Source organism: Hakea prostrata, chromosome 5 (genome assembly GCF_041222555.1).
Source record: "Hakea prostrata isolate BN-2017 chromosome 5, UWA_Hpros_2, whole genome shotgun sequence".
Classification (NCBI taxonomy): Eukaryota; Viridiplantae; Streptophyta; class Magnoliopsida; order Proteales; family Proteaceae; genus Hakea; species Hakea prostrata.
Genome location: NC_142604.1, coordinates 28,746,431 through 28,818,519, shown reverse-complemented (window position 1 = coordinate 28,818,519; position 72,089 = coordinate 28,746,431). Strand labels below are relative to the sequence as shown.

General features: G+C 40.8%; 1 protein-coding gene across 1 annotated transcript; it reads left to right on the top strand.

The window, feature by feature from the left end:
• Window positions 1–37,539: 37,539 nt before the first annotated feature.
• TIC20-II (chloroplast import component Tic20-II) lies at window positions 37,540–39,466 on the top strand. Its single transcript, XM_089156077.1, has one exon. It carries the CDS (start codon window positions 37,583–37,585, stop codon window positions 38,222–38,224), a length of 642 nt encoding a protein of 213 aa, XP_089012203.1. The 5' UTR covers window positions 37,540–37,582; the 3' UTR covers window positions 38,225–39,466.
• The last annotated feature ends 32,623 nt before the right edge of the window (window positions 39,467–72,089 follow it).

The window sequence follows — 72,089 nt, the reverse complement described above, 5'->3', positions numbered from 1 at the left end:
AGTCTACTTTGTATTTGCTGCCTCCAAACTCTTTGGAACGTACCAGAGCCCTCTGCAAGTCATCTCCCTTGCATCCTTGGTGATTATCTTGACGGATCTTTGTCAAAACTCGTGCTTTTACACAAAAAAGGTATGTGATCATCCTCTTCTGTGTTTCATCTTTGATTTTTCATTATTTTTATTTCCTTTTCTGATTGAGGACAGTGGTAGTGATGTTGTATCTCTATTGCAACCATCACTATACTCTTTCCCTCTCTTTTCCTAAGGATCTAAAGCTTGGTGGATGATCTTCATCAAGATCATCACTCACTTTTGAAGGAAAACTTGTATTCATTCGCTTTCCTTATTTAGATTCATGTTCTTCAGTCTTAGATCTAATTTTCTTGAAAATATATGCATGTTATTCATGATTTCTTATTCACAATCAGTTATCCATAATCCTATTGTTCTTATCCATGATTTTTACTATGAATTCTTCAAGAATCATGATTGATCTAATTATGGTAACTTTTTGTTTCCTAATTTATAACTTGAAGACTTGATTTGATTAGTGTTTTGAAGTCCACTATATACTAGTATGCTGCCATTGTAGTTTCCCCTTTGTTTAGTACCCTTTTGAACCACCAAATTCGGTTTCGTATTCTAAAAACTCTGATTTTTGAAGGCCACTGTCTCTGTTGGTCGACTCATTGGTCGACTGAGGCAGTAGACCAAGTCAATCGACCAATGAGTACAGTAACCTCATATTTGGTCTGTTTTGGATGTTTTGATATCTTTCCTTCTAGGTATCTTTCCTAATATGTTGTATACACTTGTTTAGGACTTTCTTCCCAAGTTTAGTCAAGGTCTTACTTGATTCCCTAAGATTCCTTTGCGAGTTATATAAGGTAAGGATGGTTATTTCCTTAACTACATAGATTGCATGTTCTAGTTTCTATATTTGAATCTTGTTAGTTTATTTCCTTAATTAGATTCTTACAATGATATACTACTGTTGCTTAGTCTTGATTACAGTAGCATTACTTGTTTATGTTAACTTGATTCACATATGATTTACTTACCAATTATATGCAAGTTATATATTATTATTGATTTCTTTCCATATATGAAGTTACCATATATGTGATGTTATGGAATTCTGTTTGTGTATGATTAAGTATGGTTTGGAAAGGAGAGGTGTCCTTTAGACACTTCTGTCCTTGGACTACTACGGGAATATTATGGGATGTTTCCGGAGATGCCCTTTGGACACCTTCCTAAACTGTTGATTGACATATTTAGGACTGTCTATTAGTGTTTGGCTAGGATGTCCCGTTATGTCAGACCCTAATCGGAAGGGTATTGAGACCGAACGACCCATGGTAGCAATGGGGATTCATGGGCGCTCAAGACCAGTAACCAACCCGTGAGAGGACAGGAATCACATTGTGGGGACCATTTATCGGTAGGGTTGCATATGGATAGACTTGGGCTCACGGGTGCTCAAGACCGGTAACCAACCCGTGAGAGGACGCGAGAGCTTCCTGTTTACCATATGTGGATGACCTATAGGGTTGATGAGTCAGTAGTCAAGGACTATGAGGACTCTAGTGTGAAGGATATCGGAAAGGATCGCCAGGGGCGAGGAATGGACGTATCTGGATCTGACTTGATGTAACTGAGTAGGAGACTTGCATTTGGCTAGGCTTTGACCCTGACATGTGCCAGTACTTAGACCAATGGTGATGTCAGAGAGTGGTGATCTATACCCCCAGCCATGGAATGACCCGAGGGATGCCGGACCCACTACCAAAAGGCGTTGTGTGATGAGACCTTCCTAAAGAAGTACGGTGCTATGACTTAAAGCATGTCTGCCAATAGAGACCAGCATACATAGAGTTAGAATCATATTGCATCATGTGTTTCATATCATATATCATTTTACTTTGCTTTGAAATCCTGCCATTTATGTTGTTATGGATTAACTACCTTACTGAGTTTCTTTGAAACTCATTCCTTTTGTACAATGTATTGTTCGATTTCTCTACAGGTTCTGAGTATCATGACTGCTCGTATGAAGAAGCGCAAGGAGAAGAGGCATATCTCCAGGAAGGCGATTGCGGTTACGACAATTACACTGAAGATTCCGCGGGTGGTTATGTTGCGTACGATGCTTAGTCCGACCATAGAGTGGAAGCGCCCTTGCGTCATTTTTGAGATTTACACTTATAGAGATGTTGTCTATAAGATTGAGAACAATTTAGTTACTTATTGTGCTTACTATTGGGATTAATTTTCATTCCTTTTCCTTTTCATTTAGTGCTACTTTTCCGCTAGTTGTAGAGTGGGATTCCACCTCACTTTACTTTATTGATTTAGACATTCTAATTGTCTTTCGTACTCTGATTACATATGATTTATTCTTTCCTTATTTGGATCTTTTTTTTATCTTTTGCACATTGATTATTATTGTTCATGATTATGTTATTGTCTATGTGGGAGGTTGATTACCTCGATACTTGATCTTCGGGGCTGTGGATCACACACTCGGGTATGCCAAGTAGGGTACCGGCTAGGTGGATGTGACAATGTCTATGTTTATTGCTAGCATATGATTCTAATCCAATTCCTATTAGTTCCCCTAGCTAATTCATTCATTTCCAATGCAATTTCATTTGATTCCAATTCGTGCTATGATTCTTGCACTTAGAACATAGGGTTTCAATTTGGGGGTTTCTAATTCGACCTTTAGATTGTGTTAATTACTTGATTAGTAGTGTTCTTAAACTGTTACAATGAATCCCTCCAAGTTTCGGATCGATCCGAGCCCCGGAAGATCGATTTTGAGCCAAAAATCACTATTTGGCCTTGGGCACTATTCACTTGGTCGACTAGGTCAGTCAACCAATGGACTGCTGAATTGTGTACTTCGCCGATTTTGATCCGTTTGACCTCCGATTTTCCAAATTTCTTTTATAATCTTTCATTTATGTTTGTCTAAGGTCTTAATACCATATTTGGATCATTCTTTTGTGGCCTTTGGATTATCATCATCGCGGCTTAAGGTAAGGACGGTTATACCCATATGACATAGACTATGTGATTATCACACTAATGTTGGCAACTTAGTAGGCTTAGCATATTAATTGTTTTAGACATCATATGACTACTATAGTTACCTTATAATAGTAACACCATGTTTACTTACTTTGTTTATCATGTCTATTCATTTTGGTTATTTACTTATACGCTTGATCATGTGATGTTATGATGTATCTTCCAATATGATGATGTATCATGTATGTATGATATGATGAACTGAGAATGTGATTGGATAAGTATGATTTGAGATTGGGGAATGTCCTTTTGACATTTATGTCCTTGGACATCGAAGGGAATAGTATGGGATATTCTCCGAAGATGCCCATCGATGCTTTCCCGAATTATTGGATGACATACATAGGACTTGTCTAGATGTGTTGGCTAGGACATCCCCATTGTATCATACTCGAATTGGAAGGGCATTGAGACCGAACGACCCGTGTTAGTAGTATGGTTTGATGGGCACTCAAGACCGGTAACCACCCCATGAGAGGACATAAGTCATACTACAAATACCCGAAAGGGGCCATTTATTGGTAGGGTTGCAAATAGCTAGACTTGGGCTCACGAGCGCTCGAGACCGGTGGGTTAGATCCGTGAGAGGACGTGAGAGCTTCCCGTCTACTATTTGTGGATGACCAATAGGGTTGGTGAGTCCGGTGAGTAATATCCGTGACTCTAGTGTGAAAGATACCGGAAAGGATCCCGGGATGGGAGGAATGGACATATCTGGATCTGACATGATATGACTAAGTAAATGACTTGCATTGGGCTAGGCTTCACCTTGACATGCACCACTACTTAGACCAATGATGATGTGAGAGAGTGGTGACTTAAACCCCAGCTATGGATTTGTCCCGAGGGATGCAGGACCCATTGCCAACCGATGATTGAGTGATTGAGACTTACCTAAAGGAGTATGGTGCTATGACTTAAAGCATGTCTACCGTAGAGACTAGCATATGTAGAGTTAGAATCATACTTGCATCATGTGTTTCATATCATCTTGCATCATGTTATGATTTGTATCATATGGTTTATGTATTATGGATTAACTGCCTTGCTGAGTTCTTTTGAACTCATTCCTTTTTGTGAAATTTTTTTGTTAGATTTCTCCACAGGTACCAAGGAAGCCGATGGCACATACTTTGAGGCAAACCAGGATTCCGCATACTACACTGAAGGTCCTGGCCATTATGAAAGTTACTGTGAAGGTGCCGAGGGTGACTACCCTCCGTACCAAGATTAGCCGGACTTTGGTGTGGGAGAGGCCCTGCTTGGTTTCCTTCGTGTACACTTATGAGAACATCCTATACAAGACCGAGGAGACCTTAGTTTAGGCCTTTTTATTGTTATTATTTTGGAAACTCGGATATGTATATTAACTTTCTTTTGATATACTCTTAGATGTTGGTTTTGTAACTAACTTTGATTGACTACTTTTCTACTACCACTGAGGGAGTGACTTCTGCTCACTCTCTCTATCTTTTGAATTATATTTATACATTAGTATCATCTTTATTCCGCACTCTGATTAGTTATTCTTATCTTATTCATGATTTCTTTTATTATATGCTTTACCTTGATTATTATGGTTCATGATTGTGTTATCGCGTATATGGGAGGCATGGTTGCTCGATACTTGATCATTGGGACTGTGGATCACATACCCGGGTATGTCTGGTAGGGTACCAGCTGGGTGGATGTGACAGAACATCCAACACTATTCACTATTCCCTCCAATGTCCAAGGACAAAAATGTCAAAATGACATTCCCCAATCCCAAATCATTCTTATCCAATCACATTCTCAGTTTCATCATATCATACATCCATGACACATCATCATATTGAAATATACGTCATAACATCACATAATCAAGTGTATAAGTAAATAACAAGAATGAATAGACATAATAAACAAGAGTAAATAAACAAGATGCTACTATCACAAAGTACCTACAGTAATCATATGATGTCTAGATACAACCAATAAACTAAGCCTACTAAGTTGCCAACATCAGTGTAATAATCACATAGTCTATGTCATATGGGTATAACCGTCCTTACCTTAAGCCACGATGATGAAAATCCAACAATCTCAAAAGAATGATCCAAATATGGTATTAAGACCCTAGACAAACATAAATGAAAGATTAGAAAAGAAATCGGAAAAATCAGACCTCGAACGGATCAAATCGGTGAAGCACACAATTTAGCAACCAATTGGTTGACTGACTTGGTCGATTGACCCAGTGGACCAAGCAGTCGACTAAGTGAACAGTGCTGGGTTGAGTAGTGAATTCTGATCTGAAACCTATCTTCCGAGGCTCGGATCGATCGGAAACTTGGAGGGATTGATTGTAACAGTATAAGAACACTATCTAACAAGTAATTAGCATAATCTAATGGTCTAAATAGGAATCCCCAACTTGAAACCCTAAGTTCTAAATACAAGAATCATAGCATCAATTGAAATAAAATGAAATTGCAATGGAAATGAAGGAATTAGCTAGGGGAATTGATGTGCAATAGATTAGGATCATATGCTAGCATAGAAAATAGACTCAGTATACTATATACTTCAGTTTAGGACAAGAATACAAGAAGTTAAGAAGAGAATCATAGAATTGCATATGCAAGAAGCAAAATGAGAGCATAGCATAGGTAGAAATGAAATGAAATCATGCATTAGCAAGGAAGGAACACTTGGAGTGATGGTTGCAAGGTTGCAGCACCAACTCCAAGGTTACACAGCAAGAAGAAGAAGAGAAAAGAGTATAATAGAGAGCAAGAGAGAGGAATCATACCTTGTAGGTGCAAATGAAGACAAGCAATGGTTGGCAATTATTTGAATGGAATAACCTTCACCCCCACCAAGGAAATGCTTTGGGAAGCTCTCCCTCATTCTCAGCAAGCTAGGAATGTAAATTAGGGTTCAAGACACAAGGTTGCCTTAAGTAGAGAAGAGAATATCCAAAAAGCATCTAATTTTCCGATTTGGGCATCCTTTGGTCGACTGGGCCAGTCAACCAATTTAGTCGACCAAGCATGGATAGCATGCTTGATCCAGGGAATTGAAGGGCTAGATTGATCCGAATTGAGTTGGGTTTTCTCCTACAAGTCAATTAACAAGTCTAGATTAGAGAAATACCTTCGAAACAAGATCGGAAGCGCACCAAGTACTTCAAATAAGCTTCCCCTCTTCTAGGTGTAGTTTCTCACTGAACACTAACAATGCATCCAAGTAAGGGGCATCACTGTCAATGTCCATGGGCTCTGAATTATACACCAAGTCTTCAACTACGAGGGCCCAAAAGTCTCTTGTTCCACCAATCCGGGTCTTCAAACCTACAAACATCAAAGGATCCAAGTCAGGGTCAGGGTTAGGATAGGGCTGGGTTTCACAGTTGTAATCTTTTCTTTTTAGTTTTCGAGCTACATTTCCGCTGTGATATGTGGAGTGATTTTCCGCACACTCTCCATTTTGATTATTAGATATTGGATCACTCTTTCCGCACTCTAATTATATTGTCATTCTCTCTTCTTATCTTGAGCTCTTGTTTATATTATTACACATTGATTATATCTTATTCATGATTATGTTATTGTGTATGTGGGAGGATGATTTCCTCGATACTTGTTCTTCGGGGCTGTGGATCACACACCCGGGTATACCAGGTAGGGTACCGGCTGGGTGGATGTGACATGCATAACATGTATGTAATGGTTGGCATGTAGGACAACATCATATGCATTTGGATGTGCTTGTTTTCTCCTTAGCAGTTTGGTAGTACTCACCCCTTAGGGAATCCTTCTTTTTAGACGTAGTCGCAAATTGTGGGACTACACCATTGAGGGAGGTGAGGCATAGATCAGATCATAGCAAAGTTAACTTTCTGCTTATTTCACTTACCTGTAATAGAACTGAATAAATGTAATAAATAAACTTAGAACCACATGAGCAAAGGAAACTATCGATACTTCCACTTTTAAACTATTGCATTTTTATTAGTCATATCTGCTGTGAATGTTGTGGATGTGTGTTACTTATGGTACTGCATCGGCAGCTCAATTGGGGATCTTGTGAGGAGATCCTGAGTCATTAGGTTGATCTGGATAGCCCTCGAGTCGGGATGTGACAATCTCACAAAGAGGCTAAACCCACTCATGTGCACTCTTGTAAGACAAACCATGTGACATTGTCCCTAGCCAATCTATCATAAGCAACATGTATATATTACATGAGATCCTTCATTGAGTACATCAATGTAAGAATAGGAATGGCTCCATAGCCCTAAAACCTCACCTAAGTAATGCCAATGACATAATTGAATAGAACTACCTAAGAGATATATCCTCTTACAAATGGGTTTTGGTCCTCTAATGCATCAAGACACTTGAGTACCACATGGAAGTGAATGGAAGCATCACCAACTAGGTGTACCCCAAGGAGGGTAGAGACAAGGATGCCCATTAAGCTCTTATCTATTCATCTTCTGCCAAGAAGCCTATCCCTAGAAGGCTAATTAATGCCATAGAATCCAGAGTGCTCAATGGCATCAAAATTAATGAAAGGGGCCCAACAATAGATCACTTAATGTTTGTAGATGATTGTTTTTCAGGGTTGATCTAGATAAAGTAATGAATCTCCTACATATTTTAATGGATAACAACTTCACATCAAGTCAAAAGCTTAATTTGGAGCATACTCTTCAGCCCTAAAGTCCCTCTACAAGTAGCAAGTCATCTATTTTATCTTACAACTAAAGAAGTTAACTCACATGGGATACCTTGGGCTCCCCTCCATATTTGGGAAGTCAAAAATTAGATACATCACACAGAGGATGCAAGCAGAACTATGCAGTTCGAGGGAGAAACTCCTATCACAAGTACAAAAAGAGATCCTCATAATAGTTGTAGCCATAGCTGTGAAATCCAGCCCTAACCTAACCCTAACCCTAACCCTGATCCGGAAACCCGGGTGTTTTTAGGTCCAAAGACCCGGAAGTAAAGGAAGAAGCCAGCTTTGGGCCATCTCAATAGAAGACATTTGACCAAGAACCCATGGATGTTGATGATCGTGTTCCAATCTTGAAAGTCTATGCAGATTTAGAAAGGAAGCTGCACCTGTCTGAAGATGAGATTAGTTGAAGGACTTGGAGTATTATCTGACTTGGTTTGAAGGCATTTCTACACACTAGGTATGTCACTTGATGTGTGTGCAAAAGCCCTTGAGGTTTAGTGTCCACTTGATCCTTCATTTCCCTGTTTGAACTTTGCTGACCTGATTGGTCGATTGTTTGGTCGACTGAGCCAGTAGACCAATCAATCGCCAATGGTGTGTTAAATCCAAGTAACTCCAAATTTAGGGTTTCACTCTCTATTTAAACACACTTCGTGTTTCTTAGTGTCCTCTGCCTACATAACACTTTGAGAACGTGGGAAGACTCGTTTGAAACTCTCTTCGGTGATTTCGAATATCCCTCTGCTAGATCTGAAGTCTCTCATCTCCGACCTGCCAGTCTAAGGTTAGTATCTCTTCTATATTGTAATTTATTCTTTCTTCAATCTTGTTCTTGATTAAGATTGGGAAGAAGATGCTGCATTCTTGCAACCATCTCTTCTGTAATCTGATTCTTTTCTTTAGGGTTTATGATCAGCATAGAGATCTTAACCCTAACTCTAAAAATTCTTCTTTAAACCCTAATCCTTTCCATGGATCTAATTTCGTAACCATTTAAATCTATATTTCATTACGTACTTGAATCTAATTCTGATTACCTTTTTCTTGAATGAGATCTAAATCATCCCTTGCCTTTTTGTGAGTTCCATAGTGTATTTTTCATCGAATTCTAGGGTTTTTCACCCAATTGGGGAAACCATGATTTTTATTTAAAGATAATGTTTTTAATCATTATTAGTGCCCAATCTTTACTCCCTCAGTGTTAGAATACTATCATATAGTTTTCCTCCAAGTTTCGTGGAGTTCCGAACCCTATAGTTTGAGTTTCGGATCAGAATTCTTGTACTTGCTTCGTACTGACTCTATTGGTCAACTGATTGGTTGACTGGGTCAGTAGACCAATCAATCGACCAATGAAGACAGTAGCTTCATTTTACACTCAGTTTGATTCGTTTGCTCTCTGATCTTTTAGGCATTATATTTATGATTGTTAGGGGTTTATTTGCAAAGTTTGGCGTCTCTCTCTTTGATCTTTGGATTATCTTCAACGATAATTAAGGTAAGGACAGTTATTTCATAATAACATAGATCGCATACTCTTGGGTTTCTACTTTACGAAACTCTAAGTTTAACTATTGTTCTTGTATTTTATATTTATGATGTGCTACTATAAGTACAGTAGCACTTCGATTGTTTATTCTTTTTCATTATTCAAATTTATATGAAATGCTTATTACTATATATTGATTAATGATTTGATTATGCTGTTATATTCTCTTTTGTATGATGAAGTGTTGATGTTATATGACATGACTGATCTGAGAATGTGTTTGATTAAGTATGGTTTGGGATTGAGAGGTGTCCTTTTGACACTTCTTGTCACATCTCGCCCAAATACGATAGGGTTACCCAGGGGAGTGATCCACAGCCCCGAAGATCAAGTTTAGGAACGATCATATCCATTTAACACAATAACATAATCAAAAGCAAGAACAAATCATTGTATTCAAGTATTTTACTAATAAAAGTAAAGAAAGGATCTCAGAAGGATCACTAAAGAATATCAGAGTGCAGAATAACAAGATAATAAATCAAAAGACAACTGTAGAGTATTGCGGAAATATACCCCACAACATATACGGAAGGTAGATCAAAATCTAAAGCAAGCTCTAAGCTAATACAAGTAAAATAAAAGTCTAGAAGAAACAAGAGAATCTAATCCACATCTTCAGCCGACTCTTCTTCTTCTTCAGTCTTCATATTCTTCGCTTTAGGGTCATGCTCTTGAAGCTTCAGATCAGCATCTAGCGCACGATCCCATCGACAAATAAGACGATGCCGGCTGCCATCAATAGGAGCCGTCAGTGCAGCCCAATTCCAAGTGTTGGCTGCCTCAATGTTCATTACCTTGTAAAAGGACATCCGGAGTTGTACCATGTACGGAAAGGTCCTCTATACTAGGGAACGGGTTCTCTGTCGTATCTGCAATGTCATCTAAAAACAAGTCCCCCGAAGGGTAAGCTCAAAAGAACTTAGCAAGTAAACCAAACACAATAAGCATGTTCACATGTATTCACAAGCAAACATATATGCAATGATATGAAACAATATATGCAAATATGCTTCTAACTCTATATATGTATGTTGGTCTCTATTGGAAGACATGCTTTAAGTCATAGCACCATACTTCTTTGGGAAGGTCTCAATTCACTCATCCTCGGTTGGCAAAGGGTCCTTCATCCATCTTCGACAATCCATGGCTGGGGGTTAACTCACCGCTCTCTCACATCACCATTGGTCTAAGTACTGGAACATGTTAGGGTTAAGCCTATCCAAATGCAAGTCATCTACTTAGTTATATCAACTCCGATCCAGATACGTCCATTCCTCCCCTCTCGGGATCCTTTCCAGTATACTTCAAACTAGAGTCAGCGTATCCGACTCTCTCAAATACAGACTCATCAACCCTATAGGTCATCCACATATAGTAAGTGGGAAGCTATCACGTCCTCTCACGGGTTGGTTACCGGTCTTGAGCGCCCATGAGCCCAAGTCTATCCATATGCAACCCTACCCATAGATGGCCCCCACAATGTGATTCAAGCCCCCTCATGGGTTGGTTACCGGTCTTGAGCGCCCATGAATCCCCATTGCTACCAATGGTCGTTCGGTCTCAATACCCTTCCGAATCGGGTTTGATATAACAGGGGTATTCCTAGCCAAACACTGCTAGACCAATCCTAAGTATGTCAACCAGTAGTTAGGCAAAGAGTCAAGGGGCTCCATAGGAAAGCGTCCCATACAACTTCCACTGATGTCCAAAGATAGAAACGCCAATAGGGCATTCCCCATTCCACAACTATGACCTAGGCATCCACTTCACATCATGATTCCATACAAGCCATATTCACACTCATATCCACATCATAGTCCATATCACATTCTCATAATCAATAATCAATTCTAATATGAAATTAACAATGTGGACAAGCTATTGTAGTTGCAAAAGTATCATGATGTAAAGAAAACCAAACAACAGTAGTTAAATCATGCATTCATGTCATAATACATAAAGACATGTAAATAGGCATATTGTGAGTTGGAATACTCACCTCGTAATCCGAACTTATAGTCTTCAAATAAGAGATCAGAGAACAGATCCAAAATCACCTAAACAAGCTTGACAAAACATGTATAGATCATAAGAAGCGCTTCCAAAAGATTAGAGTCGAAACGGATCAAAAAACTGAGTTGCTGTCACTGCGGGTTGATTGGCTGGGTTGACTGGTTCAGTCGACCCAGGCAATCTGCCCAAGAGTAATCCGAATCCAAAAATAGTATTTTGATCCGAAACCTATTCTATACAATCCAAAATGCTACGAAACTTGGAGAGAATGTCTAACACAGTAGTCTAAGACTAAAAAGCATATTTTAGACATCAAACAACGATTAAAACCATTACTTACTAATTTGAAATCATACTTTCTATTTTGGTAAAAATCATGGTTTTCATTGAAAACAAGCTATGAATGAAAGAGATGAACTAGAGATGATGAGATCTCATTCTAGTATATGAACAGAGTAAATCAAGAGTAAGAATGTTCATAAAGATGCATCTAATATGCTAGAAGAAATCAAAATAATAACATGATCATAGTTTAAGAAGAAATCATGAAAATCATGTTGAGAATGAATATGAAATCATAGCATATGGAATGCGAAGAGATTGTAGAAGATATGATTGCAGAGATGCAATATCTTCCTCATAATCTCAGTTTAGAGAAGAGAATGATCATAGTAAGAATGAATCAATAACATAGAAGTAAGATTCCTAACTTTGATTGAAGAACAAGAGAGAGAAAGCTTGAGAGTTGAATGTAGATCTTCTTCCACACCAATGTAGGCTTGGAGATGAGTTCCCTTCGTTCTCTAGGTGTTTTGGAGGCTAGGGATACTAAAAACACGAAGTCTTATGGTATATATAGCAATATAATCCTATTTAGAAGATTCTGCCCGAATTCAATATCCTTGGGTTGATTGGTTGGGTAGACTGACCCAGTCGACCCAGGCTGTCAACTTAGCCGGAAACAGGGATTTGAGGGCCTTCCACTACTCGAAATCAAACGAAACATTAAACAAATAAACTACAACTTACCTAGCATAGGAAAATGGCTTCGAATCATATCTAACCAAGCTCTATGGTCATCAACTAATCTTCTCTTCATCAAAGCGTAGTCTCTTTTCTAGATCAATCAAGGTCTTCAAGTATTGGGCATCATTGTCTAACTCCATGGGTTCGGAGTTGAACACCATGTCTTCAACTAAGATGGCCCACAAGCCTTCTTCCTTCACTTCGGGCCTTTAGATCTACACTAAGGGAGAGGTCCGACTTGACTTCCTAGGACCTTCTAAACATATCAACACTATACTCAAGGTCCAACTTCAAGGTCAAACATCAAACAAGTTCTTCTTCATCCAAAACAAATAGGGTGTCTAATTTAGGTTTTGGGCTGGATTTCACATTCTCTCCCCCTTAAAATAATTTCGTCCTCAAAATTGGGAGAGTACTTGGAAAGAGATACATCGCTTTTATCTTGACTTTCTTCTCCAAAAATATTCCGAAAACAAATAACAATAAGTCTTTTGTGATGAAAACAAAGGAGTAAATCTAACATGCTTTGAAATCAGAAACAATTCGAAAGGTTAACAAATCATGAAGATCACACTTGATTTCTCTTCAAAATCATCATGTGGAGAATTCACAAGATTATAGAGTGTATGGAGATCCACTCTAGCACAGTAGGGATAGAAGGATCAGTCATGGAAATGATTTAAGATCACCCTCCTATCAAAGGGAATGGGAGGCACAAGAAGCAATTATAGAGAGAATAGATCAGCTTCAAGGTAAACGTTTACCAAACAAAACTAGGCAACTCATACAAAAGAGAATAAATCGAATAATGCATATGGTATGTATACATTTGGTACAACAACAACGTTAGGATTAGGTGGGTTTTCACAATCTCCCCCCCCCCCTTAAAAAAAATTCGTCCTCAAAATTGAAAGCATACTTGGGCTTACAATAAGATGAGGAAATTTCATCAGGGGTGTGATTCTTCCACCGAAACTTTACCAGGGTATGGAAGGTACAATGAAAAATAGATCTAATAGGTGAAGAACACTGGAATCTTGGCTGACTTCTTAAACAGCTAAGAGGAACTCAAAACAATACTCACAGGCACTTCAATCAAGACTAGGCAAACTCATATGAAAAAAGAATAAATCAAAACAATGCATATGGCCTATATGCAATGCATCAATAAGGATTAAATCAAGCAACACCTATGATATGTATGTAATGCATAAGTAAAGAATAAATCAGGGCAATGCATGTGGTATTCATACAATGCATAAGCAAAGATAAATCTAAACAGTGCATATGGTATGTATGCAATGCAAAAATCAAAGAATAGATCAATAACAAGAGTTGAAGTTAAGTGCAACGTACCGGTTACGACATCACTATTTGGTTCTAATGCGCTTTCAACAATGTTAATCACTTTGTTGGCAGGAGGGGCTTGAACTGGTTTCGCAGCCAAAGTAGCTCGACGACTTGGTTTATGAGGGCAGCGACGGGGGAAATGTCCTTTTTGATGGCAGTAAAAACAAACAAGTTCTCTCTGTCCTACAGGTCACACTGGCTCTAAAGATCTTTGATTCATTGACCTTGGGTTTGCAGCAATTTGATTGAGGTTTGCATTCCCAACACTTTGTCCCATAGTTCCGGCTGAAAAGTCGAGGTGGGATATGGTGTAGGCCTAGTGAACTTCTTGTTGGTCTTTTAGCATAGCCAAAACTTCTATTGGGCAAGGACTTCTGGTGATCTAACTTCACTTTTCCAACATCTGGCACAGTAGCAAGGTTAGGGTTTGCCTGGGCAGCAGCACGGGTCTCGTTGTGCATGGCCACAATCCCAGTCAAGATTCGGTTGAACTGTGCACTCTGCTGTTGCAACATTTCCCCCATAAGATTAATGATTTCTTGGTAGTTGACCATTGGAGGAGCACCGGATAGGTTACCGGTCGCTTGACCTTTCAAAGGGTTCTGGGCTTCAACACCGCCCGAGTACATTCTAGCTTTAGGAACAACTCTCATTCCATTTCGACTTGAGGAAGCACCACGGTTTCTTCTTCTGGTCATTCTGACAAACCAATCGAAAGCCAAAAATCTACGAGAAAATGTCCAAATTCAAAAGCACACTTCCAATATGTCAAACATACATGATTTCAACTGTACAAGCCATTAAAATCCAAACAAGACATCAAATTTTTTTTTTAGATTTTCTTAAAAAATGTCCAAAACAGCAAAATCTGCCTTACTTGAAAAACAACCTTAAAGGGACCACTTCTCTATTCCAAACTCATTTCTACCTTCACCAACTTTGAGTTTGGCTCTGGGGAAAAGGTTCTCTAGGGTTTCCTAAGGTTCCAAGACTCTCAAGAGGCTTCAACAATAACACAAGTTCGTCTTCATTCTTACTTCTTTTCTTGCAAATGCCATTTACCAACTTCTTGGTTTTCTTCAAAACTGAGAAATGCTTATTGTTCTTGGTTAAAAACATGTTTAGGGGTGTTTAGAAACATGTTCCCACCACTTTCCACAAAGTGCCAAGCTCCAACCAAAAAAATTTCCCACACTTTGCACAAATTTCACTATTCACTTCAACAAAATCCAACATTGCAAACACTTGTCCCACCTTCAATCCAAATAGAATTTTGACCTCAGACCACTTCCTACATGACTATTTCAATATGAGGAAGCTGCTCACGCACTTCGTTCTGCCAAAATCCGACTTTCCAAAAATCACAAATCTTAGCCCAAAAGAGGATTTCTTCTTCTCAAGTTGCTGAATTTTCAAGTCCATACTGCAAATTGATGCCTTTTCTTCAAACAAACCATCCCGGCATGTTTATCCAAGTCTTATGCACATGCTAGTATGTTTGTATCCCAATTTTGGCAAAATCAAAATTTTCCCAAAAATTATGAAAATGCCCTTCTTCACTAAATATTGCATTAATTAACTTCCTTTAGTCATGCAATGCAAAACTCAACATGACTCTTCAAATTCCCTTCAAACCAACATGAAGAAAATACCTAGGGGTTAGGAGAGGTAGAGGTGAAGATCACAGTACTATTCATATGCCATAAGCAGAGATAATACATGAATAAGGAGGCAACAATCTAAACTCCAAATGAGGTTCAAGATTAGGATGAAGATGATGATGCGGAGGATTAGGAGATTCAGTAGGATGAGGAGGAAACTATTTCAGCTCAACAGTTTTGAGAATGGAGGCACACATATACAATATAGAAGATCGATTGACATGACTGGAGGAAGAGTTCAGATTTAGGAGGGTCCAGACAAATCACCGGAGTCGATCACTTAGATAGATAATGCTAGGAGTTTTCTTTTTATGCTTCACAGATGTTTTTTTTTCCAGACTTGTAAACCTAAGTGATTAGTGAATTCAGTTTGTTTCACTTATGTTATTGTACATTATGCATTTTATTTTGCTGCATTAGTAATTGTGAATGTTTAGTTATGACTTATAACTCATGACCATTACTCCCAACAACAACTCCTGACTCAGACTCATACGACAACACATGACGATGACACAACTCAGACTCATGACAACTTACTCTCAACAGCACCTCACAACAAAGACTCACTCACAAAGACGACTCACGACGACAACTTTTAACTCAAAACTCAACACACATACACAACACTTAAAACCGACTAGTTAACTCTAACCATGACTACAACCCAAGTACAAGTCATAAACTTTAATTATTGTGCATTATTCAAACTTGGTATATTATGCTTCATTTCTTCAAGTTTCTAATTCAAGTTTTCTATTATTCACTTCTAAGAAAGTTTGAGTCACTTCTGGATCTATGACTCAAGGATGCTTTCATTAACGTGTTCTATGGTTATGATTGTCCGAAAACTTGGGCTCTGATACCATCTGTCACATCCCGCCCAAATACACCTAGCCTATACCCTATCTGGGGTTACCGGGGGAGTGATCCACAGCCCCGAAGATCAAGTTTAGGAACGATCATATCCATTTAGCACAATAACATAATCAAAAGCAAGAACAAATCATTGTATTCAAGTATTTTACTAATAAAAGTCAAGAAAGGATCTCAGAAGGATCACTAAAGAATATCAGAGAGAGGAATAACAAGATACTAAATCAAAAGACAACTGTAGAGTATAGCGGAAATATACCCCACAACATATGCGGAAGGTAGATCGAAATATAAAGCAAACTCTAAGCTAATACAAGTAAAATAAAAGTCTAGAAGAAACAAGAGAATCTAATCCACATCTTCAGTCGGCTCTTCTTCTTCTTCAATCTTCATATTCTTCGCTTAAGGGTCATGCTCTTGAAGCTTCAGATCAGCATCTAGCGCACGATCCCATCGATGAATAAGACGATGCCGGCTGCCATCAATAGGAGCCGTAAGTGCAGCCCAATTCTGAGTGTTGGCTGCCTCGCTGTTCATTACCTTGTCCAAGGACATCCAAAGCTATACCATGTACGAAAAGGTCCTCCATACTGAGGCACGGGTTCTCTTTTGTACCTGCAATGTCATCTATGTGAAATCCCCTAGATTTCTACCCCTTTAACCCGTGGTTTTAAGATCGAGAACTTGGGCCTTGATTTGGCGACAATTGTGAACTGTTCAAATCAATCCCGAAGGATTGGAAATGGAACAAATGTTGGTGGATGACCCTTGTAATGACTCAAAAACTCTCCTAGAGTTTAAGTGAAGAGAGAAGATCAGTCTCGATAGTGTAAAAAGGGTAATTTTGGAATATCTATAGATCAGTGATGGAGGATTAAATTGACACAAATTTTATATCAAATCGAAGATCGTTGAAATACCTTTCCAACGAGCCAAAAATCACTGAATTCCGAGTCTGTTTGAGGGTCCAACCATGGACAGAAAGTTGGGCTGTTTGGGTGAACAACCCCCCACCCTATTTTCTATTTATGGGCAAAAACGGAATTTCGGATTTTTAAACCCTATTTTATGTTTTAACTCATCCGTAGCCTCATTTTATTTTACAAGAACGACTTTGAGGCTGCGGGAAGAGGAGAAACGAAAGAGGGGGCGATTTTCATTCTTCCGGAGGCATCTTGTAATTCGAATCTTCAAGAAAATTTCATGAAATGTTAGTTTTCTTTAATCCTTCTCTTACTCACAATTTTGTGAGTATTTTCTCTCCTTCCCTTTTGAGGAATCTTGAAAGGGAAGCATGTTAGGTTGATGGCTTATTTCTCAATTTTCATTTTAATGTCCCTTTCTAGTATATGAGTTATTGGTGCAATCCCATGATAAGGGTGATTCATTTGACTCTCTAGGTTACCCACGGGTGATTTATGAGAGCCAATTTGGGGCATTTTGATTTAGGTCAAATTGAATCAAATTGAGGTCACCCTTGTGATCTCTTTATTGCCAATTAATTTTTCCCACAATTTCGTTTCATTTCGACTTCAATTAAAGACATAATTATAACTTTTAGCCGATTTAGGTTAAAAGGGTGAGTTAGAACCTAGAGTTCTATTTGGGGTTGTTACGGGAATATTTTTACATATTTTACTAAACCCAAATTAACCCCTAATTTTATTTTGTTAATCCTTTTGCATGATTAGGGTAAATTACCCAAAGGCTAGTTCCTTGTGGGAAGAGAGTATTGATCTGTGGAGAAAATATCAAAGTAAAAGGTGAGGAATAACCAACCCATTATATTTAATTGATTGTTGTTATTTTATATCTTTTGTTAAATATGAATTGTCAAATTCTATGTTTATCATTATTACTTATGATGTTGCTCCTTGCTTTGAAATCTATTAATGTTGTTATGATATGGAATGTGAATGTATGTGAAGGGAGAAGAGAAATATTATTATTTCTTCTACCTTGTATTATCTGCTTGGGTTGTGGGTTCGCCCATCGCCCTAGTTATGTGATTGTTTAGTTGTGGTTGGAGAATGGGGAATGCCCTTTTGGCATTTCTGCCATAGGATACCAGAGGAAGCGGTATGGGACGCATTCCTATGGTGCCCTTGGCGCTTTCCCTAATTACTGGTTGACATATTTAGGGCATGTCTAGAAGTGTTGAGCTAGGTGACCTCTTGAGTACTACTACTCTTCCGGCAGGGGTATTGAAGCCTGTTAACCCGTGATGGTAGTGGCTAGGTCCTGTATCGAGCAGACCCACTATCATCATAGAGAGGTAGGGTTGCATATAAAAGATAAGGGCTCATGGGAACTCAAGACCGGTGAAACGACCCGTGAGAAGACATGGAGATCATCCTGTCTATTATATGTGGATGACCACTGGGTTAAGGGATGTAATCCAACAGATGCCTTCCGTTGAGGATTACATTCATAGGTGGGAAGGTATTGAACCAACAGAGCACTACGCATGAGGGGAGATATCCGGACCATTGTAGTACGAGACTATATGACCCTGCACTGGGCTTAGGTTTGTCCCTGACATGCGCCAGATCTTATACCAATGGTGATGTGAGAGAGTGGTGACTTAATCCCCAACCATGGCTCGATGAGACTTTACCCAACAGCCGCAGAGAACCCAACAGACGTGCTTAAGTGCCATGAGGGAAGAGTGACGAGACTGCCCAAAGAAGACTGGTGTATGACTTAATGCGTGTCTACTTTAGAGACTACATTATAGAGTTAGGAACCTCATATCATCACTTTGCATTTGTTTATTTATATTATTAAATACATGTTTGTCTTATGAATGTTGACATGGAAATTGTATGAAGATATGATGTGATTGTGTTACCTCACTGAGTTCTATGAACTCATTCCTTTATTTTGTTGTTTCTTTAGACTGTTCTACAGACCCCTTTTTCGTTGAGGATCCCTTATCAGGTGGTTATCAAGATGGTGAAATTGGAGAAGAAGTGGAGGCACATGACGCTTCCTATTCCTGCCAAGACTGCTCTTATGGAGAGTCTTTTCTTTAGAATTCTTTAGATTATTTCTGTTGCAACGTTATACATTCTTTCTTTTCGTATAACTCTGATGTTTAGTTTTGAAAGGGAGTTTTGAATATTGTAATCCTTTCTTTCCATTCTTGATTATTAAATACTTGAACTGGTTTATCTGTGGTCCATTTAAATTTACTTTATCATATATTGTATGTAATTGTCCCTGAACCTAGATCTTGCGGTGTATCACCCCCACGGGTATTCGGGTATGACCGGATCGGCTGGTGGGGTGTGACAATCTAAAAACATGTCCCCCGAAAGGTAAGCTCAAAAGAACTTAGCATGTAAACCAAACACAATAAGCATCTTCACATGTATTCACAAGCAAACATATATGCAATGATATGAAACAATATATGCAAATATGCTTCTAACTATATATATGTATGCTGGTCTCTATTGGCAGACATGCTTTAAGCCATAGCACCATACTTCTTTGGGTAGGTCTCAATTCCCTCATCCTCGGTTGGCAAAGGGTCCTTCATCCATCTTGGACAATCCATGGCTGGGGGTTAAGTCACCACTTTCTCACATCACCATTGGTCTAAGTACTGGTGCATGTCAGGGTTAAGCCTAGCCCAATGCAAGTCATCTACTTAGTTATATCAACTCCGACCCAGATACGTCCATTCCTCCCCTCTCGGGATCCTTTCCGGTATCCTTCACACTAGAGTCAGCGTATCCGACTCTCTCAAATACGGACTCATCAACCCTATAGGTCATCCACATATAGTAAACAGGAAGCTCTCAGGTCCTCTCATGGGTTGGTTACCGGTCTTGAGCGCCCATGAGCCCAAGTCTATCCATATGCAACCCTACCCATAGATGGCCCCCACAATGTGATTCAAGTCCCCTCACAGGTTGGTTACCGGTCTTGAGCGCCCATGAATCCCCATTGTTACCACGGGTCGTTAGGTCTCAATACCCTTTCGAATCGCGTCTGATATAACAGGGGTATTCCTAGCCAAACACTGCTAGACCAATCCTAAGTATGTCAACCAGTAGTTAGGGAAAGAGTCAAGGGGCACCATAGGAAAGTGTCCCATACCACTTCCACTGATGTCCAAAGACAGAAACGCCAATAGGGCATTCCCCATTCCACAACTACAACCTAGGCATCCACATCACATCATGATTCCATACAAGTCGTATTCACACTCATATCCGCATCTTAGTCCATATCACATTCTCATAATCAATAATCAATTCTAATATGAAATTAACAATATGGACAAGCTATTGTAGTTGCAAAAGTATCATGATGTAAAGAAAACCAAACAACAGTAGTTAAATCATGCATTCATGTCATAATACATAAAGACATGTATATAGGCATATTGTGAGTTGGAATACTCACCTCGTAATCCTAACTTATAGTCTTCAAATAAGAGATCAGAGAACAGATCCAAAATCACCTAAACAAGCTTGACAAAACATGTATAGATCATAAGAAGCGATTCCAAAAGATTGGAGTCTAAACGGATAAAAAACGGAGTTGCTGTCACTGCGGGTTGATTGGCTGGGTTGACTGGTTCAGTCGACCCAGGCAATCTGCCCAAGAGTAATCCGAATCCAAAAATAGTATTTTGATCCAAAACCTATTCTATACAATCCGGAATGCTACGAAACTTGGAGAGAATGTCTAACACAGTAGTCTAAGACTAAAAAGCATATTTTAGACATCAAACAAAGATTAAAACCGTTACTTACTAATTTAAAATCATACTTTCTATTTTGGTAAAAATCATGGTTTTCATTGAAAACAAGCTATGAATGAAAGAGATGAACTAGAGATGATGAAATCTCATTCTAGTATATGAACACAGTAAATCAAGAGTAAGTGTCACATCTCGCCCTCGATCCACCCAAGGGGTACCCTATCTGGGTTACTCGGGAGTGATCCACAGCCCAACAGATCCAGTTTAGGAACGATCATATCCACTTAGCACAATAATATAATGAAAAGCAAGAACATTTTATGGTATTCAAGTAATCTAATAATAAAAGTTAAGAAATGATCACAGAAGAATTACAAAGAACATCAGAGTGCGGAATAACAAGTACCAAATCAAAAGACAACTATGGAGTATAGTGGAAATATACTCTACAAACGTGTGCGGAAGGTAGGTCGAAATAAGGTAAAGGTTACAACTAGATCCCCAAAGAAGGGAAATAACAAGGTAAGCAACTAAGTTATAGTTTCTTCTAACTTATACAATGTCTCCTTAGTAACATAATCATAAGAAACTAAGCCAGGCCGGATCTACTCCTGACAAATATGAGTCTTGAACTGATAGCCTTCACCGATGTAGTCACCGTAGCCAAAGTGGTATGAGTCACCAACTTAGTCCTCAAAGTGTTGATCGTCACAGTCAATAGTAGTAATACCTGCAGAAAAGTCTAACAAAATATGTTGCAAAAAGGAGTGAGTTCAAAAGAACTCAGCAAGGAAAGTTATTCCATGATAACATAAATCATATGATGCACAACATAGCATGATGCAAATATGATATGAGACAATGATGATATATGATTCTAACCCTAAGTATGCTAGTCTTTAAGGTAGACATGGTTTAAGTAATAGCACCATACTTCTTTAGGTAGTCTCAATCACTCATCACCGGGGGGAATTGGGTCCTGCATCCCTCTCGGACAAATCCATGGTTGGGGGTTTCGGTCACCACTCTCTCACATCAACATTTGGTCTAAGTATTGGCGCATGTCAAGGTAAAGCCTAGCCCAATGCAAGTCATCTACTTAGTCATATCATGTCAGTTCCAGATAAGTCCATTCCTCCCCTATCGGGATCCTTTCTGGTATCCTTCACACTAGAGTCACGGATATTACCCACCGGACTCATCAACCCTATTGGTCATCAACAAATAGTAGACAGGAAGCACTCACGTCCCCTCACGGATCATTTCACCGGTCTTGAGCGCCCATGAGCCCAAGTCTAGCCATTTGCAACCCTACTAATAAATGGCCCCTTTCGAGTATTCGCAATGCGATTTATGTCCTCTCACGGGATGGTTGCTGGTCTTGAGTGCCCACAAATCCACACTACTACCACGGGTCGTTTGGTCTCAATGCCCTTCCGATTCGGGTCTGATATGACAGGGACATCCTAGCCATACATCTAGACAAGTCCTATGTATGTCATCCAATGATCCAGGAAAGCGTCGATGGGCATCTTCGGAGAACATCCCATACTATTTCATACTATTCCCTCCGATGTCCAAGGACAGAAGTACCAGTAGGGCACTCCCCAATCCCAAATCATACCTAAGCAATCACATGCTTATTTCCATCCATTACATTTCAACAATACATTATCATATTGAAAACATATCATAACATCTCATAATACAGTGTATAAATAAATGACAAGAATAAGTAAACATGATAAACCAAGTAATTAAGCATGGTGCTACTATCATAAGGTAACTACAGTAGTCATATGATGTTTAAAATCAATTAATAAGTTAAGTCTACTAAGTTACCAACAATAGTGTAAAAGTCATACAGTCTATGTTATATGGCAATAACCGTCCTTACCTCAAATTGTGAAGAAGATGACCAGAAGTCACAAGAGAATGCTCCAATTATAGTCTTAAAGCCCTAAACAAACATACATGAAGGATTAGAGAAGAAATCAAAACAATTGGAGACCGAATGGATCAAAATTGAGCAAAAGTTGCTGACAGCAACACTGTTGGTCGATACTTTGGGTCGATGGTATCGACCAATAGTATCGACGCAAAAGGGTCTCGGGCAGCAAGTTGGGTTTTGGCTCAAAATTGGTCTTCCGAGTCTCAGATCGATACAAAACTTGGGGAGTAGCTTAAACACAATATAGAGACACTAATTATCAAAGAATTAACATCATCCAATGGTCAAATTAGAAATCCCCAAATTGGCATATCAAGTTCAAGAGTTGTTAATCATGGCATTGGCTATTTCTTAATGCAAATTGGGGGAAAAAACATAGTGGATTAGGTAGGGAATAACTTAGGAGCAATATAGAGACACTAGTTATCAAAGAATTAACATCATCCAATGGTCAAATTAAAAATCCCCAAATTGGCATATCAAGTTCAAGAGTTGTAAATCATGGCATTGGCTATTTCTTAATGCAAATTGGGGGAAAAAACATAGTGGATTAGGTAGGGAATAACTTAGGAGCAATATTGAAATCATATGCAATGTATAGATTAGGTTAATCATAGGCTTCATCTCTGTTTTGGTAAATAAAGTAAGTTGGTAAGCAACAAATCATGGAAATGTATATAAATTGATCAAGAGGTAAGTGGAACATAGCAAGATGGTTGAAAACATTAATGTATGAGGTAAGGAAGACTCATGGCAAGGTGTTTGCAAGGTTGCAGCACCTTGGCCATGGTCCCAACATCAGAAATGAGAGTAAAGATGAGTGAGAAAAGAGACTAGGAGAGAGAGTCATACCTTGTAGAAGAGATTAGAGAATAGAGACAAAGGATTCTTGAAGAAGATCAACACCCAAGCCAAGGAGGAGGCTTAGAGGAGCTTTCCCACGTTCTCAGATGTTGAAATGAGTGAAATAATGTTTTAGGTTCGAGGCTTCACTTAAAAGGAGGAAGGAATATCCAAAAAGCACCTTTTTATTCGAATCTGGGCTTGTTGGTCGATACATTGGGTTGATGGTATCGACCAACAGTATCGACCCAAAGTAGTTTCAACAGAATTTTCAGGAATAGTTCAGCAACTTCGAACAGGGATTCGGAGGGCTATGCAAGGTCAAATTGAGTGAGGTTTTCTCCTACAAGTCAATAAAGAAGTCTAGTTTCCACAAATACCTTTGGATCAAGCATGAGAATTCATTAGGTCTACCAAATAAGCTCGCCTTCTTTGATGCGCAAGCAGGATTTTCCAGACATAGTTCAACAACTTCGGACAAAGATTTGGAGGGCTATATAGGGTCAAATTGAGTGGGGTTTTCTCCTACAAGTCCATCAAGAAGTCTAGTTTTGGGAAATACTTTTGGATTGAGCACAGTAGTTCATTAGGTATTTCAACTAATTCACCCTTCTTCGGTGCGCAGATTTAAAAACTAACACTGACAATGCTCTCAAGTGAGGGCATCATCGTCAATGTCCAAGGGCTTGGGTTTTGACACCAAATCATCAAAAAAAAGGGTCCACAAGTCTCTTTTTTCCCCCATGGGTCTTCGAACCTACAAACATAACAGATTCCGGACCGGGTCAAGGTTAGGATAAGACCGGACATGGCCTCCTAAGGCTTTCAAGGACAACAACATTGAAATCAAGGTCCAACTTCAAGGTCTAACATTAAACAAGTCTTTCTTTATCCCAAAATAAATAGGGTGTCCTGGTTAGGTTTGGGCTGGATTTTATAGTAAGAATGTTCATAGAGATGCATCTAATATGCTAGAAGAAATCAAAATAATAACATGATCATAGTTTAAGAGGAAATCATGAAAATCATGTTGAGAATGAATTTGAAATCATAGCATATAGAATGAGAAGAGATTGTAGAAGATATGATTGTAGAGATGCAATATCTTCCTCATAATCTCAGTTTAGAGAAGAGGATGATCATAGTAAGAATGAATCAATAACATATAAGTAAGATTCCTAACCTTCAATTGAAGAACAAGAGAGAGAAAGCTTGAGGGTTGAATGTAGATCTTCTTCCACACCAATGGAGGCTTGGAGATGAGTTCCCTTCGTTCTCTAGGTGTTTTGGAGGCTAGGGATACTAAAAACACGAAGTCTTATGGTATATATAGCAATATAACCCTATTTAGAAGATTTTGCCCGAATTCAGTATCCTTGGGTCAACATTGGCTGGGTAGACTGACCTACCTAGTCGACCCAGGCAGTCGACCCAGGCTGTCAACTTAGCCAGAAATAGGGATTTGAGGGCCTTCCACTACTCGGAAACAAACGAAACTTTAAACACATAAACTACAACTTACCTAGCATAGGGAAATGGCTTCGAATCATATCTAACCAAGCTCTAGGGTCATCAACTAATCTTCTCTTCATCAAAGCGTAGTCTCTTTTCTAGATCAATCAAGGTCTTCAAGTATTGGGCATCATTGTCTAACTCCATGGGTTCGGAGTCGAACACCATGTCTTCAACTGAGATGGTCCACAAGCCTTCTTCCTTCACTTCGGGCCTTTAGATCTACACTAAGGGAGAGGTCCGACTTGACTTCCTAGGACCTTCTAAATATATCAACACTATACTCAAGGTCCAACTTCAAGGTCAAACATCAAACAAGTTCTTCTTCATCCAAAACAAATAGGGTGTCTAATTTAGGTTTTGGGCTGGATTTCACACATCTGTCCTTGGACATTCGGAAATAGTATGGGATGTTTCCGGGGTTGCCCATTGACGCTTTCCCGAATCATTGGTTGTCATACCTAGGACTGTCTAGTAGTGTTTGGCTAGAATGTCCCCATTATATCAGACCCTAGTCGGAGGGGTATTGAGACCGAACGACCCGTGGCAGCAATGGGGATTCACGGGAGCTCAAGACCGGTAACCAACCTGTGAGAGGACAGGAATCACATTATGGAGGCCATTTATTGGATGGTTGCATATGGATAGACTTGGGCTCATGGGCACTCAAGACCGGTAACCAACCCGTGAGGGGACATGAGAGCTTCCCTTTTACCATATGTGGATAACCAATAGGATCGATGAGTCCGTAGTCCGAGTTGGTTGTAGCCATAGGATACGCTGATTCTAGTGGAAAGGATACCGGAAAGGATCGCCAGGGGCGAGGAATGGACGTATATGGACGTGAGTTGATGTGACTAAGTAGATGACTTGCATTGGGCTAGGCTTAACCCTGACATGCGCTAGTACTTAGACCAATGGTGATGTGAGAGAGCGGTGACTTAACCCCCAGCCATGGAATGTCCCGAGGGATGCCAGACCCATTACCAACCGATGATGAGTGATTTGAGACCTACCCAAAGAAGTATGGTGCTATGACTTAAAGCATGTCTGCCAATAGAGACCAGCATACACAGAGTTTTGATGCATACATACATTATCTGTTTCATATTGCATTGCATCTTGTTATGATCTGCTGTATGTTATTTATGTTGTTATGATTTAACTTGGCTTGCTAAGTTCATTCGACATCACTCCTTTTTGTACAATCTTTTTGTTAGATTACTCTACAGGTACTGGCTACTATGAAGGACAGTACGATGAAGCACAAACCGATGAAGCGTACTACACAAGGTACTAGCAACTATGAAGATAACCCTGATGATTCCTCGGGTGATCAAGTTGCGTACTACGATTAGCCGTAACGTAGTGTTGGAACATCTCTATTGGATTGATGAAGTCCATTATTTTGAAGATGTTATCTATAGGATAGAAAATGCATAGTCCAGTTGATTTTCTTTCCTTATTTCTTTAGAAATAGTTGTAATTCTTTTTAGACTTACATACTACATTTTCGCTGTAATTTAACTGTGGAGTGAATTTCCGCCTCACTCTACTTTTTAATGTGATTACATCTGGTATCATTTTTCGCACTCGATTATAACTGATATTCATTTCTTGATTAGATCTTTTGTTTATAATATTATACTTGTTTTTTTTATCTGTTCATGATTATGTTTTTGCATATGTGGAAGGATGATTTCCTCGATACTTGATCTTTGGGGCTATGGATCACACACCGGGTATGCCAGTTAGGGTACCGGTTGGGGGGATGTGACAATAGCCATAGCCATGCCTTAGTTTTCCTTTCCAGTCTTCCTAATCTCTGCCTAATCCCACCCAGTATTTCAAGCAACTCAATAGATAAATAAGAGAATTTTGGTGATCAACTATGGTGATTAAGGGGTCTCTCAAGTGAAATGGTCAAAAGTGTGCAAAGAAAAAGATGGCTGGGCTTGACTTCTGGGATCTACGACACTTCAACAAAGCACTATTAACCAGGCAAGGTTGAAGAATTATCAACTAAACCCCAAAGCCTACGGGTAGAACACAAAGCTACAGACTTCCTAAATGCCACCCTTCTCCAAGCGTCACTTGGAAAAACTTCATCACTAGAAGGGAATCACTACTCAGGCATCTAAAGGAATATGACCAATGGCTGCAAGTGTCAGACCCTAGAAAATCCTTGGATCCCCACCCTCTCATGAGGCAAACTCTCTCCTCTAATCTCAATTGCTCAAATCCAAACCTAGTGAAGGATCTCATGGCTTGGATGTAGAGAGTGTAGAAAATATTCAACCTTTAACAAAATGAAGAAACAAGCTATTCTACAACTACCCATCAGTGGCCCAAATACTCTAAACAGCTAGCTTTTGTCTCCTAACTTCTCAAGTGTATTCTCAGTTAAATCAGCATACAAACTCGACATTGCAACAAAAGGAGAGTCCTCAATCCCTTCTAAAGAAAAATAGGGGCAAAAAGATGACCCTCAAACTAAGGATTTTCTTGTGGAGATGTAGACATGTAGTCCTTGCCACAAATAAAGTGTTGTATACGCCCCCCCCTTAATAAACCCTCCTTCCCCTTCCCCCCAAAAAGGGGTTACGGGCCTCCCCCTTCCCGGCCCTCCGGCCCCCCTCCCCCCCCCCTCCACCTTTTTACGAAAAACAAAGCGGGGGGTTTTTGCCCCCCCCGCCCCCGAATCTCGCCGTCCTTCCGCACGAACGCAGATAGAGCTGACCGGGGAGGAGCTCAGAACAAGTGTACCAATAATAAGATTTCAACTACTCAATGGAGAACTCAAGTAATTGATCACCAAAATAGAAAGCTCAAGTGTTTTACCGAGGTGTTTATATAGAGTATAGTGATGGAGTTATATTTGGAAATGACTCTAATGAGAGTTGCCATAGGAGAGTAACTCTTTGGGAGAGTTCTTAACCAAGGAACTCCTTTGTGGTTGTTGGTGGTAGGACTCTACCCTTGTGAGGTTTCTTATCTGTTAGGTGATGTGTATCACTCGGTGGCTACAGAAGGGGAACCAAAGTATCGAACCTGGTCGGATGGAAGTGGTTCAAACCGGAGATATAGAATGACCAAGCATAACAAGATCCCTGTTAGAACTTTGTGCTCGGTTCAAGGGAGTACTTTTCAATTTAAAGGATGCATGGTTGAACCGATCAACACACCTTATCGAAATTGTAAGTCCCACATGAGTAACGTCATTTGGGAAGGAAGAGTTCTCAAAAGTGTGGGTTTGACAGGAGTGGGATAAAGTGAGGATGATGAAGAGATCGTGATCTCCTACCGTCCACGATTCTTTCGGTTGGATGGATATTTGGATGGTTTAACTCAGTTCTTTAAGGGATGAAGGCCTTTGGATTGGAATCTTTTTCCAATATATAAAGGTGATGTGCTCCTCTATTTCTTCCCTGTTTACAAGTTTTCCTTGAAGTTTTTGAAAAACGAAGTCTTCCTCTTGGATTGTTTGAAAAACGAAGTCGTTTGTCCCGTGGAAGAGTTTACAACTGTTTCTTCTTCTTTTCTTCAGGAAAGCTTCAAACGAGTAAGTCGATCTCTTTTTTTCTTTTCGTTGATAGTAGTTGTAATGGATAATTTATCATAGGTATTTTGCCTATGTAAATTGAACAATTGTCAATGGTATTTTCTCTTTTTGTACCAAGTAAACTTGTTCGGTATGATACCATTCTGGCATATTTTCCTCCTTTATAAAGTTTACTTGGTCATGGGAATACCCTGTTGGTATATATGTGCTCGTCTTGTCATGCACTTGTATCATCAAGCATGTTGTTCGGTATAGTAAGGTTTGTTCGGTCATGGACTAAATAGGTGTTCGTCAAAACGTCGTCATAACCCCTACTCCCGGCATGATAACTTGGTATGTCTTTTGAAGTAGTCGTGCCTAAGGAATGTTAGGTCTTTATTGCCTATTGAGTGTAGGTCTTTTCGCTAAGTAAATCTTAGGTCTTTTGTGTTAAGATTCGAGGGCTTCTAGGAACTTAGGTCTTGCTAGTCTTTTTGAGATTTTAGGTCTTTCTCGCTGAGATTTTGGTCTTTCGCGAGATTTTGGTCCTGCGAGATTGGGGAGAGGTCGGAGATTTTGGGTCTGGAGATTTTAGGTCTTTCCGAGATTTTGGTCGGAGATTTTTGGGTCTTTCTGTGAGATTTTGGGTCTTTTTTTGAGATTTGGTTTCGGAGATTTGAGTCTCAGAGGGTCTCGAGAGGGTCTGAGATTTTAGGAGTTGTCATGTTCACAACTTTCTCGGATGCTATTCTTATTGATAGTATTTCCGAGATTGTTTGAATTCCATGATCGGGGGATTATGTCGTTCGTTTCCGGATCTTGTAAATGATATGCTCGGGGCGACTTGTCATATAACTATGTATGGTCCTTCCCAATTTGGGGATAACTTCCCTTGATTGGTTGGAGAAGCAGCTGTTCGGTGAAGCACCGGTCGCGGGAAGTATTGTTCATTTCGAACCTTGGCATTATAATATGTCGTTATCCTTCATTGATATTCTTCAAGTCGGAATTGGGCTTTGTCCCTTATCGTCAATCAGATCCAGATTGGTTCGCATTCCTTCGATGTTTGCCTCTTCTTCAAATTCTATTTCTCAAGTGATCCAATTTGGATTTCTCTGGGACTCTAGCCTCGCTCCATATGCTAGTGGAATGGGGATTCTCCGGTGGTTGTTACGGGAGTTGTTGGTATGACCACAAGACACTAGGTAGTTCATCTACCCATCTCCCTGAGCTGGTGAGCCTCTTCTTGAGCCCGTCGAGCATGGTTCTATTAGTAACCTCGACCTGGCCGTTACTTTGGGGGTAAGCTACGAAGAAAATCTATGATCGATCCCTTGTTCTTTGCGAGAATGTTGAGAATGCTGCATTCTCGAATTGCTTTCCATGGTCGATTACTAATATTTTGGAACTCCATATCCGTACGATACGTTATGTTTGACAAAACGCTTCATCTGCTCGGTGCGATAGTTGCAAGGGGTTTAGCTTCTACCCACTTTGTAAAGCGAGTCTCTGCCACTACTAAGTATTCTCTTCCTCCCGATGCTTTAGATAACTTCCCTACCGGGTCTACTCCCCACCTTGCAAAAGGTATTGGGGATAGAGTTGATGTTAAAGGAACTACAGGGGATGGGAAACTGGGGCGGCACTTGTCACACCTTAACGAAGTCTTGGCACTTCAAGGGGAAAGAATCCTGGGATAATTGTATTAGAGAGTGTTCGGGATCCACATGAGACAGGCCTCGTGAACTTCTCTAAAACATTGGCTTTTAATGGTCCAAGCATCTTAGAAGTGGTCGGTGAAGGATCTTTGTATACTAGTCGGATGTGAACGGGGCCAGGAGCAATTTGGTCTGGGAGTTGATCGGCAAGATAAGTAGAGCCAAAGGGTTGAAAGAGTGGGACCTTGTTTATGCTAGGGATCAAGCCTTCAAGGTAGATCACTGGTGCTTGGACATCCATCCTGAGGGTGATAAGAATCAGCGGTTAACCCTGGTACTTGAGTTATTTCTAGCTCTAAAGTAGTTGAATGTGACTAGGTGGGTATTTCTCACGTCTTCTTGGCCCAAAACCCCAGATAAACATGGAACAGATTCTAGATGTTGAATGCTTAGAGCGAGAGGAAATGGCTTCATAAGCCTCAGTTGGATGCTTTAAACTTGAGCGAAGGGCATATTTATTTCAAATCCAGACAAAAGGGCCCACGAGGGATCGAGAAGAGTCCACGACGACACCGCGCCCCCTGACTGTTCGTTTCAACAAGAAGGCGGATTGAGCTTTGATGCTGGTGGGGTGAAATGATGCGCAATTCCATGCCAGCACCACCAGGGGTGGGAAGGACGAGTGGAAAGCACAGTAATGGGAGAGATGGAAAAAGAGGAGCGGGAAAAAGCCGGGGCTGTTGTCACGAGGAGGGACAGGAAGAGACATAGTAGACAAGTGTGTAGTACCCTGAGAGAAGAAAAAGGAAGTGGAAAAAGTGAGCCCCGGGGAAAGAGGGGGGGGGGAAATTGTCTAGGTCAAAGCGGACACACAGATGTCCTAGAGTAAAATGAAGAAGGGCTCCGATCAGAAATACATCATGGGACGAGGCATGGACCGATGGTTGGGGAATCCAAAAGGATTGATGGGACCTCTTGGGAAAGAAGAGGAAAGAAGATAAAAGACACTAGGATGAGCTCATCTGTATGAGTACGAAACGGGTCGGTTAGATGATTTTTTGAAAGTTTTCACAGAGTCGTCACATATACTCCAAGACCGTTGATGTTTGAAGATTTATTACGCCTTGGTATGTTGCCCCACAAGACCGAAAGGAACATAGTAAAGGACGATGAAGCGATGCTTGTCCTAGGATGCATAAGGACTGATGAGAAAGCATCATGAAGAGCATCGGTTGGTGCATCTATAAGAAGATCGATTCTTGGTAGTGGATAGTGATCCTTGGGGGCTGTGAGAGGAAAAAGATGTGCTGACCAACCACAGGAGCCAGCGGGTGGTTGGGTTATAAAGGTTGTTTTAGCTTTGCATGACGAATGGCTCATGTTTTTCAATGGGAAGTTCTCAAAAGGAATTGGGGACAATAGAGTAGCAACCCGGATCCCGGCAGTCTTCGAAAGGAAAAATGAATTTAGAAACCGGGAGCTCGATTTGAAATCGACGGAAGATCATGGTACCTACTCCTGGTCGGGATTGAAGTGGATTCTTTCTAGCTTTTCCAGGTTCAGCCTTTGCAAGGTTTTTCACAGGGGACTCAATGGTCATGGTGAGTTCGCTTTTTCGATGTAGTCGTTGTAACTGGGACGGACACATCTCCAACCCGGGGTGGAATTTCATCTTCATGTGTAGGAGGAGACCAGCAAGTCGTAGAGGGTTGGTGCTATGATTGCATGTATGTTGATAAATCCGAGACCATAAAATTAGTCCGAGATTCTATCTCGTGGGGCTTCAACCGTAGCCTAATCGGATCGTTCCTTTGCTCGGGTTGATGATCCCGTGAAACCATAAAGCGGGTTTCGATGGGACGAGCATATTTTCTTTTAGCTTCATCTTTTTGAAGGTCTAAAGATAATATGTCCGGAGATCCAATATCCACAGGACTCTATGGATTTCAGTCTTCGGAGAATTTTCACTACCAAGGCATCATCATGAGGGATTGTGATATCCCGAGATCCTTGAAGAGAAAATATGGCCGAGATATATTTTATGGGTTTGTATCCCAATATATCGTACTTTTTGCTTGTCGATTTGATTCTTGCGGACCACCAAATACAGATAGACTAGAGATCTGTTTTCAGCCTCGGGGCGTTGGGGATCTTCTTTCTTCGTGGCCGACCTTCTCTCTTGAGACAGGGTTGTTCGTGGTCGGCCATCTTCTTTAGGTTGGATATACTCTTTAAGTGTCCTCGAGAGATTAAGTTTTCTATCTCCGTCTTTAGATTTTTGCAACGTCGTCAATGGCCGTGATCTTTGTGATATTACAAACCGTTTATCAGTTCGGGTGCTGGATTTTATCCGGCCACTTCATATGTCCTTGATTTTTGATTTGCATCAAGATTTCGGATATTCTTGTATTCGGTGGTGGAAGATTACTAATCTCTTGCTTTTTGGGGATTCGCCGAGCTTTCTTGGTTGAGCTTATCCCAACATCCTGGTTGGTTGAGCCCTTCTGAGCTTCTTCTTCGGCCCTTGGTCCTTTGAGATTTTATGGTTTCGAAATTCGCTTGATTATAACATCTTTCATTCAGTCGCATATGTTTTTGGCATATCTTGGAGTAGTCGCTCTAGCAATCCTTCATGAGTAATTACTTGGTATAACGATGAAAGGCAATTTTCTCGTCCATGCTTTCAATTTGCATGGTAAGATTATTGAATCTTTGAAGGAAACTGGATAGATTCCGTTCTACCTTGTTTTATAGCAAACAAAGTGTCTTCTTTTTCTTCAATCCAACTCCTCCCGGAAGGAGCACAAACACTCACCCTAGTTGGTGAAACTCAAATCGAACCGCGCAACGCCAAGAACCATCCAATGCGGAACCGGTTAAAGAGGTTGCAAAACTTTGGCACATGGAGGCCTCATTATGCTTATAGATTGACATGGTCGACCGTAGGAGTGATGTGACGTTTTGGACATTGTGATCCATCGAACAATATGAAAGTTGGGCATTGAAGCTTTGGTATTTCGGCCTCGGAGATAGCTTGGATGAAAGGATCCTCTTTTAGAAAAGCATATAACTCAACTTTCTTTGGATCGTTTAACTTGTTTACCTTCTCGTCTAACTTTTGATTTGTTTCTCAAACGCTCTTCCGCTTGCTTGGTCGAACTCAACTCTTTTGTTTTTGGTTCTTTGAGAGGATTGTTGGCTCCTCGATCATTATCTTCGTTGATCGGAGGATCTTTATTTGGAATTTCTTTCGGATGCCGGGGACTCTCGCCACCTTTCTTTTAACTTTTGTCCGTTTCTAGAGATGGTCGAGGGGTTTGAATCGGGAATGACTAGGTGGTTATTCTTGCTTCCCTCAAATACTTTTTGAGTATTTTTAGGGTCTGCATTCGGGGCAATTATATGACCCAAGGCCATCCCGACTAGTTCATTCAAGGAGGATATTTCCTCTCGAAGCTTTGTATGTTCCCTGGAGTGTCTCAACTTGATTTGCTAATGCTCCTTGATTCGGGTGTTGGGGTTTTTCTCCCCTTGATCGGGATTTTTCTCCACCGCCGGGATTAATCTCACCGATCGGGAATTACCGATTTTTCAGGTTGAGGGTTTCCCTTAAAGCATCATCATCAACCTCCTTTTGGTTTACGACCTTCGCCTTTGATCGCACCATGACTTTTTGATGCGGTTCCATGCGTTGGAAGTCATGCATGACCACCGCTTGTTCATTGTGGGAACCATGTTTTGAAATTGAAAAATACATCTGAATTTCTCAACAAAGTGTCTCTTCCCTTAATCTCCATAAAACCCAATAAATAATCACTGGAGCCATGTGATTTGATTTTTGGGACAGAATTGATGGAGCATAAATAATAGCAATTTCATTATTTAAATGATGAACAATACCAGCAGTGTAACTATGCATGTAGCATTGAAAAAAGATAATGAAAGCATACATGTACCATGACATTTGTCAACAAAATTGGATTCTTAACATACTTATGGTCTTTTTAGAGTCATGCCAAAAGCACGGTGGCCATTTTTGTAAATCTATTGAGGAACCACAAAATCTCATAAAATGAACTCGATCATGGTGTTGTAGTTGCTGAACCAGACTAATCTATCACCTCATCAATGTAAGGTAAAATATCTTAAATCAATGGATTTTCATCCAATGAAGCTAAAACACTTTTCAATGAAAGAAAGTGCATAATCACCTCCATGGTTGATGTTTGATCGTTGATGAGATGGGAGAGAACTGTAATGTCGAAGTTTCCTTCAAGCATACTGTTAAAAATCCTGGTCCACAGCTATCATGTTGAGCTTCAACGAGTCCATTGCAGTGATGAAATTCTGCACACACTCAGCCACGCTTGCCGCGGATCGTTGACGAATAAGCAGCAGCTGCTGCTGCCAGGTGTTCAACGGTGGCAGGGACATACATCTCCCGCTCGCCGTTCTTTGTAGCCATTGCATTTGAATGCCAGGACTTTAAATTTGAATGTCTAGGTTTTGCTTCGGCAGAGGTGGCGGAGCATGATCACAGGTGGAATGCGTGGAAGGCTAGCTTGAAGCATAATTACTTCAATAATTGCTGGGCCATCATCTCATCCTTGCTGCTGTGCTCTTGTTGCTTATCCTCCCTAGTTGATGCTTGATTGTTGATCAATCATACCTTCAAAGACAGGAATTTTTGTTTAATTGATTATTCGTATTGTACAAAAGTCACGAAATCCTTGACCAGTAAAACGATATGCATGAGATCGACGGTAATCCATCTCTAAGTCTTCAGTCTTCAAGTAGTCACCGATTTCAAAGAGCAGTAGTAGATTGACACCAGGCTCTAGCGTTATAAGTGCATATCTATCTTGCCAATAACAACAAAACCGCCCAGATGATTCCAAAGCAACAGCGATGGAAATCAAGAAGACCATACCCGTTAGGATTAAATCAGAGGAAAAACGCTACCGCATCCTGAGAGCAGCAATCGCTGAAGTATTACTTCCGGTGAGGCTTTCCTACATCTAAAGGGTATTTTGTATTTTCACAAATCAAAGCATGTGGTCTCTCGCAATGTGATTTTACGAACACCAAAGCACCCAATGGTTCTGAATATACGAGTTAGTTTACCAATTTTAAAAAAGGTAAAGGTGAATCATACACAAAAAAGGGAAAATCCGATCGCATCTGTTTTTCAGAAAACTGAGGAGTTCCCATCTAATTGATTTTGCAATCTTACGGTTGGGAGCAACGGAAAACTTATGGTTGGATTACTCAAAAGTAATTTGAAGACAATACACCTTACAAGGGAATTTGATCACCCATTATTATTCAAGAGGCTTGATTTAGCATTCGTGATATGATCGCACGGTGGCTTTGATCAAGATCAAGAGGCGCAATTGTTGATAGGAACGCGCCTCCCCGTCACGAACCTGCAAGATACGAGCCGACCGGGGGTGAGGTACGCTCCGACGAACAAGTCAGACCAATAATAAGATTTCAACTACTCAATGGAGAACTCAAGTAATTGATCACTCAAAATATGAATACCGCCTCATAGTGTTTTACCCGAGGTGTTTATATAGAGTATAGTGATGGAGTTATATTTGGAATATGACTCTAATGAGAGTTGCCATAGGAGAGTAACTCTTTGGGAGAGTTCTTTAACCTAACCGGAACCCTCTCGTGGTTGTTGGTCGGTAGGACTCTACCCTTGTGAGGTTTCTTATCCCGTTAGGTTGATGTTGTTTATCACTCGGTTGGTCCTACCATGAACCGCCCGGTCGAACTCTACTAAGTATCGAACCCGGTCGGATCGTGAACCGCTGGTTCAAACCGGGAGATATAGAATGACCATTTTAGTCACGCCGGGGGCCAGAAGGCGCTGGGGGGGGGGGGGGGGAATCACACCACCAAGGCATTTGGTGGGGGGGGGTGCCTTCCCCGGGGGGGGGGGGGGGGGTGGCGGGCGGGGCTACTTTACTAAATCAAAAAGAAAAGGGGGCGGGGGCGGGGGGGGGGGGGGGGGGGGGGGGGAGGGGGGGGGGGGGGGGGGGGGGGGGGGGGGGGGGGCGGGGGGGGGGGGGGGGGGGGGGGGGGGGGGGGGGGGGGGGGGGGGGGGGGGTGGGAGGGGGGGGGGGGGTGGGGGGGTGGGGGGGGGGGGGGTGGTGGGGGGGGGGGGGGGGGGGATGAAAGCCAAAGCAATTAGGGATAGGCTGCAACTCTATCCCTCTCTTCATGCATCTTCTATTTTGACTAGGCTCTTATAACCACAATTCTTAACAATCAGCCACTTCTTGTGGATTGGGCAACTATGGCGATCATTCTTGAGATCATATTTTTTCATCTTTTCAATCTTTTCAATCTTTTCATTTTATTATATAAGTAAAAACCTAAATAAAACAACGATCTTCTTAATTACTGGTAGTCACAAAAACAAGTTATATAAAGTCTCATGGGTTAAGCCACCGAAGTTCATTGTACATCCCTACCTATCTTGTGGCTTACAAATATTATTAGTTTTTCTTGTTTTTGGGACACTTTAGCTTAATTCAAAACTTTTATTTTGAAAGAAAATAAAAGTAGCTTATAACCTAGGCAAGATCCAAATCCCCTCTACCCAACCTACCAATCCCTCCATCCCTTCATACTCACAGCTTGTTCGTGTTAGCAGAGCCTGCCGTGTCAAGCCTTATGTGAATGTAGAGAAATGACAGCATGGGCAGGTTGAGCATAAAATATCTCCAACTTGCTGGGCATGAACAAATTTTATTTTAATAAAAAAAATAAAATAACTAAAAGGATAAGTTATACATGATAATTTTTTTTTAATAATTAAGATAATTTGAACTTAATGGTCTACAACCATAAGCAACTTTTTTTTTTTATTATTATTTTTTTGGTACACAAATTATTATTATTTTTTTTTTGTACACAAATTATTATTATTATTTTTTTATGAAGCATATTAATCGCATTGTAGTACTTATACCTTTCCTAAAACAAGATTGGACCTCAACTTACATAAAGTCTAAACACCTCCGAGCAGACCAAAGCGAAAAATGGCTTCTCTTCCTCTGTTTCGTCTCTCTCTTCATCCCTCTCCTCAAACCCTGAAGAAACCTTACTTTCCCTGCCCTTCATTTGCCGCTGTCAGATTCCCACATTCTCTCGATTCCACATTCAAGATTTCCTCCAGCAGGGTCAAGCCACCGTCGAAGATTATTTGCATGTCCAGTCGGACGGTCCCGGCCACCGAGAGGTTGATCTCAGTCGTCGCTTATTGTCTCCCGTTCTTCAATGGTTTACAGTACGGTCGTTACCTCTTCGCAAGGTACCCTAACTTAGGGCTTCTTCTGGAACCGATCTTGCCTTTGTTGAGCTTCTACAAATCGATCCCTTACGCAAGCTTTGTGGCTTTCTTTGCTCTGTATCTGGGCGTTGTGAGAAACCCTAGTTTTAGCAGTTACGTGAGGTTCAATTCGATGCAGGCAGTGGTATTGGATGTGCTTTTGGTGCTTCCTTTGCTGATTCAAAGGATCATTAATCCGGGTAAAGGTATAGGGTTTCGATTTCTGGTAATGGGTTATAATGCGATATTTGTGTTCATTGTTGTTTGTTTCTTGTACAGCATAGGGTTTTGTATTCTAGGTAAGACTCCTTCCTTGCCGTTTGTTGCTGAAGCTGCTGAAAGGCAGCTTTGAGATTGATATGAATCTCCAGAATTGAATATGTAGTTTTCTCTTTCAGATCACTTTTCACTATTTATTCAGTTCATTTGGTATTGGAAAAACTTCCCCTGTTTTTGTCATCTATGATTTGAAATTTTGAAATGGAACACAGATGTTCAAAAGCTGAATTGCCTGACACAGTACAGTCTATATAATTCTTCTCTTTTTGTGTTTTCCTGTTCCCGATTCTGGTAAATGGTACCCATTGAATTAGATGTTGAAGTTTTGATGGGTTCCATGAATGTATCTGGATGAATGAGTTAACTGGAATTTCCAAGAAACGTTTACTGGTTGAGAACGAAATGCTGTGGATTCAAAGACTGTCAAAGCGCTTAGAATTGGGCAACGAAATCGCCAAATGATTTCAAAGATTGATTAGACCAGGAATTGGCATGTGATACCCCCTATTTTGATTATTTCCTATTCTCAACCAGATAAATGGAACGGACCAAAAAAAATGCACGTCTCATTTCTTGGTTCTTCTCCCGCATTTTGTCTGAAATTGCAGAAGTGTAGATAAGTGAGGAGCTGGCCTATGCTAGCTGGATTTTTTTTTAAAAGTTGAACAACATGCTTGAGAAATTATGAGGTCTGAGTTTTTTTTTTCCTTCCTCTTTCTTTTGCAATTTTAGAAATAGAAATCTTGGTAGAAGGAAGAATTGGGCAAGATGAAAGGGTCCTTTTTTCTTTGGGTGAAATATTCGCTTATTTGATTTACTCACAATCTAGGCTATCAAATAGAAGTCTCAAAGTTAGAAATCCGGGGGGTTGATAACAGAACTGCTGCTGCGATTTTGTTCCTTAGAAAGCTAATAGGTCTGCTGTTATATTGCCTTCTCTTAGTGTATGATTAAAGATCAGATGATCAAAAGAAAGTACTAGCTCGCTGCTGTCCTGAATCACTGTTTGGATCTTTCAACATGGTGTTCTATTGGGATGCTGTAGTAGATCAATGACATCCCAATTGTCACCTTCCACAATAAATTTTTTAGAGTCCCATGTACCCGGCCCATATTAGTGCTTTTCTGATTGCAAGGGCTTCTGCCATTGTTGATGAATTGTTGCCACAACCTTCATAGAAACACAGTAGTGTTCTCCCCAAGTGATCCCGGATGATGACACCGAAGCCTGCTAGTTGCTTATTTGTTGCTGTAGCTAAGCAAGAGCCATCTACATTAATTTTAAACCACCCCTCGTTTGGCCATTCCCACCGTATCAGTTTTTGACTTTTGCATGGCATTGGCTTCTCAAGAGAATGGTGATAGTCTCTTGTCATTAGTTGACTCTTCTTATGATTGCAAGATGAAGAGTTTGCAAAATGCTTTTTAAAGAAAGAAAGAAAAAATGACATGGGTTCATTAGCACCCCTGGAGTCATCAAATGGAAAATGCGTAATATAGGTCTGTAGAGAAGAAAACTTATCTGTTGCAGCAAAATGGGTTCTGGTCGACTTGGAAAGAACTTGAATCACTTTTAGGTGATGAGGTTTGAGTTGGGATTCTTTATCGTTGAGGATAGAGGATTGTGCTCTTTTACATCCTTTACTTAATATATTAGGAGGTTTACTTCTGTTTCATCTTATTAGGGTTCAAAGGTGGGTTTTCCTTTTAGATATTTGGTGAAGGTGCTAGGAGCACAATCTTCTACCTTTGCGTGTAGGTGATCTAGACTCATCAGATTTCGCAACTTCAATGATTTTGACTATATATATATTAGGAAAAGGAAAACCAACACTAAAAGCTGAAGATAAGGGTGAATCAATCTCCTGTCCATTGACATGATGTTCCTAGGGGTGCAACTTAGTTCTGGATAACCTAGCCTTGAGGGCCAAACCAGTAGAAAGCACAACTCTTTGGCCCACTTCTGCCCCTTGGTTGAAGTTTTTTGTGTAATGTTGTTTCTGACTTTGTCGCTTCATTTTCTTACCAAAATAAAAGACCTTAAGGTCCTTCACTTGCATGATCATGTACCCATGTAAGCCTCACCTCGCTGTAGTTGAAGAACATGCCACTAGTAGATATAGAATCAATAAATAGTCCCTTGCTCTATCCATTTCATCTCATTGAGATGACTCTATCGTTGTCTCAACCAATCGAGGGCCTCATGTCATTGGCCTTAAATGTCTTGTTAGCAGGAACATCTCCATTGTAGATGAAAAACAGTTAAGATTGCTGAAGAAAAAGAAGCCGTTCGGAAAATCCAAAGAGAACTTGAAGGAGGCTCTTGGGGACACGAGTACAAAGTTCCCTATGCCTTCCTCCTTCCCCCTCCCAGCGACATGCCACCTGCAGATCATCCGCCTGGGTACCGGATAACCATTCTGGCCAAGCACTCGGAGACTGACCCTTGTTGGCAACCTGAACGCAGAACCTGGGCGAACCTTTTTAAGAAAGGAAACGTCCACGATGGCTCAACATGTTCAAGGTGTTGTACTACATGGACTCGATAACCAAATGTGGCCATGGGGTGGGGAATATGATTATTTTTTATATTAAGGATAAACTCCATATATTTTGAGGCCAAAATATAAAAATAAAAAAAGAAAAAATTTAAAAAAATAAAAAAAAAAAAAAAAAAAAAAAAAAAAAAAAAAAAAAAAAAAAAAAAAAATTTTATAAAAAAAAAAAAATAATAAAAAAAAAAAAAATATTAATAAAAAAAAAAAAAAAATAAAAATAAAAAAAAAAAAAAAACAATAAATAAAATGTTTGTCTTCAAATTCAAGGAAAGAAGATACTGTGATCTTCGGATCGAAACCCTTGATTTTGAAACCCTGGTCTGCTGCCACATCGATGGAGAAGAAAGTAAAAAACAGAACCATATGGATTATGAAAAAAAGAGGAGAGAGGAGAGAGGAGAGGGAGAGGGAGAGGGAGTATGAGAAACTATAGGTTGAGGTATTTTAATTATAAAAATAACATTTTTTTTCAAAAATTCCAAGTTGAAGGAAGAACGAGTTGAATCCGTTTGGTCAGGTGACCCGTTATTTCATTAGAGTTGTAATATTTAGGAGGGGCCAAATAGTACATCACATGTGACAAGAGAAAAAGTGGAAACATGAAGAAGATTAATATAAAAATCCAAATTGAAGGGAATTAATAAATAGAAAAAGGAGCGGGTGTGACATGGACTCACCAAATTTTGTCTCAAATTCAAGGAAGAAACTCGAGATAAGCAATTGTGCTTTATATGGAAACCGCAACTAACCCACACTGAGGGTGACAAACCTTAAGATCGGACGACTAATGATAAGACTCATGGATTGATCCAACGATTGACAGAAAGAAGTAACCCTATATAAATCAAAGGAGAACACAAAGAGAAGGTAACTAAATCGTTTCCCTCCATTCCATATTTCTGTTAAGCTCTGCAACTGGTTAGAGTTCTTTGGTGGTGCTCTTATTGACTTAACCATCGGAGGTGGCTTTCTGACAACAAAGTCGGCCCACATCTGATGTTTGTCCTGTAGGAACTCGAAGGACTCTGATGGTGGGACAATTTTTGGATGCATCATTTGGAATTGTCTATGGGAAACGATTCGAAAAGCCATGGTGGATACCAGATCAACACTTCAGAGGAATCAAAATCAGATTCACCCACCTCCTTTAGGTGGAAATCCCATTTCCCCAGCAGGGGATCTAGCCTGAGAGATCGAACAACACAAAGAAGAAGAGGTAATCAAGGGAGGATGTTCGAAAGATCAAAATGGAGAGATCTAGAGGATCCCAGTCATTCAGGAAAAGATGAATCAAAGCCAACAACAAATGAACCAAACGAAGGCTCAATTCCTTGAGATGTAGGCTCTACTCCAAATGATGGCAAGTTGTTTGGGTGCTCCAAGGAACCCGAATCCCTATGATTAAGAAGAAGCAAGAAGGAAGGCTCGAAGAGTCCGAAGGAGGGGTTCTCCAGTAAGAGGACGTTCGCCTCCAAGAGATCGGAACCCGACTAAGGGGCAAAATTTTCAACATCCCCCCGATAGGAACTTAAGGCAGCAAGAGGTGAAGGCAAACATTCGGGAGTACGAAGAATCGAGGAGCCCCCACGGAGGGATGATGCTGAGTTAGAGATCGGTTGCAAGGCAGTCGAATGGGGACCCTAACTCGGCTCGAGAGGGGTGTTTAGACACATTCTGCCACATCCCAATGTTCAAATAGGGATAGCATGCAAACACCCAATGCCGAGCTGGTTCAGATCTCGATCGAAAACTAGTAGATATCAACCAGAACCTGGAACAACTTGCGAAGGGCAAGAAGATAAATGATATGTCACATCCACCCAGCCGATACCCTACCTAGCATACCTGAGTGTGTGACCCACAGCCCCGAAGATCCAGTATTCGAGGAAATCATCCTCCCACACTTACAATAACATAATCATGAACAAGACATAATCAATATAACATTACATAAACAAATAGATCAAGATAAGATGAAGAGAATAACAATATAATCAAAGTGCGAAAAAAAAAATGATACCAACATAATAACAAATGAGGGGGGGGGGAAAGGGGCCGGGGGGGGGGGGGGGGGGGGGTAGAGGTGTGCGGCAGAGCAATCACCATACCTGGGTAGGTCTTAAATCACTCTCCCTCAATCATCTTGGTATCTTGGGGTGGTAATTGAGTCTTGCATCCCTCTCGGACATTCCTTGGCTGGGGTTTATATCACCGCTCTCTCACATCACCATTGGTCTAAGTATTGGCACATGCCAAGGTAAAACCTAGCCAAATGCAACTCATCTACTTGGTTATATCAAGTCAGAGTCAAATACTTCCATTCCTCCCCTCTTGGGATCCTTTCTGGTATCCTTCTCACTAGAGTCAGCTTATCCTATGGCTACAACCAACTCGGACTACGGACTCATCAACCATATTGGTTATCCACAAATAATAAACGAGAAGCTCTCATGTCCTCTCACGGATTACACACCGGTCTTGAGCGCCCATGAGCCCAAGTTTACTACTTGTGACCCTACCAATAAATGGCCCCCACAATGTGATCCATATCCTCTCACGGGTTGGTTACTGATCTTAAGTACCCACAAACTCACATTGCAACCATGGGTTACTCGGTCTCAATACCCTTCCGAATCAGATCTGATATAACAGGGACATCCTAGCCAAACACTACTAGACAAGACCTAGGTATGACAAACATTAATCCGGGAAAGAGTCAAAGGGCACCATCAAAAGTGTCCCATGCCACTTCCACTGATGTCCAAGGACAGAAACATCAAAAAAACATTCCCCAATCCCAAATCATACCTAATCAATCACATTCCTGATTCAGTCATAACATACACAACTGATATTACAACATGTAGAAAGATAAACATGTAGACACGATCAATTGAATATGTAAATTACAAGAATAATGTCCATACATGATCAAAATAATAAGAAGAATATATGAACAAGGTCCTACTGTACTTGAAGTACTTACAGCAGTAATATCATAATAAGAAAATATAAGAACAACAAAGAATCTATGAAATTCCTAAATTAGAAACTAAGATTCACGCAATCTATGTTAATATGGAAACAACTATCCTTACATTAATTAGATTTGAAGAAAATCCCGAAGGAACAAAGGATCAAGTCCAAAGTTAGCAAATAAACCCTAAACAAGCATAGATACATCATTAGGAGAAACCCCTAAAAGATTGGAGGTCAAACGGATCAAATTGGACGAAGAAAACCAAAGTTATACTATTTGGTAGCCTGCCTGGCAGCTTTGTCACATCCACCTAGTTGATACCCTACCTGGCATACCCGAGTGTGTGATCCATAGCCCCGAAGATCAGTATCGAAGAAATCAACCTCCCACATTCACAATAATATAATCATGGACAAAACTAAATCAAGGTTATCAATATTAATTAGTAGATCAAAGCAACATAACGAAATAACATCAGAGTGCGGAAATGATATATATATATATATATATATATTATATATATTTTAGAAATTTTTTATATATATATATATATATATATATATATAATGAAAATGTAGGGTGAAGAGGAATCTTACTCCACGGATACATCAGAAATGTAGCTCGAAAGTCAAAAGAAGATTACAACCAATTCTAAAAGGAAGGAAAGAAAGAAGTAATCAAACTAAGCTAAAGTTTATTCTACTTTATAAAGAACGTCTTCATAAACATAGACTTCAAAAATTAAGCTCGGGCGCTCCCACTCCATGGTAGGGCTAATCATGGTACGTAGCATGATCACACGAGGGATCATCACCGAGATCTTCATTACTGCCAACACCTTGAGTGTAGTACGCTTTTTCAGCTTGCGCTTCCTTATATTAGCCGTTATAGTCCTCTACACCTGTAGAATAATCTAACAAAAGATATTTGTACGAAAGGAGTGAGTTCAAGTGAAGTCAACAAGGCAAGTTATTCCATAACAACATAAATAACATGATAACAGAACATAGTATGATGCAAAATGATATGAGACAGACAATGCATGTGTGAAATCCATCCCTAGCCTAACCCTAACCTTGACCTGGAATCCTTGATGTTTGTAGGTCCGAAGACCTGAAGTGGAGGAAGAAGACAATTGTGGGCCCTCTCAGTAGAAGACATGGTGTTTGATTTCGAACCCATGGACATTGATGATGGTGCCCCCATACTTGGATGCATTGTTAGTGTTTGATAAGATGCTGAACCTTAAAGAGGGGGAGATTAGTTGACGTACCTATTACACTTCCGGACTTGATTCGAAGGTAATTCTCTGACCTAGACTTGTTGATAGAGATGTAGGAAAAATCCCATTTGAATTTGAGTTGATCTAGCCTTCCATTTCCCTATCTAAAGTTGCTGTTCTTGCTTGGTCGACTGAGCTAGTCTGGTTGACCAGCTGGATATTAAATACGAAAATTCTGATTTTTGGATTATTTTATGCCCTACTTAAGTGAACCTCATAGTTAGAACCCTATTCTATTGCTAGAACCTCCTAAGAATGTGGAGAGACTCCTCTTAGGCCATTCCTTGGTGTTGGTGAAGATCTTCTTCAATAATCTTAGTTTCTCTTCTCAAATTTCTTCTCCAAGGTATGTAATCTCTCATTCTCTCTCTAATCTACTCTCATCTCATCTCATTCTTGCTGTTGAGACTATGAAGATGGTGCTGCAACCTTGCAACCACTTGTTTTTTTGGTCTCTCCTTACATTTGTATAAACCCCTCTCATTCTATCAATGCTATGCTCCCTATATTGATTCTTAACCTTGCATTCTCATGATTTTATTCATAGCAACATGATTTCATCTCTTAAATTGATTTCTATAGTATGCTAAGTCTAATTTCATGTTAGTAATTGATTCTAATCTTTTGTTCATCATTCCTTTAATTGATTCCCTGATTTTCCTTGCATTTGCAATTGATTTCATTGAAGAACATGATGTTTAGCATTTAGAAGCTAGGGTTTCAAATTGGGGATTCTTATTTGGATCATTCTTTGATGTTAAATCTTTACTAGATAGTCTTCATTTACTGTTCCTAACATTCCCTCCAAATTTCGGAGTGATCTGAGTCCCGGAAGCTAGGTTTCGGATAAAAAATCTCATTTCAACCCCGTTACTGTTCACTTGGTCAACTGAGTTAGTGAACCAGCCAGTCGACCAACTGTTACAGCTTTGCTGTATTTGTCCGATTTGATCCTTTTGACCTCCGATTTGCTTGATTCTTCTTCTGATATTGCATCTATGATTGTCTAGGATGCAAGTACTAACCTTGGGACCATTTTATTTGATCTTTGGATTATCTTCAATTCGATTTAAGGTAAGGACAGTTGTTACCATAATTAAGTAGATTATGTGAGTCTTGCCTTTATGTTGGAAACTTAGTAGATTCACGTGAGAGGACGTGAGAGCTTCCCGTTTCTATTATTGTGGATGACCAATAGGGTTGATGAGTCCGTAGTCCGAGCTGGTTGTAGCCATAGGGGAAGTATGTGGATCTGATTTGATATGACTGAGTAGATGACTTGCATTGGGTTAGGCTTTACCGTGACATGCGCCAATACTTATACCAATGGTGATGTGAGAGAGCAGTGACCAAATCCCCAACCATGGTTTGGAAGGACTTTACCCAACAACCGCGGAGAACCCAATAGACGTCTCTTGTTGAGGGAAGAGTGATGAGACTACCCAAAGAAGTATGGTGCTATGACTTAAAGCATGTCTGCCATAGAGACTAGGATACATAGAGTTAGATTAATACATGCATCGTTTGTTTCATACCATCTTGCATCATGCTATGTTTTGGATCATGTTATTTATGTTATTGTGGAATAACTTGCCTTGCTGAGTTCTTTTGAACTCACTCATTTCTTTGCAAATGTTATGTTAGATTATCCTGCAGGAACCGAGGAAATTGATGGCCGATTCTGTGAAGCGCCCTTTGATGAAGCACACTACCATCAAGGTGCTGGTGATCACGAAGACTACGTTGAAGATCCCTCGTTGGATTATGCTGCCTACCAGGACTAGCACTTCTCTGGAGTGGATTCGGCCATGTCTCGTGTCTTTTGTTTATGTTTACGAGGATATTTGTATAATACTAAAGAAACATTAGTTTAGCTGTTTATCCCTTTATTTCTCTCTTTTGAGACTTGGATTGTAACCTATAACTGTTATTTAAACTACTTTTTCCGTTGCGATTCAGGGAGTGATTTCCGCTCACTCTCTACACTCTGATTATATTTATACATGGGTATCATTTACTTCCACACTCTGATTAAATTGTCTTCTTATCCTTATCTTGATCTCATTATTTATATGACATTACATTGTTTATATTGTGTTCATGATTATGTTATTGTGTATGTGGGAGGCATGGTGTAAAATCCGGCCTTATCCTAACTCTGACCCAGCCCGGATTTTATACTATTACAGGTCCGAAGACCCGAAGTGGTGGTAGAAGAGACCTGTGGGCCCTCTTTGTGAAACCCAGCCCTAACCTTGACCTGGAAACTTTGTTATTTGTAGGTCCAGTGACCCGAAGTAAAGTAAGAAGTCAGCTTTGGACCATCCCAGTGGAGGACTTGGTGTCTGACTTTGAATCCATGAGAGTTGATGATGAGGTTCTATTTATGGAAACTGAATCTTGATGAAGATCGGATTAGTTGATGGACTTGGAGTGCTCTCTATCATGGTTTGAAGGCATTTCTACCTATTAGGTAAGTCACTTGATATGTGTACAAAACCCCTTTAGGATTGGATTTGATCTGGGCCTTCAATTCCCTGTTTAGGAGTTGCTGAACTGATTGGTCGACTGATTGGTCGACTGGACCAGTCGACCAATCCACTCGACCAATGGGTTCTGTCTTTGGTAATTAGGTCTTGCTTGCTCTATTTAAGTCCAATCTCGAGTCTACTTCGTATTTTCTGCCTCCAAACTCTTTGGAACGAACCAAAGACCTCTGCAAGTCATCTCCCTTGCATCCTTTGTGTTTATCTTGACGGATCTTCGTCAAAACTCTTCCTCTTGCATCAAAGGTATGTCTACACTCTCTTCTTCTCCTCCATCTCTGTTTTTCTTTCCTTTTTGAGTTGAGACAATAGAGGAGATGCTGCATTCTCTGTTGCAAACATCTCTGGACTTGTCTCTCATGATCTTCCTAAGGATTTATGGCTAATGCAATGATCTTAATCATGATCATTGCAAGCTTTTGAAGGAATCATGATCAAATCATGATCTTGTCTTTGTTCATCTTTTGATTTAAATTCTGATCTTCTTAGATCTATTATATTGATCATGTTAGTAGTCAATTGCTGTGTTTTCTTTACATGATCCATGATCTATCAATCTATAGTTGTTTCTCTTCTACCATACCATGCTTTCTTCATGAATCATGATAGTTACATCTATGGTAGGTTTTGTTTCCTTATTTAGATTTATGCTCTTAGGTCTATTTTCTTGAAGATCAAAGTATGCCTTCCATGATATCTTTATTTGAATCAATGATTCATTCTCCTATGTTCTTGTCTATGATTTCTATCTTGAATTCTTCAAGAACCATGATTGATCTAATTATGGTAACTTTTTGTTTCCTAATTTGTAACTTGAAGACTTGATTCGATTAGTGTTTTGAGGTCCTCTATATGTTAGGATACTACTAATGTAGTTTACCCCTTGTTTAGTACCCTTTTGAACCACCAAATTCGGATCTTATATCTTAAAACTCTGATTTTGTAAGCTACTGTCTTCATTGGTCGACTGGGGCAGTAGACCAATCCAATCGACCAATGAGTACAGCAACTCCAGATTTGGTCTGTTTTGGATGTTTTGGTATCTTTTCTGTTAGGAATCTTTCCTAATATGTTGTATACACTTGTTTAGGACCTTCTTCTCAAGTTTGTCAAGATCTTACTTGATTTCTTAGGATTCCTTTGCAAGTTATAAAAGGTAAGGATGGTTACTTCTTTAACAACATAAATTGCATATCTTAGTTTCTATATTTGAATCTTGTTAATTTATTTCTTTAATTAGATTCTTTTAATGTTATACTACTGTGGTACTGTCTTGATATCAGTAGCATTACTTGTTTATATTAAATTGACTCAAGTATGATTTACTTACCAGTTATATACAAGTTGATTGTAATTATTGATTTCTTTCCATATATGAAGTTACCATATATGTGATGTTATGAATTGATGCTTGTGTATGCTTAAGAATGGTTTGGAAAGGAGAGGTGTCCTTTTGACACTTCTGTCCTTGGACTACTACGGGAATATTATGGGATGTTTCCGGAGATGCCCTCTGGACACCTTCCTAAACTGTTGGATGACATATCTAGGACTGTCTAGTAGTGTTTGGCTAGGATGTCCCGTTATGTCAGACCCTAATCGGAGGGGTATTGAGACCGAACGACCCGTGGTAGCAATGGGGATTCATGGGCGCTCAAGACCGGTAACCAACCCTTGAGAGGACAAGAATCACATTGTGGGGGCCATTTATTGGTAGGGTTGCATATGGATAGACTTGGGCTCACGGGCGCTCAAGACCGGTAACCAACCCGTGAGAGGACGTGAGAGCTTCCCGTTTACCATATGTGGATAACCAGTAGGGTTGATGAGTCGGTAATCAGGGACTATGAGGACTCTAGTGTGAAGGATACCGGAAAGGATTGTCAGGGATGAGGAATGGACGTATCTGGATCTGACTTGATGTAACTAAGTAGAAGACTTGCATTTGGCTAGGCTTTAGCCTGACATGTGCCGGTACTTAGACCAATGGTTATGTGAGAGAGTGGTGACCTATACCCCCAGCCATGGAATGTCCCGAGGGATGCCGGACCCATTACCAACTGATGATGAGTGATTGAGACCTTCCTAAAGAAGTACGGTGTTATGACTTAAAGCATGTCTGCCAATAGAGACCAGCATACATAGAGTTAGATTCATACATTCATTGTTTGTCTCATACCATATTGCATTTATGTTTGTTCTGAAATCCTGCCATTTATGTTATTATGGATTTAACTACCTTACTGAGTTTCTTTGAAACTCATTCCTTTATTGTACAATGTTTGTTAGACTATTCTACAGGTTTTGAATATCATGACTGCTCGTATGAAGAAGTGCAAGGAGAAGAGGCATATCTCCAGGAAAGTGATTGCGGTTACGACAATTACACTGAAGATCCCAAGAGTGGTTATGCTCCGTACGATGCTTAGTCCGACCATAGAGTGGAAGCGCCCTTGTGCCATTTATGAGATTTATACTTATAGGGATATTGTCTATAAGATTGAGAACAATTTAGTTACCTATTGTACCTGCTATTGGGATTAGATTCTATCCTATTTCTTCTCTTTTAGAACTACTTTTCCGCTGGTTGTAGAGTGGGATTTCGCCTCACTTTACTTATCTGATTTAGACACTCTGATTATATTTAGTACTCTGATTTATATATGATTCATTCTTTCCTTATTTGGATCTATGGTTTATCTTTCGCACATCGATTATTATTGTTCATGATTATGTTATTGTTTATGTGGGAGGTTGATTACTCGATACCTGATCTTCGGGCTGTGGATCACACTCTCGGGTATGCCAGATTGGGTACCGGCTGGGAGGATGTGACTGATTGGTATCAGAGCCCAAGGTTCGAGGAAATCCTAACCACAAAAGACAATAACTGAACATTCCTGAGTCAAAGATCTGAAATGACTCCTCTACTCTTAGAAGTGAATAATAGAACACTTGGATTAGAAACTTAACCTATGAAGCATAACATAACATTTCCGAATAACATACCATAATTATACTTAAACAAATGTCACTAATGCAAATAAAAGAAAGGTGCATAATATACAATAATTAAGTGAAACAAAATGAACTTCATTAATTTCAAAAGCTTTTACAACGATTACATCTGAAATGCGTAAATGAAAATCCTAGGGTACAGATCTATCAAGGTGATCTCCTCGATCTCTCGTATGCTCTCGAACTCCTCCGCTAGCTGAGTCACCTGATGCTATATCCTATCCTGTCGTGACTCCATCCTCTCATACATCTGCTCCTGTCTGACCTCCATCCTCTCTAGCATGGAAGTCATCGATCTCATCTGTGCCCCAAGATCTGAAGTCTCTGGAACTGCATGAGAGGGGCCACCTGCCTCGAAGTGCGATGAAGGAAACTCGTGATGCACTGGCCCAGCCTCGTGCATCTCTGTATCGTCACCGGCCTGATCATCACTATCAGGACCGATATCCTCTCCTCCATCCTCTGACTCCTGATCCTCATCCTCTATCTCTTCATCATCCTCACTCTCCGGACCAGGAGATCTCTCAGACTGCCGCAGTCTCATCTGACGAATGGTCCGAGTCCCGATGACATATCCCAGTGAACCTAGTGTCCACTGGTGTATCCTCGAAACTCACCCCGAAATGCCGAAGATCAAGGTCAGTAGCCTCCCATAGCAAAGGTTCCGCATGCTAGGCCGCAGAACCAAGTCCAGCATGACCTGCTGAATGATGTAGGAGAGATCGATCTCGAAGCCCATGTAGATGCGGTAAATGACTAAGGCCTCCATCACTGTGACCCGATGGTGATGTCCGGCCTTCGACATAATGTTTCGGCCGACTATGCGACCGTTAATCCGTGCAGAATCCGTCATCCGTCCGCTGGTCCACGGAGTGAAGCATCGACGACTATCCCATAGTGTAGAGCATATCTCGCGTAGCTCATACGGCATTAGATAGCTGTCCAAATCTGCCCCCGCAGGTATCCACACACACTGCTGTGGATAGTAAGGAACCTGCAAGATCTCAGCCATTGCTCGGGTGGAAAAGCGAATCTGAGTCTGGAAGACCCTGCTCCTGAGGAGAAGTCTAAGTGGATGTCCTTGACCTCGAGCCTCCTCTGTGTAAGTAAGGTTGCTGAAGAACAACCTCACTAGCTCCGGGTATACCGGCAGATCCTCAGTGAAGAGATGTGTCCACTGCAACATGTTGAATCTCTGCCGAATCCTAAAGACTCTGAGCTGGCGTAGGTGAAGCAGACGTCCCAGCTCGATGTTGCAGTAAATGAAGTAGGCCTCGTACAAAAACTCGGCCTGAGGTGTGTCGAACATGTCCGGTCTCCGAACCTCCTGTCTAGGCTCTGAAGGAACCTGACCTCTGCCCCTAAGTGCCCCTACAATACGACCACGACCTCTACCTCGTCCTCGCCCTCCCCTCTGCATAGTGTGTATCTGTGAAAGAGACAAGAGACATTTCCAGTTAGTGCTACTTTAAGATTTGAGCCAAAAGGGTATTTTCGTAATTTTTCGAAAAATTTCAAATTTGGGGAAATTTTGATTTGAACATACTAGCATGTGCGCAATACTTGGAATTTCATGTCTATGAAGTTTGTTTGAAGAAAATCGATCGAAAACTTGAATTAAAGTGAAAAATTCAGCAAGAAGGAAAATTTGGGGATTTTGCAATTTAGGTCAAAATTGGATTTTTGAAAAGTTGAAATTGGTTAAATCAAATTTTATGGACCTATCTACAATATCATCTTGAGCATGTAGCATTTGATTTCGTGTGGAAATTTCAAGCGGTTTGTGAGAAAACGAAAATTTTCTAAAGTTAACAATTTCGGTACGAAAACGTTGCGAGATGAACACCAATATGTTAGAACTTGATGTCTATGCATGGCATTGTGTTTGAAACCTAAGGAATATGTTTCTAAGTATTCTTAAGCATGATTTCTAGCATTGGATACAAGCAAAGCCTGGTTTTGATTGAAATGCAAGCATGAGAAGATGAAAATGGAAGAAAGAATGAAAGATTTACCTTGTTTGTGATGGTTGTGTGTTGAAGTGTTGTTGTTGAAGCACCAAAACACCTCAAGAGCACTTGGAAGAACCATTGGAGACTTTCCCTAGAGCTCTGTCACCTTTGAAAGAGGATAAAATGAAGTTGGAATGTGCAAATGAGGCTTATAATGCGAATTTTCGTATTCTGTCTTGATTGGTCGACTCATTGGTCGACTGGGTCAGTCGACCAATCACTCGACCAATGGACACAGAGACCTCATTTTCTGCTGAATTTTTGGAAAATGTGATTTTTGCCTTATGGATTATTGTTTGATGACTATATGGATATATTTAAGCATGATTTAAGTTTTCAAATCATTTGGACTTGTGGTTTATGTTGAAACTTCGAAATTCGGTATTTTGATGTTCTCAGTTTTTGCAGAATGGTTACTCTGAGAAGTGGGCGTGGTGAATCCAGTGGTCAGGGAGGTGGTGAAATACCTCAGAGAGATGGTGAAATACCTCATGGGGGTGGTGAAATACCTCATGGAGGTGGTGAGATACCTAATGTTGATCAGGGTACCGATGAGATACCCGGTGCCCCGAATGTTGGAAGCTTTCGTGATATTGCCAATATTATGGGCAATATGATGCAGTAGCAAGCAGCTCAGTTCAACCAGATGTTGGTGGGTTTCATGACTCTACATAATGAGACTCGAACTGGTCCTAATGTGAATCCTCATGCCGCAGTCCTGAATGCGGGAGGTTTAGTTGGAACTCCTCATACTACTTTGATGGAGAGTTTTACGAAGATGCAAGTACCCACTTTCACTGGAGTTACCAAGGATCCCTTGTTTCCTAACAAGTGGCTTCGTGAGTTGGAGAAGGCTTTCCGTCATCCGCAATGCTCGGAAGCTCGAAGATCTGTTTCTTTGAACGAAGTTGCAACAAGAAGCTGATGCATGGTGGACCTCCACTGGGCCTATTTTTGAAGGTTTGCATGCAGGAGTTGTAACTTGGGAGTTGTTCAAAGAAGCTTTTTGCTTGAATTATTTCCCCGAGGCGGTGAAAGATGCGAAGGAAGCTGAGTTTATGGTTCTCACACAAGGATCTTTGTCTGTGTTGGAGTACCAACAGAAGTTTGAGGAGCTTCATTTCTTTGCTCCAGATTCTCTCGAAGGTCAATCTCGCCAAAGCGAAGAAGTTCTTCAAAGGACTGCGCCACGCCATTAAAGCTTACCTCACAGATCCAGCCTATAGTGAGCTATGCTCAAGTGGTGCGAGAACTCGAAGAAGTTGGAAGAAATAGAGAAGGAGAGTGCACGTATGCAAAGACCCTGGCAGCCAAGGAACCCTGGGTTGGTGGATCATAATGATCGGCGTTTTGTGAGACCTACACCCTACCCCACTCCTACTTTTCAGCCTAGGAGTGTAGGTCAGAACTCGGGTTTTCAGCAGCCCGGCCAGTTTAGACAGTATGGCGGAAACCGACCACCAGTGAGTGCAAGTGCTAGGCCTGTGAATGCGAATCCTAGGCCTTTTGTTCAGAAGCCCCTGTTGCAGCTACCCCAGTTGGACCCAGCAATCCTGTTTGCTTTTACTGCAAGCAAGCTGGTCATTTCGCTCGTGCCTGTCCGAAGCGGCCTGTCCAGCAGCCTGCTCCAGTGGTGAAGAGTGCTCCTACTCCTCCCTCTGGTAGAGTGTTCAGTATTTCCAGTGCTGAGCAGGATCCAAGCCATGAAGTGATTACAGGTACATTGTTAGTTGCTTCTATTTCTGCATTTGTCTTATTTGATACGGGTGCATCTCATTCGTTCATGTCATCTGCATTCATCAAGAAGACTGACCTAATCCCTGAGAAGTTGTCTAGTTGTTTGTTGATTAGTACACCTACTGGTCTTGTTGTGAAACTAGATAAGGGGTTATCTAAATGTCCTGTGTTGATTGGTGAGAAGAACTTGGAAGCCAATTTTGTACTTCTTGATATGAAGGACTTCGATGTTATTTTGGGAATTGATTGGTTAACAGCCCACAAAGCTGTGTTTCTTTGTTCCTCAAAGAAGATTCAGTTCCATATTTGTGGAAGTCCGGTCTTAGAATTTCATGGTGAGAAGAGAAGGGTTTGTAAGAAGGTGTTTGTTCTGACCGATGCAAGTCTATGCCCTAGTGGATGATGCTTCATCTGAAGGCAAGGGTAAAGTGGAGAAAAGAGTCGATGAAGTCAGGGTTGTCTGTGACTTTGTGGATGTCTTCGCTGATGATCTATCAGGAGTGCCTCCAGACAGGGATGTCGAGTTTTCTATTGATCTCGTCCCTGGTGCTGCTCCGGTATCTAAAGCTCCGTATAGGATGGCTCCTACTGAGTTGAAAGAGTTGCAAAACCAGTTGAATGAGCTCATTGATAGAGGTTTCGTACAACCTAGTGTATCACCTTGGGGAGCTCCGGTCTTGTTTGTCAAGAAGAAAGATGGTAGTATGCGTCTGTGCATCGACTACCGTGAGTTGAATAAGTTGACTATCAAGAATAGATACCCGCTGCCCAGAATTGATGATCTCTTCGATCAGTTAAAGGGTGTAGTTGTGTTCTCAAAGATTGACTTAAGATCCGGATATCACCAATTGAAAGTGAAGTCTAGTGATATCTTCAAGACAGCTTTCCGAACACGGTATGGCCACTACGAGTTTAGGGTCATGCCTTTCGGATTGACCAATGCCCCTGCGGTGTTCATGGACCTCATGAACCGAGTATTTCACGATGTGCTTGATAAGTTTGTGATTGTGTTCATCGACGACATCTTGATCTATTCGAAGAGCGAAGAAGAGCATGCGAGCCATCTAAGTTTCACTTTGCAAAGATTGCGAGAAAGGAAGTTGTACGCCAAGTTTAGCAAGTGTGATTTCTGGCTTAAGAGAGTAGTATTCCTTGGCCATGTGGTTTCAGCTGAAGGTATTCGTGTCGATCCTGAAAAAGTCCAAGCTGTGGCTGATTGGGAAAGACCGAAGTCGGTAACGAAAATAAGAAGTTTTCTTGGATTGGCGGGTTACTACAGAAGGTTTATTGAGAACTTTTCTCGGTTGGCTGCTCCTATGACTAACTTGACCAGGAAAGAAGAAAAGTTTGTTTGGTCTGACGCCTGTGAGAAGAATTTCCAAGAGTTGAAAGATAGATTGACAAGTGCCCCGGTTTTGACTATACTTGATAGTTCCAGTGGTATGACAGTTTTTACCGATGCGTCAAAGATTGGATTGGGTTGCGTACTGATGCAACATGGCAAGGTCGTAGCCTATGCTTCTCGGCAATTGAAAGATTATGAGCGGAATTACCCCACTCAGGATCTAGAACTTGCCGCTGTTGTCTTTGCTTTGAAGATTTGGAGACATTACCTCTACGGTAAGAAGATTGCCATTTTCACGGATCATAAGAGTTTGAAATACTTCTTTACCCAAAAGGAGTTGAACATGAGACAAAGGAGATGGTTGGAACTAGTCTCTGATTATGATTGTGATATTCAGTATCACCCTGGGAAGGCAAACGTTGTTGCTGATGCTCTTAGTAGGAAGAACCAGAAGAAGACTTTGGATTTGAATGCTTTGAGTTTACCATTGTGGTCTTCTATTGAGAGCTTTGATTTGGAAATTGTCCCTGAGAATTCTGATTTTATTCTTTCTGCCATGACGGCAAGATCTGGCCTTAGAGATAAGATTGTTGCTCTGCAGAGTTCTGATCAAGAACTTTTGATCAAAGTTGAGAAGATTTCTTCAAATCCTGAGTCGGACCCCGACTTTGGTATATCCATGGATGGTGCTTTATTGTTTAGAGGAAGACTGTGTGTGCCTGCAAACGAAGAAATTAAAAAGGAAATATTGAAGGAAGCACATCAGTCAGTCTTTACTATACACCCAGGAAGCACCAAGATGTACAAGGACTTGAAGGAACATTTTTGGTGGATTGGTTTGAAGGCTGATGTCAATAATTTTGTTGCCAAGTGTAAAACCCAGCCCTAACCTTGACCCGGAAACCTTGTTATTTGTAGGTCCAGTGACCCAAAGTAAAGTAAGAAGTCAGCTTTGGGCCATCCCAGTGGAGGACTTGGTGTCTGGCTTTGAATCCATGAGAGTTGAAGATGAAGTTCTATTTATGGAAACTGAATCTTGATGAAGATCGGATTAGTTGATGGACTTGGAGTGCTCTCTATCATGGTTTGAAGGCATTTCTACATATTAGGTAAGTCACTTGTTATGTGTGCAAAACCCCTTTAGGATTGGATTTGATCTGGGTCTTCAATTCCCTATTTTGGAATTGCGGTCTGCATTGGTCGACTGATTGGTCGACTGGACCAGTCGACCAATCCACTCGACCAATGGGTGATGTCTTTGGCAATTAGGTCTTGCTTGCTCTATTTAAGTCCAATCTTGAGTCTACTTCGTATTTTCTGCCTCCAAACTCTTTGGAACGAACCAGAGACCTCTGCAAGTCATCTCCCTTGCATCCTTGGTGATTTTCTTGACGGATCTTCGTCAAAACTCTTCCTTTTGCATCAAAGGTATGTCTACACTCTCTTCTTTTCCTCCATCTCTGTTTTTCTTTCCTTTTTGAGTTGAGACAGTAGAGGAGATGCTGCATTCTCTGTTGCAAACATCTCTGGATTTGTCTCTCATGATCATCCTAAGGATTAAAGGCTAAAACAATGATCTTAACCATGATCATTGCAAGCTTTTGAAGGAATCATGATCAAACCATGATCTAGTCTTTGTTTAACTTTTGATTTGAATTCTGATCTCCTTGGATCTTCTATATTGATCATGTTAGTAGTCAATTGCTGTGTTTTCTTTTAATGATCCATGATCTATCAATCTCTAGTTGTTTCTCTTCTACCATACCATGTTTTCTTCATGAATCATGATAGTTACATATATGGTAGGTTTTGTTTCCTTATTTAGATTTATGCTTTTAAGCCTATTTCCTTGAAGATCTAAGTATGCTTTTCATGATACCTTTACCTAAAGCAATGATCCATTCTCCTATTGTTCTTGTCTTTGATTTCTATCTTGAATTCTTCAAGATCCATGGTTGATCTAATTATGGTAACTTTTGTTTCCTAATTTGGATCTTGATGGCTTGATTGGATTAGTGTTTTGAGGTCCCATTTATGTTAGGATACTACTGATGTAGTTTACCCCTTGATTAGTACCCTTTTGAACCACCAAATTCGGATTTTATATCTTAAAACTCTATTTTTTTTAGGCTACTGTCTGCATTGGTCGATCGATTGGTTGACTGGACGATCGACCAATCCACTCGACCAATGAGTACAAGCAACTCCGGAATTGGTCTGTGTTGGATGTTTTGGTATCTTTTCTGTTAGGGATCTTTCCTAATATGTTGTATACACTTGTTTAGGACCTTCTTCTCAAGTTTGCCAAGATCTTACTTGATTTCTTAGGATTCCTTTGCGAGTTATAAAAGGTAAGGATGGTTACTTCTTTAACAACATAGATAGCATGAATCTAGTTTCTATATTTGAATATCATTGATTTGTTTCCTTAATTAGATTCTTACAATGATATATTACTGTTGCATAATCTTGATAATAGTAGCATTACTTATTCATATTGAATTGACTCATGTATGATTTACTTACCAATTATATACAAAGTGATTGTAATTATTGATTTCTTTCCATATATGAAGTTACCATATATGTGATGATATGAATTGATGCATGTGTATGCTTAAGTATGGTTTGGAAAGGAGAGGTGTCCTTTTGACACATTTGTCCTTGGACTACTACGGGAATATTATGGGATGTTTCCAGAGATGCCCTCTGGACACCTTCCTAAACTGTGGGATGACATATCTAGGACTGTCTAGTAGTGTTTGGCTAGGATGTCCCGTTATGTCAGACCCTAATCGGAGGGGTATTGAGACCGAACGACCCGTGGTAGCAATGGGGATTCATGGGCGCTCAAGACCGGTAACCAACCCGTGAGAGGACAGGAATCACATTGTGGGGGCCATTTATTGGTAGGGTTGCATATGGATAGACTTGGGCTCACGGGCTCTTAAGACCGGTAACCAACCCGTGAGAGGACGTGAGAGCTTCCCGTTTACCATATGTGGATGATCAATAGGGTTGATGAGTCCGTAGTCAGGGACTATGAGAACTCTAGTGTGAAGGATACCGGAAAGGATCGTCAGGGACGAGGAATGGACGTATCTGGATCTAACTTGATGTAACTAAGTAGAAGACTTGCATTTGGCTAGGCTTTACCCTGACATGCGCCGGTTTTTAGACCAATGGTGATGTGATAGAGTGGTGACCTATACCCCCAGCCATGGAATGTCCCGAGGGATGCCGGACCCATTACCAACTGATGATGAGTGATTGAGACCTTCCTAAAGAAGTACGGTGCTATGACTTAAAGCATGTCTGCCAATAGAGACCAGCATATATAGAGTTAGATTCATTCATTCATTGCTTGTCTCATACCATATTGCATTTATGTTTGTTCTGAAATCCTGCCATTTATGTTATTATGGATTTAATCGCTTTACCGAGTTTCTTTGAAACTCATTCCTTTATTGTACAATGTTTGTTAGACTATTCTGCAGGTACTGAATATTATGACGGCCCCTATGAAGAAGCGCAAGGAGAAGAGGCATATCTCCAGGAAGGTGATTGCGGTTACAACAATTACACTGAAGATCCCGCGAGTGGTTATGCTCCGTACGATGCTTAGTCCGGCCATTGAGTGGAAGCGCCCTTGTGCCGTTTATGAGATTTATACTTATAGGGATGTTGTCTATAAAGTGGAGAACAATTTAGTTACCCATTGTACTTGCTACTGGGATTAGATTTTGTCTTGCTTATTCTCTTTTAGAACTACTTTTCCGCTGGTTGTAGAGTGGGATTTTGCCTCACTTTACTTATCTTTTTTTGACACTCTGATTATATCTAGTACTCTGATTTATATATGATTCATTCTTTCCTTATTGGAACTATGGTTTATCTTCCGCACTTTTATTATTATTGTTCATGATTATGTTATTGTTTATGTGGGAGGTTGATTACTCGATATCTGATCTTTGGGCTGTGGATCACACTCTCGGGTATGCCAGATAGGGTATCGGCTGGGAGGATGTGACAGATTGGTATCAGAGCCCAAGGTTCGAGGAAATCCTAACCACAAAAGACAATAACTGAACATTCCTGAGTCATTGATCTGAAATGACTCTTCTACTCTTAGAAGTGAATAATAGAACACTTGGATTAGAAACTTAACCTATGAAGCATAACAGAACATTTCCGAATAACATACCATAATTATACTTAAACAAATGTCACTAATGCAAAGAAAAGAAAGGTGCATAATATACAACAATTAAGTGAAACAAAATGAACTTCATTAATTTCAAAAGCTTTTACAACGATTACATCTGAAATGCATAAATGAAAATCCTAGGGTACAAGTCTATCAAGGTGATCTTCTCCGATCTCTCGTATGCTCCTGAACTCCTCCCCTAGCCGAGTCACCCGATGCTCTATCCTATCCTATCGTGACTCCATCCTCTCGTACATCAGCTCCTCGTCCGACCTCCATCCTCTCTAGCATGGAAGTCATCGATCTCATCTGTGCCCCAAGATCTGAAGTCTCTGGAATTGCATGTGAAGGGCCACTTGCCTCGAAGTGTGATGAAGGAAACTCGTGATGCACTGGCTCAGCCTCGTGCATATCTGTATCATCTCCGGCTTGATCATCACTATCGGGACCGATATCCTCTCCTCCATCCTCCGACTCCCGATCCTCATCCTCCGACTCCTCATCATCCTCACCCTCCGGACCAGGCGATCTCTCGGATCGCTGCAGTCTCATCTCGGCGAATGGTCCAAGTCCCGATAGAGTGTCCCCGTGAACCGGTGTCCACCGGTGTATCCTCGAAACTCACCCCGAAATGCCCGAAGATCAAGGTTAGTAGCCTCCCATAGCAAAGGTTCCGCATGCTAGGCCGCAGAACCAAGTCCAACATGACCTGCTGAATGATGTAGGAGAGATCGATCTCGAAGCCCATGAAGATGCGGTAGATGACTAAGGCCTCCATCACTGTTACCCGATGGTGATGTCCGGCCTTCGGCATAATGTTTCAGCCTACTATGCGACAGATAATCCGTGAAAAATCCGTCATCCGTCCGCTGGTCCATGGAGTGAAGCATCGACGACTATCCCATAGCGTAGAGCATATCTCGCGAAGCTCGTACGGCATCGGATGGCTGTCCGGATCTACTCCTGCAGGTATCCACACACACCGCTTGTGGATAGTAAGGAACCCGCAAGATCTCAGCCCGGTGCTCGGGTGGAAAAGCGAATCGAGTCCGGAAGACCCCGCTCCTTAGGACAAGTCTAAGTGGATGTCCTTGACCTCGAGCCTCCTCTCGTGTAAGTAAGGTTGCTGAAGAACAACCTCACTAGCTCCGGTATACCGGCGGATCCTCGGTGAAGAGATGAGTCCACCGCAACGTGTCGAATCTCTGCCGAATCCTAAAGACTACGAGCTGGCTTAGGTGAAGTAGACGTCCCATCTCGATATTACAAGAATCGAAGTAGGCCTCGTACAGAACTCGGCCCGAGGTGTGTCGAACATGTCTGGTCTCCTAACCTCCTGTCTAGGCTTTGAAGGAACCCGACCTCCGCCCCTAAGTGCCCCTACAATGCGACCACGACCTCTACCTCGTCCTCGCCCTCCCCTCTCGCATAGTGTGTATCTCGTGAAAGAGACAAGAGACAATTCCGATTAGTGCTACCTTAAGATTTGAGCAAAAAGGGTATTTTCGTAATTTTTCGGAAAATTTCAAATTTGGGGGAAATTTGATTTGAACATACTAGCATGTGCGCAATACTTGGAATTTCATGTCTATGAAGTTTGTTTGAAGAAAATCGATCGAAAATTTGGATTAAAGCGAAAAATTCAGCAAGAAGGAAATTTGGGGATTTTGCAATTTAGGTCAAAATTGGATTTTTGAAAAGTTGAAATTGGTTTAATCAAATTTTATGGACCTATCTACAATATCATCTTGAGCATGTAGCATTTGATCTCATGCGAAAATTTCAAGCGGTTTGAGAGAAAACGAAATTTTTCTAAAGATAACGATTTCGGTATGAAAACGTTGCGAGATGAACACCAATATGTTAGAACTTGTTGTCTATGCATGGCATTGTGTTTAAAACCTAGGGAATATGTTTCTAAGCATTCCTAAGCATGATTTCTAGCATTGGATACAAGCAAAGCATGGTTTTGATTGAAATGCAAGCATGAGAAGATGAAAATGGAAGAAAGAATGAGAGATTTACCTTGTTTGTGATGATTGTGTGTTGTTGTTGAAGCACCAAAACACCTCAAGAACACTTGTGAGAACCTTTGGAGACTTTCCCTAGAGCTCTCTCACCTTTGAAAGAAGATAGAATGAAGTTGGAATGTGGAAATTAGGCTTATAATGCGAATTTTCGCATTCTGTCTGCATTGGTCGACTCATTGGTCGACGGGTCAGTCGACCAATCACTCGACCAATGGTCACAGAGACCTCATTTGCTGTTGAATTTTTGGAAAATGTGATTTTTGCCTTATGGATTATTGTTTGATGACTATATGGATATATTTGAGCATGATTTAAGTTTTCAAATCATTTGGACTTGTGGTTTTTGTTGAAACTTTGAAATTCGGTATTTTGATGTTCTCAGTTTTTGCAGAATGGTTACTCCGAGAAGTGGGCGTGGTGAATCCAGTGGTCAAGGAGGTGGTGAAATACCTCAAGGAGGTGGTGAAATACCTCATGGAGGTGGTGAGATACCTAATGTTGATCAGGGTACCCATGAGATACCTGGTGCCCCGAATGTTGGAAGTTTCCGAGGTATTGCCAATATTATGGGCAATATGATGCAGCAGCAAGCAGCTTAGTTCAACCAGATGTTGGTGGGTTTCATGACTCTGCATAATGAGACTCGAGCTGGTGCTAATGTGAATCCTCATGCCCAGATCTTGAATGCGGGAGGTTTAGCTGGAACTCCTCATACTCACTTCGATGGAGAGTTTTCTCGAAGATGCAAGTACCCACTTTCACCGGAGTTACCAAGGACCCCTTGTTTCCTAACAAGTGGCTTCGTGAGTTGGAGAAGGCTTTCCGACATCCGCAATGCTCGAAGCTCGAAGATTCTGTTCTTTGACGCAGAAGTTACAACAAGAAGCTGATGCATGGTGGATCTCCACTCGGCCTGTTTTGGAAGGTTTGCATGCAAGAGTTGTAACTTGGGAGTTGTTCAAAGAGGCTTTTTGTATGAATTATTTCCCCTAGGCGGTGAAGGATGCGAAGGAAGCTGAGTTCATGGTTCTTACACAAGGATCTCTCGTCTCGTGTTGGAGTACCAACGAAGTTCGAGGAGCTTCATTTCTTTGCTCCGATTCTCTCGAAGGTTGACCTCGCCAAAGCGAAGAAGTTCTTCAAAGGACTGCGCCCTGCCATTACAGCTTACCTCACAGTCCAACCTATAGTGAGCTATGCTCAAGTGGTGCAGAACTCGAAGAAATTGGAAGAAACAGAGAAGGAAAGTGCACGTGTGCAAAAGCCCTGGCAGCCAAGGAACTCTGGTTTGGTGGATCGTAATGATCGGCGTTTTGTGAGACCTACACCCTACCCCACTCCTACCTTTCAGCCTAAGAGTGTAGGTCAGAACTCGGGTTTTCAGCAGCCCGGCCAGTTTAGACAGTATGGCGGAAACCGACCACCAGCTAGTGCAAGTGCTAGGCCTTTTGTTCGGAAGCCCTCTGTTGCAGCCACCCGTTGGACCCAAAGCAATCTGTTTGCTTCTACCGCAAGCAAGCTGGTCATTTCGGTCGTGCTCTGTCCGAAGCGGCTCTGTCCAGCAGCCGCCGCTGCAAGTGGTGAAGAGTGCTCCTGCTCCCTCCCTCTCGGTAGAGTTTTCAGTATTTCCAGTGCTGAGCAGGATCCAAGCCATGAAGTGATTACAGGTACATTGTTAGTTGCTTCTATTTCTGCATTTGTCTTATTTGATACGGGTGCATCTCATTCGTTCATGTCATCTGCATTCATCAAGAAGACTGACCTAATCCCTGAGAAGTTGTCTAGTTGTTTGTTGATTAGTACACCTACTGGTCCTGTTGTGAAACTAGATAAGGGGTTATCTAAATGTCCTGTGTTGATTGGTGAGAAGAACTTGGAAGCCATTTTTGTAATTCTTGATATGAAGGACTTCGTTATTATTTTGGGAATTGATTGGTTAACAGCCCACAAAGCTATGTTCCTTTGTTCCTCAAAGAAGATTCAGTTCCATATTTGTGGAAGTCCGGTCTTAGAATTTCAGGGGGAAAAGAGAAGGGTTTGTAAGAAGGTGCTGTTTGCACTGATGCAAGTCTATGCCCTAGTGGATGATGCTTCATCCGAAGGCAAGGGTAAAGTGCGAGAAAAGAGTCGATGAAGTCGGGGTTGTCCGTGACTTTGTTGATGTCTTCCCCGATGATCTATCGGGAGTGCCTCCGAGACAGGGATGTCGAGTTTTCTATTGATCTCGTCCCTGGTGCCGCTCCGTATAGGATGGCTCCTACTGAGTTGAAAGAGTTGCAAAATCAGTTGAATGAGCTAATTGATAGAGGTTTCGTACAGCCTAGTGTGTCACCTTGGGGAGCTCCGGTCTTGTTTGTCATGAAGAAAGACGGTAGTATGCGCTTGTGCATCGACTACCGTGAGTTGAATAAGCCGACTATCAAGAATAGATACCCGCTGCCCGTAATTGATGATCTCTTCGATCGGTTGAAGGGTGCAGTTGTGTTCTCAAAGATTGACTTAAGATCCGGATATCACCAATTGAAAGTGAAGTCTAGTGATATCTTCAAGACAGCTTTCCGAACGCGGTATGGTCACTACGAGTTTAGAGTCATGACCTTCGGATTGACCAATGCTCCTGCGGTGTTCATGGACCTCATGAACCGAGTATTTCACGATGTGCTTGATAAGTTTGTGATTGTTTTCATTCATGACATCTTGATCTATTCGAAGAGCGAAGAAGAGCATGCGAGTCATCTAAGTTTCACTTTGCAAAGGTTGCGAGAAAAGAAGTTGTTCGCTAAGTTTAGCAAGTGTGATTTACGGCTTAAGAGAGTAGTATTCCTTGGTCATGTGGTTTCAGCCGAAGGTATTCGTGTCGATCCTGAAAAGGTTCAAGCTGTGGCTGATTGGGAAAGGCCGAAGTTGGTAACGGAAATAAGAAGTTTTCTTGGATTGGCGGGTTACTACAGAAGGTTTATTGAGAATTTTTCTCGGTTGGCTGCTCCTATGACTAAGTTGACCAGGAAAGAAGAAAAGTTTGTTTGGTCCGACGCCTTGTGAGAAGAATTTCCAAGAGTTGAAAGATAGATTGACAAGTGCCCCGGTTTTGACTATACCCGATAGTTCCGGTGGTATGACAAGTTTATACCGATGCGTCAAAGATTGGATTGGGTTGCGATCTGATGCAACATGGCAAGGTCGTAGCCTATGCTTCTCGGCAATTGAAAGATTATGAGCGGAATTACCCCACTCACGATCTAGAACTTGCCGCTGTTGTCTTTGCTTTGAAGATTTGGAGACATTACCTCTACGATGAGAAGATTGCTATTTTCACGGATCATAAGAGTTTGAAATACTTCTTCACCCAAAAGGAGTTGAACATGAGACAAAGGAGATGGTTGGAACTAGTCTCCGATTATGATTGTGATATTCAGTATCACCCTGGGAAAGCAAATGTTGTTGCTGATGCTCTTAGTAGGAAGAACCAGAAGAAGACTTTGGATTTGAATGCTTTGAGTTTACCATTGTGGTCTTCTATGGAGAGTTTTGATTTGGAAATTGTCCCTGAGAATTCTGATTTTATTCTTTCTGCCATGACGGCAAGATCTGGTCTTAGAGATAAGATTGTTGCTCTGCAGAGTTCCGATCAAGCGCTTTTGATCAAAGTTGAGAAGATTTCTTCGAATCCTGAGTCGGACCCCGACTTTGGTATATCCATGGATGGTGCTTTATTGTTTAGAGGAAGACTGTGCGTGCTCGCAAACGAAGAAATTAAAAAGGAAATATTGAAGGAAGCACATCAGTCAGTCTTTACTATACACCCGGGAAGCACCAAGATGTACAAAGACTTGAAGGAACATTTTTGGTGGATTGGTTTGAAGGCTGATGTCGATAATTTTGTTGCCAAGTGTGAGACTTGCCAACATGTGAAAGCCGTTCGACAACCCCCATCTGGATTACTTCAACCCCTTCCTATTCCTAGTTGGAAGTGGGAGGATATCTCTATGGACTTTGTGACTAGCTTGCCTCGGACAAGTAAAGGCAATGACACCGTGTGGGTGATTGTTGATAGGTTGACCAAATCAGCCCACTTCATTCCTATGAAAATCACTCATACTCTGGATAAGCTAGCAAGGCTTTACGTGGATAATGTGGTTCGCCTGCATGGCGTGCCATTGAGTATTGTTTCTGATCGTGATCCTAGGTTCACCTCAAGGTTTTGGAATAGTTTGCAGAAGGCCTTGGGAACCCAATTGAACTTGAGTACAGCTCATCATCCACGATCGATGGACAATCCGAGTGGACAATTCGGACATTGGAAGACATGCTCGGATCTTGTGTGGTGGATATGGGTGGTAATTGGGATGAACACCTAGCTTTGGTTGAGTTTGCCTATAACAACGGTTATCAAGCAACAATAGGCATGGCTCCATTCAAGGCTTTGTATGGAAGTACTTGTAGGACACCTTTGTACTGGACTGAGACAGGTGAAAGGAAAGTCTTAGGTCCTGAGATGATTGAAGCTACGAGTGCTATGGTAGATATGATAAGAGAAAGGATTAAGTCTGCCCAGTCAAGACAGAAATCTTATGCGGATAAGAGGAGGACCAATTTGGAATTTCAAGTTGGAGAGAAAGTTTTCTTGAAGGTTTCACCAATGAAGGGTGTGATGAGATTCAATGTTAAGGGAAAGCTTAGCCCTCGTTTCATTGGACCTTTCGAGATTTTGGAAAAGGTTGGACCTGTTGTGTATCGATTAGCATTACCTCCGCCTCTTGCTGGTGTTCACAATGTGTTTCACATTTCGATGCTCCGGAAATACATAGAGAATCCGGAACACATTTTGCAGCAAGCACCTGAAGGACTTAGTGCTGATTTGACCTACGATGAAGAGCCGGCCGAAATCTTAGATAAGAAGGACAAGCAGCTGAGGAATCGCAAAATCCCTTTGGTGAAGATTCGGTGGAAGAACCATACCCCTGAAGAAGCTTCTTGGGAGAAGGAAGAAGATATGAAGGAGAAGTTTCCTCACCTCTTTGGAAGCACAGGTACGCTTTCAATTTCGAGGACGAAATTTCTTTAAGGGGGGGAGAATGTGAAACCCAGCCCTAACCTTGACCTGGAAACTTTGTTATTTGTAGGTCCAGTGACCCGAAGTAAAGTAAGAAGTCAGCTTTGGACCATCCCAGTGGAGGACTTGGTGTCTGGCTTTGAATCCATGAGAGTTGATGATGAGGTTCTATTTATGGAAACTGAATCTTGATGAAGATCGGATTAGTTGATGGACTTGGAGTGCTCTCTATCATGGTTTGAAGGCATTTCTACCTATTAGGTAAGTCACTTGATATGTGTACAAAACCCCTTTAGGATTGGATTTGATCTGGGCCTTCAATTCCCTGTTTAGGAGTTGCTGAACTGATTGGTCGACTGATTGGTCGATTGGACCAGTCGACCAATCCACTCGACCAATGGGTTCTGTCTTTGGTAATTAGGTCTTGCTTGCTCTATTTAAGTCCAATCTCGAGTCTACTTCGTATTTTCTGCCTCCAAACTCTTTGGAACGAACCAAAGACCTCTGCAAGTCATCTCCCTTGCATCCTTGGTGTTTATCTTGACGGATCTTCATCAAAACTCTTCCTCTTGCATCAAAGGTATGTCTACACTCTCTTTTTCTCCTCCATCTCTGTTTTTCTTTCCTTTTTGAGTTGAGACAGTAGAGGAGATGCTGCATTCTCTGTTGCAAACATCTCTGGACTTGTCTCTCATGATCTTCCTAAGGATTTATGGCTAATGCAATGATCTTAACCATGATCATTGCAAGCTTTTGAAGGAATCATGATCAAATCATGATCTTGTCTTTGTTCATCTATTGATTTAAATTCTGATCTTCTTAGATCTACTATATTGATCATGTTAGTAGTCAATTGCTGTGTTTTCTTTACATGATCCATGATCTATCAATCTATAGTTGTTTCTCTTCTACCATACCATGCTTTCTTCATGAATCATGATAGTTACATCTATGGTAGGTTTTGTTTCCTTATTTAGATTTATGCTCTTAGGTCTATTTTCTTGAAGATCAAAGTATGCCTTCCATGATATCTTTATCTGAATCGATGATTCATTCTCCTATTGTTCTTATCTATGATTTCTATCTTGAATTCTTCAAGAACCATGATTGATCTAATTATGGTAACTTTTTGTTTCCTAATTTGTAACTTGAAGACTTGATTCGATTAGTGTTTTGAGGTCCTCTATATGTTAGGATACTACTAATGTAGTTTACCCCTTGTTTAGTACCCTTTTGAACCACCAAATTCGGATCTTATATCTTAAAACTCTGATTTTGTAGGCTACTGTCTTCATTGGTCGACTGGGGCAGTAGACCAATCCAATCGACCAATGAGTACAGCAACTCCAGATTTGGTCTGTTTTGGATGTTTTGGTATCTTTTCTATTAGGGATCTTTCCTAATATGTTGTATACAATTGTTTAGGACCTTCTTCTCAAGTTTGTCAAGAGCTTACTTGATTTCTTAGGATTCCTTTGCAAGTTATAAAAGGTAAGGATGGTTACTTCTTTAACAACATAAATTGCATATCTTAGTTTCTATATTTGAATCTTGTTAATTTATTTCTTTAATTAGATTCTTTTAATGTTATACTATTGTGGTACTGTCTTGATATCAGTAGCATTACTTGTTTATATTAAATTGACTCAAGTATGATTTACTTACCAGTTATATACAAGTTGATTGTAATTATTGATTTCTTTCCATATATGAAGTTACCATATATGTGATGTTATGAATTGATGCTTGTGTATGCTTAAGTATGGTTTGGAAAGGAGAGGTGTCCTTTTGACACTTTTGTCCTTGGACTACTACGGGAATATTATGGGATGTTTCCGGAGATGCCCTCTGGACACTTTCCTAAACTGTTGGATGACATATCTAGGACTGTCTAGTAGTGTTTGGCTAGGATGTCCCGTTATGTCAGACCCTAATCGGAGGGGTATTGAGACCGAACGACCCGTGGTAGCAATGGGGATTCATGGGCGCTCAAGACCGGTAACCAACCCTTGAGAGGACAAGAATCACATTGTGGGGGCCATTTATTGGTAGGGTTGCATATGGATAGACTTGGGCTCACGGGCGCTCAAGACCGGTAACCAACCCGTGAGAGGACGTGAGAGCTTCCCGTTTACCATATGTGGATAACCAGTAGGGTTGATGAGTCGGTAATCAGGGACTATGAGGACTCTAGTGTGAAGGATACCGGAAAGGATCGTCAGGGACGAGGAATGGACGTATCTGGATCTGACTTGATGTAACTAAGTAGAAGACTTGCATTTGGCTAGGCTTTACCCTGACATGCGCCGGTACTTAGACCAATGGTTATGTGAGAGAGTGGTGACCTATACCCCCAGCCATGGAATGTCCCGAGGGATGCCGGACCCATTACCAACTGATGATGAGTGATTGAGACTTTCCTAAAGAAGTACGGTGCTATGACTTAAAGCATGTCTGCCAATAGAGACCAGCATACATAGAGTTAGATTCATACATTCATTGTTTGTCTCATACCATATTGCATTTATGTTTGTTCGAAATCCTCGCCATTTATGTTATTATGGATTTAATCGCCTTCTCGAGTTTCTTTGAAACTCATTCCTTTATTGTACAATGTTTGTTAGACTATTCTACGGTGTTCGAATATCATGACTGCTCGTATGAAGAAGCGCAAGGAGAAGAGGCATATCTCCGGAAAGTGATTGCGGTTACAACAATTACATTGAAGATCCCGCGAGTGGTTATGCTCCGTACGATGCTTAGTCCGACCATAGAGTGGAAGCGCCCTTGTGCCATTTATGAGATTTATACTTATAGGGATATTGTCTATAAGATTGAGAACAATTTAGTTACCTATTGTACCTGCTATTGGGATTAGATTCTATCCTGTTTCTTCTCTTTTAGAACTACTTTTCCGCTGGTTGTAGAGTGGGATTTCGCCTAACTTTACTTATCTGATTTAGACACTCTGATTATATTTAGTACTCTGATTTATATATGATTCATTCTTTCCTTATTTGGATCTATGGTTTATCTTTCGCACATCGATTATTATTGTTCATGATTATGTTATTGTTTATGTGGGAGGTTGATTACTCGATACCTGATCTTCGGGCTGTGGATCACACTCTTGGGTATGCCAGATTGGGTACCGGCTGGGAGGATGTGACACTCTTAGTGGATGATTCGATGCTTGATGATGCCCCTCACTTGTGCACATTGTCAGTGTTGAGTAAAAATCTGCGCATCGATGAAGATTGAATTAGTTGAAGCACCTCTCGGAACCCTGTGATCAATCCGAAGGTATTTTCTGAAACTGGACTTGTTGATTGACTTGTAGGAGAAAACCCTACTCGATTTGACCCTGTATAGCCTTCTGAATCCACTCTTGAATTTACTGTCATAGCTTGGTCGAGTGCTTGGTCGACTGACAGTCGACCAAACAGTCAACCAAGAGTAATGGAATTCGATTTTGCACTAAATCTCTTCCCATTTTGCCCCTACCTTTTTGGAACTCGTGAATGAGGACCTAAACTAATCATTGGCACTCCAGAGCTTGAGGTTGGACAGTCTCTTGGGCTATTCCTTGATGTTTGGGAAGATCTTTGACTCCAATCATATTGTATACACTAATCATCAACTCAAGGTATGATTTCTTCTATTCCTCTCCTAATCTATTCATGTTTCTATCAATTAATGATCATTGAAACCATGGCTGAAGTGCTACAACCTTGCAAACACTTAACCATGGATTTCCCCCTTTCAATTTCTTAATCCTTCCCCACTCTTGCTATGCTATGATTCAAATGAGATTAATTGCACTCCATCACTTTGATTCTATTCAATCTAATCTATTTGATTCAAATCTGATATATAGATGCATGATAAGCTTAGACTATAATGAAATTAAGATTCTAGCTTAATTCTTAACACTCATTTGATTGATTATTATCATCCTTTTCAATTTCTATAAATTCCAATTTAATTCTTGCTAAGTATCATATAGAACCTAAAATTCGATTTGGGTATTTTTGATTGAACCCTTGGATCATTATGAAAATTAGTGTGCAGTATCCTCTTACTGTTATAAACATGCCCTCCAAATTTCATGACGATCGGAGAACCGGAAGGGCAGTTTCGGATCAAGTTTCCATTGCTGTCCTGAAGATAACAAGTCTTGGTCAACTGACAGTCGACCAAGCCAGTCAACCAAGAGTTGTTAAGGCCCTGTACTCAGCCGAATTGATCCGTTTGAACCCCAATTCAATTGCTTTCTTCTTTGACATTAATTGTATGATTATCTAGGGTATCAACACTGATTTTGGGACCATACTTGGTAATCATTGAATCTATTTACAACTTGATTAAGGTAAGGACAGTCGTTAACTCAAGTATGTTAATTATACCAACATGCTTACATTATGGGAACTTAATGGTTATGATCATATGACTAATCCTTTACTATACATGAATGTTATGTGTTTTCTTATCAGTAATAGAATGTATATATCATTTAGAATATCATGTTTAGTTTTACTTTATGATTCATGTATGATCAATCATGTTATGATATGTATTTGTTTATACGATGAATCATTGATTTAGTATAATATAAAGAGATTGAGATTGTGATTGACTACGTATGACTTGGGATTGAGAGGTGTCCTTTCGACACTTCTGTCCTTGGACATCGGAGGGAGTAGTATGGGATATTCCCCAAAGGTGTCCATCGACGCTTTCCCGGGTTATTGGATGACATGTATAGGATTGTCTAGGTGTATGGTTAGGATTTCCCTTGCCGTATCGGACCCAAATCGGAAGGGTATTGAGACCGAACGACCCGTGTTAGAGTATGGTTGAAGGGCGCTCAAGACCAGTACCCACTCCGTGAGAGGACTTGAACTATATTGCGGATACCCGAAAGGGGCCATTTATTGGTAGGGTTGCATATGGATAGACTTGAGCTCACGGGCACTCAAGACCGGAAACCAACCCGTGAGAGGATGTGAGAGCTTCCCGTTTATTATATATGGATGACCAATAGGGTTGATGAGTCCGTAATCTGGGATTACGCTGACTCTAGTGTGAAGGATACCGAAAAGGATCGCCGGGGGCGAGGAATGGACGTATCTGGATCTGACATGATATGACTGAGTAGATGACTTGCATT

Coding starts and splice junctions, on each gene's coding strand:
- TIC20-II (XM_089156077.1), top strand. CDS start 37,583: ATGGCTTCTCTTCCTCTGTTTCGTCTCTCTCTTCATCCCTCTCCTCAA.